The following is a 72,089-nucleotide window of genomic DNA, read 5'->3' on the forward strand; positions in this document are numbered from 1 at the left end:
ATACTGCTCCCACCGGCCTGCGTCCCTGGAACAGAGCGTGTTCTGAATAGCCGCTCACCTGGATGATGGCGTATTCGGAAACGACCATTGACCTGATGTAAGAAGAAACGTTATTCATCCAAATATGCGACACGTTTCCATTGATCCTCGGCCCAATCTCAATGATCTCGTGCCCACTGCAATCAGACCTCCACGTTCTGCGATGAGGCGTGGACATCCAGTAATAGCCTGACGCCTAGTCATCATTTTACCGTCCTTCAACCACTTTCCATAAGTGCTCGCGACAATAGTAGGCGACAGCCGACCAGTTTCGCCGTCTCCGAGATGGTCGTTACAAGGCGTCGGGCCATAACTATCTTGCGTTTGTCGAAGTCGCTTATGCCAGTGGAATTCCCCATTTGCTGCCCTTATCGCCGCTATAAATATTTTTCCATTCGTTTCCGCTCCATTTAGCTACTGTCCTTACTGCGTGACTTGCCCACAACGTCAGGAGGCGACATTCAGTTTTGCGGTGTGCAGTTTTCTTAATGTTTTAGCTCATCATTGCATGTTAGAAGCAGAAACAAATTTACATATCGGTTAAAATGACTTATTGATTTCAGCGAGTCAAATGGGATGGGTTAGAAAATCGTAGTTATTTTTGGAGCACCACGTGGTCCCCTTGTTGCCTATTTTGTACGAAGTAGTAGTAATAATACTAGTGGTAGTAGTTTTATTCGTCCGTGGTTCACTTTCACAAGGCTATTAGAACAAACAAAAAGCTACGTAATGAACATACATAGGAATTTACAAACTTAAAGGTCTAGTTTTAATAAGATTCGGATAGACAGTCAGCCTCGGCCACGTAGTAGCAACCATCCTACCATTTGTTTGAAATAACTTAGGGAAACCATGGAAAACCTTAATCAAGATGACTGTATGGATATTAAGCCTCCATTCTTTCAAATGGAAGGCCAGTCTGTTAACAGAGGGAAACCCCGTTCAGTTTATTCATAGTGAACAATGCTGTCTTGCTTATATGTTCTTGCAAAGAACTTATTTCATAATGTAAAAACCTAATGCTAGGCCCTACATGCATTTCTCAACACCAATCACTGTGCGCAGTATGCACGTACAATTTCATAAAATAAGAAGGTGGTGCTACATTGTTCCTTTCTTTCCCAGCACATATCATTGCACACACCACACAGACACAATATCGTTTGGCAACAGAACCATCACGATGGTTCCTGGTATCCATTGTCCGTAGTGGAACGTCTCGTTTGCTTGTCTGAAAAAATGAGTCAGCACACCTCCAAAATGAATGAGGTTTTTAGGTCATATAGAGGATAATATGCACACTTCAAAGAAGTTTTTCATCACCTTAGTTCCGAGAGTTCCGGAACCTCTACAGAAAATTGGAATAGAGATCAACATAAACATCATTTCCGCCCTTTTTATTGTTCATGAAACCCACACGTTGCATGTTGTACCACAAAACAGCGAGACATTCAGAGGTGGTGGTCCAGAATGCTATACACACCGGTACCTCTAATACGCAGTAGCACGTCCTCTTGCACTGATTCATGCCTGTATTCGTCGTGGCATACTATTCACAAGTTCATCAAGGCACTGTTGGTCCAGATTGTCCCACTCCTCAACGGCGATTCGGCGTAGATAGCTCAGAGTGGTTGGTGGATCACGTCGTCCATAAACAGCCCTTTTCAATCCATCCCAGGCATGTTCGATAGGGTTCAAGTCTGGAGAACATGCTGGCCACTTTAGTCGAGCGATGTCGTTATCCTGAAGGAAGTTATTCACAAGACTGCACGATGGGGGCGCGAATTGTCGTCCATGAAGATGAATGCCTCGCCAATATGCTGCCGATATGGTTGCACTATCGGTCGGAGTATGGCATTCACGTATCGTACAGCCGTTACGGCGGCTTCCATGACCACCAGTGGCGTACGTCGGCCCGATATAATGCCACCCCAGAACACCAGGGAACCTCCAGCTTGCTGTACTCGCTGGACAGTGTATCTAAGGTGTTCAACCTGACCAGGTTTCCTCCAAACACGTCTCCGACGATCGTCTGGTTGAAGGCACATGCGACACTCATCGGTGAAGAGAACGAGATGCCAATCCTGGGGGTCCCTTCGGCATCTTGTTGGGCCCATCTGTAACACGCTGCATGGTGTCGTGGTTGCAAAAATGGACCTCGCCACGGACGTCGGGAGTGAAGTTGAGCACAGCTTGAGTCGTAACACGACGTCCTGTGTCTGCACGAAAAGCATTATTCAACATGGTGACGTTGCTGTCAGTGTTCCTCTGAGCCATAATCCGTAGGTAGCGGTCGTCCACTGCAGTAGTAGCCCTTGGGCCGCCTGAGTGAGGCATGTCACCGACAGCTCCTGTCTCAATGTATCTCCTCCATGTCCAAGCAACATCGCTTTGGTTCACTCAGAGACACCTGAACACTTCCCTTGTTGAGAGCCCTTCCTGGCACAAGGTAACAACGTGAACGTGATACGCGATCGAACCGCGGTATTGACCGTCTAGGCGTGGTTGAACTACAGGCAACACGAGCCGTGTACCTCCTTCCCGGTGGAATGACTGGAACTGATCTGCTATTGGACCCCCTTCGTCTAATAGGCGCTACTCATACATGGTTGTTAACATCTTTGGGTGGGTTTAGTGACATATCTGAACAGTCAAATTCGACTGTGTCTGTGATACAATAGTCACAGTCAACGTCTATCTTCAGGAGTTGTGGGAACCGGGGTGATGCAAAACTTGTTTTGATGTGTGTATTAACACTATCCATTGAAGAGCTTTGGAGCGAGTGGTCCCAGGAAATAAGAAAAAAGGCAGTATAGTGCGAAAGTTTATCGCGAAATGACAAAAGTACAACTCTGGGAGTTATTTGTTTACGACTGCATCCAACCACCTGCTTTGTACAGATTGTAGTGCTTAACGGCATTTTTAATTGCTTCTTTGAATTGGTAACAAAAGTAGGATTATGTGGAGTACGAAATAAAATTTACAACTGGATTGAGGATTTAGTTGGACATTCATCATCAGAAGAAATTAATTAACTTCAGATGAGTCCTAGAGTGTTGAGTCGCATGTTGTTCATTTTATATGTTAATGAGCTGGCAAACAATATTAACAGTTACCTCAGATTTTTGCAGATGGTGCAGTTATCTATAACGAAGTACTCTCTGGAAATAGGTGCACAAATACACTCTAAGCCAAAATAAAGGATGCGCCACGAAGGAGTTATGCAAACTGATCACAAACTGATATCGATACAGGTATCGACGGAAAAAGTGAAATTGTAACTTTGGCGTCCAGTGGATGAGTGTGTGACGCTGCAGTGCAATTTCACCGCGCAGCTGGTAAGAGTGGTAAGCAGGGGATATTCGATTCCAGGCCATAAAGTCTTTGTGAATTTCGTTCCGTGTACTCAGTTGGACAGTAACTATGCCTCGCAGACAGCCGCGTGAACAGTATACGATGATGTCAGCATTTGAGAGAGGATGTGTAGTTGGTCACAAAGAAGCCGGTTGGAGCAATCGGTGAATCGCTCGACATTTGAGTAGGAGCGGTGCCATTATCCGACGAAGTTGGCTGGAATGGTTGAAACATCCCCAAACACTGTGTCAATGCGGAAGCGATCGACCTAGAGAGAGAGGACAGAACGTGAGTAATCGTCAGAGAGGCAATCAGACCCCCGGACTGATCATTATCATCGATGCGATGAGCAACTGGTGCTTGAGTGAGTACGATTAATAGGTAGCTCACAGAAAGGGTGCTTTGCTCACCGCGCCCCTTGCGTCGACTGCCATTGATCTCTGACCACCAACGAGACCGTCTACAGAGGCACCAGGCACATTCGGCCTGGGATCTCATTGATTGGAGTACAGTTGACTTCAGTGATGAGTACCGCTTGGAACTGAGCTACGATAACCAGCGAAGATGTGTCTAGAGACTTCCCGGACGGCGGTGGGATACCATACTGACTGTCGCCCACCATACGGTCCCAAAACCAGGGGTGATGGTCAAGGGTGCCATTTCATTTCAAAGCAGGATCCCTTTGGACGTCGTCCGTGGCGCCCTTACAGCACAGCAGTATGTCAACGACAGTCCAAGCCTCGTTTTGTTGCCCTTCATAGCAAGCCATCCTGGGCTTATATTTCAGTAAGATAATGCCTGCCCGCACATGGCGACTGTTTCGTCTTCTTGTCTTCGTGCTTGCCAAATCCTATCTTGGCCGCAATATCACCGGATCAATCCACAGTTGAGACCGTTTGGAGCACTTTGAGCAGAGCCCTCTAGCCATCTAGAGATAGTGACGACCTAATGCGCCAAATTGACAGAATTTGGTAGATACCCCCCCCCCCCCCCCAGAAGGACATCCAACAACTCTATCAATCAATGCCCAGCCGAATAACGGTTTGCATAAGAGTCAGACGTGGACCAACGCGTTATTAACTTTCTCAATTTGTGAAGCTCTTTATCTTAAATAAATCATACAGTTTTTCTCAGATTGTACTCATTGGTTTGTTTATACATGAATATCACATCTAGCGCTTTCCGTCCCATATGGATAATTCCTTGGTGGTGCGTCGATCTTTTACCTTAGAGTATATGTAGGCAGAGCCCAATCAGATACCAAATTGGTAAAATGATTAATAACATGTTTCAAATACTCAGAAATGTGAAATTTTGCACTTCACAAAATGCAGGAGAGTGATGTCTTGTGACTAGAGTATCAGTCACAACCAGAATCGATCGACTCGTACAAATACCTGGGTGCTACAGTCTTTGAAAATATGAAATGGAATTATCACATAGGCTGAATTGTAGATAGAGCAGGTGACAGAAATAGGTTCATTGACTGAAAAAATGCAGTCCAGAAAAGAGACTGCATTCAAATCGTTAGTGTGTCCCGTCGTATAACACTGCTAAAGTGTGTGGAAAATACACCAAATAAGGCTAACAGGGGATACTGGATGTAAACAAAGAAGAATGGCACGAGTTTAACTCGCGGGAGAATGTTACAGAAATTTTAAAATAACCGAATTGCGAGATAGACGCGAGATAGACGCTAATCATCCCCCGAAAGACTACTTACAGAACTTTAAGAACCAGTAGTACCTGAAGACAGTCAACGGCCGTGATGTGATGGATACACTAGTCCCTTCATATCACGCACCGTTGGACGCGGTTGACATTTGGATGGGCGGCCAGCCGGCCGCCATACGCTGTTGAATTACTGGGGTGCAGTCAGCCTCGTGCTACGAAATCTAGGAGCTACTTGACCGAGCAGTAGCGGCTAGTGCTCACGAAAAGTGACAACGGCCGGGAGAGCGGTGTGCAAACCCCACGCCCCTCCATTCCACATCCAATCATGCCAGTCCTGTTGGCTGAGGACAACATGGCGGTCGGACGGTACCGTTGAGCCTTCCGAGGCCTGATCGGACGTAGTATTTTTTTTAAATATTATGTGAACAACATAGAGAAAGTCTTCAGCCCCCCCCCCCCTCCACATACCCATATACGTATCTTGTAGGATTCACGTGAGAAGAAACCACAACGAGTGGTACCATGCTAAGTACCCCTGACATGCACTTAACAGTAGTTTACAGCGAAGGGGACAATGTTGTACCTGAAGAATAGTTTACCTACGAACACAAAACGTTTCGTGGTCGGTGTTTCAATCTAGTGACCTATTTTTGAATCACGCTAAACACCAACATGAGCTGTTTCGGGCATTATCTAACGTTTTTGTTGTTGAGAGACACGATGATGCGTTTTGTGCAGCACTGTAAATATCTTTAGCTCTACACATTTAAATACTGTATAACATAGCAAACATATTTGGAAGATTTTTTAATTTTGCAGTTAAACAACTGTTTAGTGAGTAAAATTCTACATCTTTCTAAAACGAGTTATACAACGTTTGAACGGTTAAGCCATATTTCGTCGGTTATGCACCATCTTGTACCTTGAAACGAAAGGTCTTTTACCACGGAACATACGATATTTGCAAATGAACTGAGCATCTTTAATGTTTTCAACAGTTTTCCCTGTCTTGAAATAGAAATTTACGTTCCTTTCCAATATCTTTTATTTTAAAATGTTTAGAACTTGTAACTGGTTTTTGATAACAAAACAAACAAAACACCGTCCGAACATGTCTTGAAGGCCCAACGGTACCGACCGACCGCCGTGTTATCCTCAGCCCTTACGCGTCACCGGATGCAGGTACGGAGGGGCATGTAGTCAGCACACCACTCTCCTGGCCGTTGTCAGTCTTCGTGATCGATGTCGCTATTTCTCAGCCATGTAGCCCCTTAATTGGCCTCGGAAGGGCTGAGTGCAGCCCGCTTGCCAAAAGCATTTGGCAGACCTGCACGGTAACCCATCCAAATGCTAGCCAAGCCCGACAACGCTTAACTTCGGTGATCCGCCGGATGCTGATGTTACCACTGAGGCACGACCGTTAGTTGGTTTTTTTATAATACTTCTACTTAATTTAGTTTCTCTTATTGTTTATTGGTATGAAGTAGAGCAACAAGGTAAAAGATCGACTCTTAAACACAGTACTGACAAGATTTTGTCGATTACAATATTTTTAAATGTTTATAGTATATTTGTTCCTAGGTATACGACTATGTTGTACATAACAGCATTTTTCACATTTGGTAAAACCTTACGTTTCCGAAATAGTTTTTGAATTTCAGAAAAAGACTTCAGCACACATAAAAGTGAATGCTAAAATTTGAAAATGGAATAAGACAGTATGTTGTGCTTCTGTCATAGAGCTGACTAGAGTCGAAAAAAGTCTGGGGAAGTGCTCCAAGGTACAAAATTGTCCCCCATATAAATGAAGATGTAAATATAGAAGTTTGATTTAGTGACTCCTTGAATAGTTCAGGCAGTCTGTTGCACAATCTTATTCCCTGGTAATAAATACTGTCTTGAGTTTTATGTACATGTCTTCTCACTAAATGTAATTTCAGTCAATATCTCTTTCCATAATCGTGATAAGAGCTCCTTGTGCAGTAATTATTAAGGTAATTTTTATGTGTATAATTGACTGGTAAGTGTACTCATTAAGCATTAGGGGAAGCTGAAATCCCCATTGTTTTCAATAGGTGCTTACAATGAGCTCCAGTATTTGTTATTATTCTTATGGCCCATTTCTACAGTTTGAAAGTTGAGTGGTAGCTTCCCTCACAGTAGCACATCCTAGCACACCGTTTGGTTTGTGAGTTGACACAGTTTCTCATAAGAAGGTGCTTCTTTTGACTATCCTCTGTACTCTTTAGTTAAATTTCATGCGTGTTTTAGTATTTATCAGACACAGTTCCACGTTTTAATAACTGTCTAGAGAATATTTCCGCCGAGTTTGGTATGGACACGAACTGTGATGGCAGTGTTCAGATGCAAGCTGAGTTGGTGACCCTTCACTCACAGCTCCAGGCTGTGCTGGCTTTTGTCATGCAGCTTGAGGCTGTTGTCGGAGGGCACGACCGTGGGGGCTGGATGGGGAGATACAAGGGACGTTTAACATGTCCCACGTGTTCTCCAGTGGTTTTACCACTGTGGCCGCCCCAGCTACTGTCTGCACTGGTGTGGACCCATCACCTGTGGTTGAGTGGTAGGCCATTCGAAGGTGTGGCAGGCATTAAAAGACTTTCTGGGGAGGTGATCGAAGGGCCTCCCCAGTTCATCTGGGGTCAGCTATCAGGTGCTGTCTGTGTCTGATAAACATCCTGAGGCAGATGCAGTCACTTGCCCTGATTCAGGGGGAGCCTCTCGGCCTGCAAGATTTGGACAGTCACAGACTGTGAGATTACTGGTAATTGGGAGTTCCAACGTTAGGCACGTAGTGGGGCCCCTTATGGGTGTGGCTGCTAACGGCAGGAAGGATCCAGTGTCCACTATGCGTGCACACCAGAAGGTGTCATTCTAGATGTGGAATGAGTGGCCCCAGATACCATGGAGATTACAGTGTACAGAAAACTGCAGGTGGCGGCTAATGCCGGAGCTAACGACGAGTGTTGCTTTGGATCAGAAGAGTTTCTCTCTGATTTCGGCCGGCTAGTTAAAGCGGTAAAGTCTACTGGATCAGCTCATGACGGTACCTACGATGTGTGTCGCTTTGGATCGGAAGAGATTCTCTCTGGTTTCGAGTGGCTAGCTGAAGTGATAAAGTTGGCCAGTAATGCTTGCGAGACGAAGGCAGAGCTCACTGTCTGTAGCATCGATGACATGACTGACTGCGGACCTTTGAAAAAAAAAAAAACGAGTGGAGGATCTGAATCAGGCCGGCCGGAGTGGCCGTGCAGTTCTAGGCGCTACAGTCTGGAGCCGAGTGACCGTTACGTTCGCAGGTTCGAATCCTGCCTCGGGCTTGGATGTGTGTGATGTCCTTAGGTTAGTTAGGTTTAATTAGTTCTAAGTTCTAGGCGACTGATGACCTCAGAAGTTAAGTCGCATAGTGCTCAGAGCCATTTGAACCTCTGAATCAGAAATCCTACGGTTCTGCAATGGTGTAGGCTGCAGATTCCTATATTTGCAGTATAGGATGGTGGGTTTTCGGATTCCACTACACACAGGAAGCGGCTACACAGGTAAGAGAGGTTGTGTGAAAGCGACTTGGCGGTTTGTTAGGTTAGAGGTTCAAAATGGTTCAAATGGCTCTGAGCACTATGGGACTTAACATCTGTGATCATCAGTCCCCTAGAACATAGAACTGCTTAAACCTAACTAACCTAAGGACATCACACACATCGATGCCCGAGGCAGGATTCGAACCTGCAACCGTAGCTGTCACGCGATTCCAGACTGAAGCGCCTAGAACCGCACGGCCACACCGGCTGGCTAGGTTAGAGGTCCTCGGGAAACTACAGAATATCTTAAAAGGACCAGGGCAAACAAAGAACGAGGGTAGACCTAGCAACAATCGGTATTGTAGTGTATTGTATTGTATCTTAACCGGGGGCCTAGAAACGATGGAGAGGCTCCGTCCTCGACGCAGCCGCAGTCGTCCGCAACCCCACGACGACTACCGCAGTCCACTTGAACCCTCCGCCGCCCCACACCGAACCACACTTTCAGGGTTATTGTGCGGTTCAGCTCCCGGTGGACCCCCCAGGGAACGTCTCACACCAGACGAGTGTAACCCCTATATTTGCATGGTAGAGTAATGGTGGTGTACGCGCAAATGGAGAACTTGTTTGCGCAGCAATCGCTGACATAGTGAAGCTGAGGCGGAATAAGGGGAACCAGCCCGCATTCACCGAGGCAGATGGAAAACCACCTAAAAACCATCAACAGACTGGCCGGCTCACGCGACCTCGACACAAGTCCGCCGGGTGAATTCGTGCTGGGGACCAGGCGCTCCTTCCCAATCTGGAAAGCTGTGCGTTAGACAGCCCGGCTAACCGGACAGGCAGCAACAATCGGTACTGTAGTTGTGGATTGTCGTAGTTGTGTTGGAAAAGGATCAGAGCTCCAAGGGCTAATAGAAAGCGCTGAAGATCAAATCGTTACAGGTACTGAAAGCTGTCTATAGCCGGAGATAAGTTCAGCTGAAATTTTTAGACAATACCTAAGCGTGTTCATAAAGGGTAGGTTAAATACAGTTGGTGGTGGAGTATATACTTCTGTTAGAAGTAGTTTTTCTCGTAATGAAACTGAAGTAGATAGTTCCTGTGAGTTAGTAGTGATAGAGGTTATACTTGACAACCGGAACAAATTAATAATTGGTGCCTTTTAAGGACGCCCTTTCTCTCACCCCCCCCCCCCCCCCCATCCCGCCACCCTCAACCCCACCGTCCGACTCAGATGATACAGTTGCTGAACAGTTCAAGGAAAACTTAGCCACATTTCAAATAGGTACCGCACTCATACAACTATAGTTGATGGTGACTTCAATCTTCCCCCCAATATGTTGGGGAAAATGTGTGTCTGAAGTCGGTGGTAGGCATAAAATGTCGTCCAAATACGTACTGAATGCTTTCCCCGAAAATGATTTCGAACAGTTAGCTCAGGAGGCCGCTCTAATTGTAAATGGTTGCAAAGACATGCTTGACCTCTTAGCATTAAGTAATCCTGACTAAATAGGGAGCACTGTGACGGATACGGGGATTAGTGACCACAAGGTCGGTGTAGCACATAGAATACCATAACATACAAATCCACCAAAAATAAATGTAAAATGTATCTGCTTAGAGAGCAATTAAAAATTCGCTTGATGTCTTCCTAAGAAAGAGTCTCTACTCTTTCCAGTCCGACTATGTCATTGTAGACTAGACGTCATAATTCAGAGAAGTAGTATCGACAGCAACTGAGTTACATATACCAAGTAAATTAATAAGAGATGGTACTGATCTCCCATGGTACAAAGATGAGGTCAGAACACTGTTGCAGAAGCAACGAAAAAAGCATGCCAAATTTAAAAGAACGCAAAACCCCCAATATTGCAAAGTTTTACAGAAACTCGAAATTTAGTGTGAACGTCAGTGCGAGATGTTTCCACAACGAAATTCTGTCTCGAAATCTGGCAGAAAATCCAAATCTAATCTGGTCGTAAGGAAAGTACAGTAGAAATGGTAACGTTACTGAAGACAGTGCCGCTAGAGCAGAATTACAAAACTCAGTTTTACGAAATTCCATCACCAAACGAGACGAAGTAAATATTCCTGGATTCCAATCAAGAACAACTGAAAATGTGAATAACGTAGACATAGATATCCTTGGAGAAGAGAAGCAGCTTAAATCACCAAACAAAGGGCAGTCCTCTGATCCAGATTGTATTGGTTAGGTTAATTTCTGAGTAAGCTGACACAATAGCTCCATACTTAGCAGTCAAACGCAACCGCTCGTTCGTCCAAAGAGACATACCAAAAGTCTGAAAAGTTGCCTTGCAGCAGGATTTTGGAACAATACTATGTTCGAGCATAATGTGTTAGCTGGAAGAAAACAATTTATTGATAAACAGCAAACAAAGATTCAGAAAATGTCGTTCTTGTAAAACACAACTAGCTCTTTATTGATGTGTAATTTTGTTGAAGCTGCAAAAGTCGATATTTAAGAGGGGAAAAACAGTAAAGTTGTGCATGCTGTGGGTAGTGAATCGGTGAAATGTGTGGAAGAACTAACGGAAAATTTAGAGATGGCTGAAGTAAATAGTGTGGATGGGGATAGTTTGTGTAATGAAGTTCGTACGAATTGGTATATGAAGGAGGAGTGTGGTTTTAGTGTGACTGATTGGCGTTGGTACGGTAGAACTTTACTTTTATGTGGAAATGAGAGAAGTTTAAAATTGCTAGAGGTTTAGTTGGCGTTGGTACGGTAGAACTTTACTTTTATGTGGAAATGAGAGAAGTTTAAAATTGCTAGAGGTTTAGAAAAGGGAAGGAATAAATTTGGGACAAAGGAAATATTTAATGAATTTTTTGGGATGAATATGAGATTGAGGAATGGATAGAACAGGATGTGTGTACGCTAGTATTGGAAGAGAAGGGACGAGACACAGAAAATTATTTATTACGGGAGAAATTGAAAGCTGTTCTAATTTGTAATTAGTGATAGTAACTTTGGAGGGATGATTTTATATGTTTTACTTGGGGATTCATTAGTAATTTGTTAGTTTATTGTGTCACTGTACGTGTGCAAGAGGGGGCACTGTGCAAGTTTAGGCACTGAGAGTGCGTGGAGGTCAGTGACGTCGTGAATTTAAGTAAAATATGCATTGATTTATGGTTCGTATAAGAGTGTGGCAAAGAATTTAGTAGTCAGTTAGAAGGGTATTAAAACTGTAACTGTATGTGCAAGCAGTTTTTGGTGCGTGGAGATAGAAGGATTTATTAAAGTCAATCAAATAGAACTTGTGGGAATTTGAGCTTACTGTGATTCAGTCGTTTGCCTTGTGGCTTTGTTCCTAAAGTATTGTTTACCGCTGGAGGATATCTTTAGCGAGGATCCTGGTTGGGTGTGAGAAATGGTCTGTTTACGGGTTTCTACTTTTGGTTTTCGTTGTAGACAGATTTGTCACGATAAACAGTGGAGCTCGGAATTCAAAGGCAGACAAAATTTCTGCGAGACACTTGATCAAAAGACGGATGTGAGTTAATCAATACTTCGTGCTAAAATCCGTGTGAGTGTATGTAGTGCGACAGAGAAGTTAGTGCAAGAAGGCGCCTTAGCGCTGAGTGAGTAGCACAAGAAGTGCTTACAAAATCGCACATAAGTGAAAGTGCATTTAAAATATTTTATTTCTTGTCCAAAAAATTGTTTATGCATAACTGAAATGCAGGTATTTATTTAATATGCCGTTTCGTTCATAATTTGTGTTAGTTTAAGTTGTTTCGAAATTCATACTGCTCCCACACCACTACAAAAATTTTGTAAACAATATTGGACTAGCGTTTTAATCATTTAATTCTGTTCTTTGTAATTTGTTTTATATGTACTTGTATGAACTGAAGGGTGCTACTTCTGAACATTCTGGTAAGCTAGAATGTTAGTAAGTGGAGGTGTGTGAGGTAACGGGCGAGTTTTGGCACGCTGCAAATATTCTGTACAGGATTGGCGTATGGGCAGGCGGTGGGGTTGTGGAATGATAGGGTAATTTTTAGAGAAAGGCCATTTATTGGCTAAAGCATGTTGAAAGGGGATACATAGGCCTAGGGAGGTGAGGGTGAGCCAGAGCTTACAATTTGGTGAACATTGTTTGCGAAGCTACCGAAAGTTGTTGTCTGCCAAAACTAAGTCCACAGTGCCGCAGCACCGGGAGAAGCGGGAGATGTTCAATGCTACAGGGCGCGCATCCGACTCGCGGGTGAGCAAGAATACAAGAGAGCGGGCCCGGCGACGGGCGGCCGGGTATATTCGACGCACCACGCGGCTTCCTCCACCCTGATTGGTCAGGACCGAGCAAATCGTGCGGGCGGGATGGAACTTTCCAGAGCGTTGCCTGCTAAGCGACGCCTGGTGCGGCGTTACCTCGTAAGCACATGAGAGAAGCGCGTGATCAAGGTGCCCTTCCTCGGTGCTGACTTCCTGTTACTAGACCGTGGGACGAAAGAATTTACAGGGAGCTAACACTGCCGGCCGTGGCTTGGCCGCAATGGAAAAATGAAGTTACCGTTTGGGTGCTCATATAATAAAGTAAAATCCCCTATTGTCTGGCTCATCCTTTACAATTCTAAGTTCGGAGTTGGCGTGGCCGCACGGGCCGCTCGGCAAGCCTGGGCTTGTCAACAACCACGTGGTGCTTAACGTTAGCCGGAGCAAGAGGGGTAGCCCCAGCGCGTGGTCCAGGCTGACCGTGTGGCTGGGAATTCTATGTTGACGCTGTGTTGAGGACTGTGCTTTGTGTCGATGAAGGAGATTTGTATGCCGGGAGTGCCAAAGATAGCTGATTTTTTGAAACCATAATGGCACACATTGCACAGTTCATGTAGAAATTAATAGAAGACAGAGGAATCATGATACCTCAAGAAGAAACATGTGCATGACCATTATTTGCACGACGATTCTGATGGTGTAATCAGATTTTCAATATCTTTATTAGTTTAGTTTAAAGTTTAGTATCTGACTGTAAGTTATACAAGTAACACCCAGCAACGAATTTCCAAAATCTAAACGGTTCATCCGATTTAGTCGAGCGACATGTCTTTAGAAAACTATTAGTGTAAACCTAAATTGATATGAATTTCAGGCATGTAACTTGAATAGTACATGAGTGGCCGATTAGTATTGATCGCGTCAGGCCATAAATACTCCACAGTTACACGAAAAAACGGTAGCAGCATGCTTATAAATATATTTATTCGTCTATGTCTTTGTTTATATCCGATATATACTATTCATGAAAAAATTGGTCGAATATTTACTGTGTTTTAGAAATCACAGAGGCATTAGGCAACTGTCCTACTTTTGCTCCTATTCCTTTGTTATATGTTTATTTAATCTGTTTATATATTTAATTATGTGTCTTAGAGCTTGTTTATGGTCCAGCCATAGGAATATTTATTTAATTTCAAGTTATCTAAATGTAAATCCAGTATTTCGTATGTGTTTCAATATGTTTGTGAGTGTGTGTTGGCTTGGAGACATGGCGGGAGCGCTCTAGCCAATCTCAGCACTCGTTACTACGGTAGGCGACGACCGAAGTCTATGGAGGGACTGTACGGAAGTGGGGGGAGGAGCATCGGGTCGCACAGGACATGAGGGGGTGCTGAACGGGAAGGTGCGAGGGAGGATCGCATGAAATACTTGGAGCCGGCCGAGGTGGCCGAGCGGCTCTAGGCGCTGCAGTCTGGAACCGCGCGGTCGCTACGGTCGCAGGTTCGAATCCTGCCTCGGGCATGGATGTGTATGATGTCCTTAGGTTAGTTAGGTTTAAGTAGTTCTAAGTTCTAGGGGACTGATGACCTTAGCAGTTAAGTCCCATAGTGCTCCGAGCCAAATACTTGGAGAGTGTTGAGAAGCTTGCGCATGGTCGCGGGAGATAAAATGGTTCAAATGGCTCTGAGCACTATGCGACTTAACTTCTGAGGTCATCAGTCGCCTAGAACTTAGAACTAATTAAACCTAGCTAACTTAAGCACATCACACACATCCATGCCCGAGGCAGGATTCGAGCCTGCGACCGTAGCGGTTGCTCGGCTCCAGACTGTAGCGCCCAGAACCGCACGGCCACTCCGGCCGGGCTCGCGGGAGATAGAAATATTTCGTAGTGCCGACTTGTGCACTTGTGATATTTTGTGGCTTCTGCGCTGAAGACGTAGTATGCATGTAGAAGTGAATATCTTACAAGCTATGTTTTTGGTCATAACTAATTACGTGAAGTAGGAATCTATTGTTTCCCTGCTACTCAACTTATATTTTATATAATTGCTGGACCATCGACACCAATAAGTGTTTCGCAGAAATAAACGGCATTCTTAAAAGTACTTCTGCTATAGTACTCACCATTTAAAGTCGGTAAAATAGGACCTGCAGATTTTATTTAATTGCAATCTTTCATTTATAAATTTCTATGTTACATTCAAAATTCGCAATTGCCGAGTGATAGGAACCTTCGACCATTCGATTCATGTGTGTATTCATATTGTATACTGTAGATCATATCGTATACTGTAGACTCAGCAGTATTTGGCATGTAATGCGGCAACTACGTATCCCACCCCCTAGACAACGAAACCAGCCAAAACTTTTAATATTTCAACTCTGAGTCTGAGGGTACGTAGTTGAGGGCCACATTATTTTTTGAAAGCCGGTACGTTATTTCGATGTGATGTTGAGGGTCAACACACCGCTATGTAAGCCATTATTAGTTTCCCGAAACTTGGTATCGTTACTTCTCATAAGGAATACGATGACCTGTGGCAAGGCAGCACGTTGTTCATAGCAGATTTACTCGGCTACTGTAAGCGCATGTGACATTACGCTCAAGACATTTGTCCTCCACTGTCCTGATGGTCTGATCATTGTATGATATGCCACAACTGCAATAGATAAGGTAGCCACCTGCTTTTAGCAAACCAAGATCATCCTTTTCAGACGCTAATGGTCGAAAAAAATGTTTCACACGTTTCGGAACATTGTTATGGCATTGGTCACCGTATGGAATATACCAACACAGAGATTATGGCGTGCACTTCGTGCTATTGGGATAGCGTTATTAAGGAAACAGCTGAAATTAAATTGACAAGTGACCTTATAAATAGGGACGGAAATGTTTGCTTAACTTCTGTGGGAATCCTGTTCTCCTGCTGGCCAAACAGGGGAGGGACGGAATTATTATTACCTGCTAACCCGTTAGTAATAAATATTCGCTACGATAACTTATGACATTGTTCATCTTTGGTTGTGTGATGGCCCCACTTGTTTACTGTGTGTGTGTGTGTGTGTGTGTGTGTGTGTGTGTGTGTATTCGATGTCTTTCTACATTCGCCCCATTATGGTCCGGGTCCAGTGAGGCCCCACCTGCTGAGTGTTTAAATTTCCATGCGCAACGGTCTCTCGTTGCATTTTTGCTTTGAAAATTACAGAGTGTTCACATGGTGAAACATCGGCGCCTGCTTCAGAGGTCACCCGACGGCATACCCGTAATTTTTGTGAATAAATGGTCTGCAGGTTAACATCGGGAGCTTCATGAGGCTCTTCGCAGTCGATGCAGTTGTACGTAGGAAGGTAGTAGTGCTAGAGGACTACAGCAAAACGCAAGACGACCTGAAGAAAATAGATGTGCAGTGCAGGGACTGCCAGTCAACTCCGACTTTGAATAAAAGTAATGTGTCGCGTAATTATAGGGGACGAAATCAAACAGTGTTCGATTGCGCTATTGGCAAAAAATCTCTGGAAACAGCAAGTAACGGAACATACCTAGGAGTAACAATCAAGAGCGACCTGAAGTTGAATGTCTACGTAAAACAAACTGTACGAAAAGTAGATGCGAGGCTCAGATATCAACTGGGAGAATTTTAAGGAAATGTAATTCACCCACGAAAGAAGTGGTTCACGAAACACTTGTTGGGCCGATTCTTGAGTACTGCTCATCACTCATCAGTACTGGAACATTACCTTGTTGGAATAATAGGACGGATAGAAAGATCCAACTAAGAGCGGCCCACTTCGTCGCGAAACTATTACGAATGGGCACAGCAAACTCCAGTGAGGGTGAAGCGGTTTCCATCATGGAGAGGCTTACTATTGAAATTCCGCGAGAGTGCGTTTCGAGAAGAGTTGGGCAACATATTACTTTCTACATCTACATACATACACAAGAAGGCACCACACAGGGCATGGAGAATTGTACCTTGTACTACTGCTACTCAATTCCTTTCCTGTTCCACATGCAAAATGAGCCAGGAGAAAACGACTGTCTGTATTCATCCGCACGAGCCCTCATTTTTCTAACTGTGTCTTCTTGGTCCTTAGACCAGACGTACGTTGGTGACAGTACAATCGTTCTGTAGCGTGTCTCATAGGCCTGTTCTCGGAACATACTCTGTAGCGTCTAGCGAAAAAAGTTCTTACCTTCGGGGATTTCTATTTGAGTTCCTGGACCATTTTCGCAATACTCTCATGCTGATCATACCTACCAGTAACAAACCTAACAGACGTCCCTGAATTGCTTCGATGTCTTCCTGTAATCCCACATAGTGGCAATCCCAAACACTCGAACAGTACTCGAGAATGCGTCATACTTGTGTTCTACACGCAGTTTCCTTTACAGATGAGCTGCACTTTCGTAGAATTCTCCCAAGAAACAGGAATTGAGCAATCGCCTTCCCCACTACCGACCTTGAATCCTAGTTCCATTACATATCGCTTTGCAGAGTTACACCAGGATCGACGTGACTCAAGCAGCACGCCACCAATACTGTTTTCGATAGTTACTCATCTGCATTAACTTACATTTTTCTACATTTAGAGCTCGCAGCCACAGAGGGAGGTAGCGCAGTTGGTAGCACACTGGACTTGCATTCGGCCGGACAACGCTTCAAACTCGCGTTCGGTCATCCTTATTTACGTTTTCCGTGATTTCCCTACATCGCTTAAGGCAAATGCCGTTGGGTTCCTTTGCAAAGGGCCTGGCCGCTTTCCATCCTTCCCTAATCTGCGCTTGTGCTCCGTCTCTAATTGACCTCGTTGTCGACGGGATATTAAACACTAATGTCCTCCTCCTCCAGCAAGAAGCCGTTCATCACACGAAATAGAGGTTTTGCGTAAATCATTCTGTATCCTCTTTCAGTCACTCGAGGACGACACTTTCCCGTACACTACAGCGTCATCGGCAAACAGTCCAGATTGCTGAACTCCATGTATGTCACATGGTTTATGTGTCTAGAGAACAAGAGCGGTCCCATCACACTTCCTGGCGATACCCGTGTCTCTGCTGAAACATCACTGTCGACGACAGCGTACTGGGATCTATTTCTCAAGTAATCTTCGAACTACTCACATATCTGGAAACCTATTCCGTATGCTCGAACCTTCTTCAACAAAGATCGGTGAGGCACTGTGTCAAACACTTTCCTGAAATCTAGGAATATGGAATCTGCCTGTCGCTCTTCATCCATGGTGCGCAGGATATAGTGAGAGGAAAGGGAAAACTGAGTTTCGCAATAGCGATGCTTTCGAAATCCATACTGATCTGCGAACAGAAGCTTTCCTATCCCAAGGAGATTCATTATATGCGAACACTGAAGGTGCTCAAAAATTCTGCTGCTAACCGTCTTTAAGAATATTCGTCTGTAATTTTGCGAGTTCTTTCTTTTGCCCTTCTTATATACAAGTCACCTACGCTTCTTTGCAGTCTTTAGGGGCCTTGCGCTGTACGAAAGAATTTCGGTGAATGCAATCAAAATAAAGAACCAATTGCAATCAGCATTCTCCTTAAAACCGAATTGGGGTTCCATCTGGACCTGGCGGCTTCTTTGTTTTCAACTGTCTTTTCAAGTCAAGGGTCGTCTCTTTTTATGTCCTCCATATGGGAGTTTTTGACGCGGTAAAAAGATCGTTTGCATCACAATTCTTGAACATATTCCAAGTTCGAATATTATGAATTTCCTCCATCTTCTGTCCACAAATCAGCAACAATTTCTAAAGCATAGCTCTTGCGTAACTCAGCTTTTCCTTTCCTCACAAAAGACCCTGCATACCATCCTCCTGCGGAATGACTTTTTTAAACGCGAAAGTAAAAACTTCATCTGTCCTTTCTCTGTCTTGTACTGTCACACCAGACTGGTCGACGAGTGACTCAAAAGAAGCCTTTGGACCTTTTTTACGTAGGAGTAGAATTTTCTAGGATTCTCGACAGTATCTTTCTCTAACGTATGACATACACTGAGGTGAGAAAAGTAGTGGGACACCACCTAATATTGTGTCACACCTCCTTTTGCCCGGCGTACTGTAGCAGTTCGACGTGTCACGCACTCAACAAGTCATTAGAAGTCCCCTGCAGCAATACTGAGCCATGCTGGCTCTATAGTCGTCCATAATTGCGAAAGTGCAGGATTTTGTACACGAACTGAACTCTCGATTCTGTCCAATACGTCTTCGATGGGATTCATGTCGGGCAATGTGGGTGGCCAAATCATTCTCCCAAAGCGTCCAGAATGTTCTTCAAACCAATCACGAACAACTGCGGCCCAGCTACATGGCACATTATCACCCATGAAAATTCCATCGTTGTTTGCTAATATGAAGTCTACGAAAGGCTGCAAACGGTCTCCAAGTAGCCGAACATACTCATTTCCAGTCAATGCCCGGTTCAGTTGGACCAGAGTATCCAGTCCACTCCACATAAACACATCTGACATTATTAGGGGGCCACGAGCTTGTAGAGTGCCTTGTTGACCGCATGGGTCCATGGCTTCGTGGGGTCTGCGCCACAGTCTAACCCTACCATCAGCTCTTACCAACTGAAATCGTGACTAATACGACCAGGCCATTGTTTTCCGGTCGTCTAGTGTCCAACAAAAAAAAATGGTTCAAATGGCTCTGAGCACTATGGGACTTAACATCTGAGGTCATCAGTCCGCTGGAACGTAGAACTACTTAAACCTAACTAACCTAAGGACATCACACACATCCATGCCCGAGGCAGGATTCGAACCTGCGACCGTAGTGGTCACGCGGTTCCAGACTGAAGCACCTAGAACCGCTCGGCCACAGCGGCCGGCAGTGTCCAACAGATACGCTCTAGAGTCCGAGAGAGGCGCTGCAGGCAATGACGTGCTACTGGCAGAGGCACTCGCGTAGGTGTCCTAACGGATACGTCAGTCATACGTTCCACGTTAATTTCTGTCGTTATTTCATGCAGTGTTACTTCTCAGTTAGCACTGACAGATCCAAGCAAACACCGCTGCTCTTCAGTCGTTACGTGAAAGCTGTCGACCACTGCATTGTCCGACGTGAGAAGTAATGCCTGAAGGGTGATATTCTCGGTACACTCTTGACATTGTGGATCTCGGAATAATGAATTATCTATCGATATGTCGTATACGTATAGCTCCAACTACCATTCCGCGTTCAAAGTCTGGTGATTCCGGTCGTCAGGTCATAATCACGCCGAAAACTTTTTCTCGTGAATCACCTCAGTAGAAATGCCAGCTCTGCCAACGCACTGCCCCTTTATACTTTGTGTACGCGATACTCACTCCTGGATGGTCGCTAGCAAAGGACGACGAGGGTAGCAAAGATTGAGAGCTTGTAGGCTGCTCAAGGAGTCAGTACAGAAAAGAAACCCCTTCCCAAGGCATGAACGGATGTGCTCAAAGAGCACGAGATATAGATACCAGCTCGGCAGTGAAAACACTGCAGCCATCGGGAAAGGAATGCTGTTCAATATGTCCTCCATGGACATACGTGAAGTTGATGTGAGCATCAGCCATCGAGCCGTCGGTATAAACCACTTCGTGGCCTCGATACTTGTCAAGAATCGATAGGAAGTGGCAGCGGAGAGCCACGGGGCTAACTGAGTCCTTAGGGCTATGTGAAAGGTCCAGACGAAGCTGCGGAATAGGTGTACACCATGGAGGTGTACGTGAATGGGCCTCAAATGTAGGTGGTAAAGGCAAGAACTCCAGTTCAGGAAGAAGGGATCGGACACGAACTGCAATTGGAAGCCCTGACCTGGGCCGCCGATGCGGAAGATGAACCCCCATTGGTGGGAAAAGGAGACGGTGATTCAGATGCGCAGGAGAACTACGAATGTGTGCTACATAACTGGCCAGCAGTTGTGCACGCCTAACGTGCAATGGAGGCACAACGGCTTCCACATGGACGCTGGTCACCGGACTCGTCCTAAAAGCTCCTGTCGCTAGGCGAACGCCACAGTGGTGCACTGGGTTGAGTAAACGCAACGCTGAGGGCGCCGCCGAACCATAAACCAGACTCCCATATTCAAGGCGGGATCGAACAAGGGCACTGTAGAGCTGCAGCACGTAGACGTAGATGTAGATGTAGATGTACTACTGCCATCTCTTTATGTGCATATCACTATCCTACGATTTTCGTTGCCTCAATGTACACTACTGGCCATTAAAATTGCTACACCAAGAGAAATGCAGATGATAAATGGGTATTCATTGGACAAATATATTATACTACAACTGACATGTGATTACATTTTCACGCAATTTGGGTGCATGGATCCTGAGAAATCAGTGCTCAGAACAACCACCTCTGGCCGTAATAACTGCCTTGATACGCCTGGGCATTGAGTCAAATAGAGCTTGGATGGCGTGTACAGGTACAGCTGCCCATGCAGCTTCAACACGATACCACAGTTCATCAAGAGTAGTGACTGGCGTATTGTGAGGAGCCAGTTGTTCGGTCACCATTGACCAGACGTTTTCAATTGGTGAGAGATCTGGAGAATGTGCTGGCCAGGGCAGCAGTCGAACATTTTCTCTATCCAGAAAGGCTCGTACAGGACCTGCAACATGCGGTCGTGCATTATCCTGCTGAAATGTAGGGTTTCGCAGGGATCGAATGAAGGGCAGAGCCACGGGACGTAACACATCTGAAATGTAACGTCCACTGTTCAAAGTGCCGTCAATGCGAACAAGAGGTGACCGAGACGTGTAACCAATGGCACCCCATACCATCACTCCGGGTGATACGCCAGTATGGCGCTGACGAATAGACGCTTCGAATGTGCGTTCACCGCGATGTCGCCAAACACGGATGCGACCATCATGATGCTGTAAACAGAACCTGGATTCATCCGAAAAAATGACGCTTTGCCTTTCGTGCACCCAGGTTCGTCGTTGAGTACACCATCGCAGGCGCACCTGTCTGTGATGCAGTGTCAAGGGTAACCGCAGCCATGGTCTCCGAGCTGATAGTCCATGCTGCTGCAAACGTCGTCGAACTGTTCTTGCAGATTGTTGTTGTCTTGCAAACGTCCCCATCTGTTGACTCAGGGATCGAGACGTGGCTGCACGATCCGTTACAGCCATGCGGATAAGATGCCTTTCATCTTGACTGCTATAATACGAGGCCGTTGGGATCCAGCACGTCGTTCCGTATTACCCTCCTGAACCCACCGATTCCATATTCTACTAACAGTCAATGGATCTCGACCAACGCGAGCAGCAATGTCGCGATACGATAAACCGCAATCGCGATAGGCTACAATCCGACCTTTATCAAAGTCGGCAATGTGATGGTACGCATTTCTCCTCCTTACACGGGGCATCACAACAACGTTTCACCAGGCAACGCCGGTCAACTGCTGTTTGAGTATGATAAATCGGTTGGAAACTTTCCTCATGTCAGCACGTTGTAGGTGACGCCGCCGGCTGCAACCTTGTGTGAATGCTCTGAAAAGCTAATCATTTGCATATCACAGCATATTCTTCCTGCCGGTTGAATTTCGCGTCTGTAGCACGTCATCTTCGTGGTGTAGCAATTTTAATGGCCAATAGTGTATGTGTCGTGAAATGACCGTAATGAGAAAAAAATGGGGAAATTTGAGCTTTATCAGCAATTATTATTCCCAAGCGCCATTAGCGAGTGTGACAGCAACGATAGAAAAGATAATAGAAGCGCATGTACCCTCTGTCACACACCGTCGTGTGGCTCGCAGAGTGTAGATGTTGATGCAGGGCAAATGACGATACTGCAGCTGTCGCAAGCTAGCTGAGAGCGCGGCCGACACGTGCTGGCAGAAGTGACGGGTCTGCCCAATCAGGCAGATCGGGCGGCGCGGCGGCGGGCGGCAGTATTGAGCGGTGCGTGGGTGTCTGCCCGGCGCGGCGCGGCGCCGCGGGAGCCGTCCCGGGCTCGCCGCCCCCTCCCCAGGCTGGCCTCGCGCCTTTACGGCGACCCGAGGAAAGAGACTTCTCACCCATTACCCGGCTGTCAAACCTGAGTGCTTTTGTCCCAGAGCTGCCGGCTGAGTGAGCAGTCTCCCATACCGGATCTGATGCAACGCTATTTCCTTAGCTGCTCCTGAAAACTTATCTGCAGCAGTATGACCGTATCAATTGTTACATTAATTTTCATTGACTTACCGTCATGTATTGGATGTAACTGTTTATGAGGCAATTACTGTTAAAATAACTTGTCGACAATGATAGTGATTGAAGAAACTGGACATTTTTTTTTTATTTCGTCCGTCTCAGCTGAATTGATACAAAATTCTTGATGCAGTGGATAGCGGTTTCGGGCTGAGACGCCATTGTCAGACCGCACACTTTGTTCTTAAGCCGTAAGTAATCATGCAATATGGTGCCAAAAGGCACTGATAGCTTCTGTGCAGAAATGGTATATTGTTAGCAACAAGTACTGTCATTGACATCACTCTACGTGTCTGTAGAACCTGACCAACATAACAAACCGGTAACCACTGCAGCAAAAATTTTATATCAATGCAATGAGACGGACGAAATAAACATAAAAATCCTTTATTTTCAGTACTGAACAATTGCGGACTTCCTATCCCAGGAAGGTTGCCTCTAATAAACAAACAATAGTGATTACCTGTCATGTTAAACTGTAATGTTGCAGGTGTTCACTGGTATAACTAATAATATACTAAATTTTCACACATTACGAACTTTGAAGGAGCGACCTATGTTTTAATTTTAAGAGGAGCAGCAGCCTTTCAGTAGTTGCAGGGGTATCAGTCTGGATGATTGACTGATCTGGCTTCATAACATCAACCAAAACGGCCTTGCTGTGATGGTACTGCTAACGGCTGAAAGCAAGGGAAAGATGCAGCTTTAATTTTTCAATTTTTCTCGAGGACATGAAACTCTACTGTACATGGGGAACTGAATTAAACCAGTCTTCCTACTGAAGACCACAGCAACAACAGCAAAAATAGCATAAATTACTATTTACTGTTGACAACGGGTTTCGACAATTATAACTGTCAACTTCTCTCTGGCATGCTTATATGTATGATCGGCTATCCTAAGGTTCGGATGTTGCTCCATCACTATCAGTTGTTTCGTCCTCTTGGATCACTGTCACCAGCCAAAGTCAATGCGCACTTAGTAGTAGCAGCGTCACATGCAAGCAGAGATGTTAAGAAAGAGACAATTTGTACAAGTAAAATATTAACATTTTACAGTATAATAGTTACATTTTTATATTGTTTGACTCCAAGCATTCTTCCATGTAACCTTCACTGCTAAAGTAAAACTTTATATTTATGATAATGACAATCTGTCTGGTGAAACCATCTACTTGTCTTACAATACTTGTATTCTGTGTGTATAAGGTGATTCAGCTACCCAGCTACCTTACTGCTGGGTTTTATGCAATTTCCCCCCCCCCCCCCCCCCTGTGCCAACAAATATAATGGGCAACATTCTGATAATCTGTCAATGGCTACATGGAAATTAAATGAATAGAACCTTTCTGTAGGAAATGTAATTCAGGTAAATATTGTACTCGGATACGTTTTTGCTGGAGATCATGATTTTCGAGTTATTCAAGAAGAACATGATAGAAGAAAATTTTGTACGTTTTCCTTGAATAGTTCGGAAACTATGGTCCTTAGCAAAACGCATCCCAGTATAAAATTTAACTATATTAAATTTCCTACAAAAGGTCGTTTTCATTTTTTTTCTGTTGGACTAATAGCTCGCGCATAGGAAGCTAGTGAGTATGAAAATCTTGTGTGTGGTATTTGAAGGCGTTGCGGGTTGCATAAAACCCAGGGGTAGAAGCAGCTGACTCATCCTGTATACAGGGTGTTTCAACGTCTTTGCATCAAACCTCTAGGGGTGACAGATTACGTCATGTGGAACAAAATGTTCGCTGTCACTTCCTAGTGAAACTGGGCGCCCTTTTGTACTTTTTATGCTCCTGAGAGGCGACAGGGTGTAGACAATCTGCAGCGTGTTTATGCCTTGTGTGTTCCCTATTATCCTGGCATCTAATCTGTGTGAAAGCGTGTCGGGCCAGCAAAATTAAAGTTCCTGATTCGCCTCTAAAATATCTTTCTCCGCTTAGAGACATTCGTTCTTAAGTTTTTATTGTTGAAAATCGCTCCATAAATTTACTGTGAATGTAGTATGTAGCACATCTGCTTAACAGACAAAGCTAGTTGGATGAAATATCACCGTCCGTTGTTCGGCGATGATTAAAGGTCGCCTAGCGCCGCCAGTAAGTGACAGCGTAAATTTATCCTCCAACAAAATATGTTCCTTAGGACACGATCTATCTTTCCTAGGCGTTTGCTGCAAGGACTTTTAAGCACCTTATACTGCATTATATTTTCGTATAGGTCGGCTGAAGATGATCATGTGATTGAAACCGGTTTTCGCAAATAAAGCAGGTAGTACAGTGGTTTTTGGTGGAATACAATACGTGGGATTCGTAGAATGCTGCTCACTCAAAATATAATGATAGTGTGGTTCTGAATATTCACATTTTGTGTAAATCAGACTTTACACATAAAGCGTTCAAAACCCACAAACGTGTGTGGACTTAGATTCAAGTCGTACAGGGAACAAAATAATGATATGTAGTGGTATTCAGACTGCTTAGATGGGGCTTTACACGCTTGTCTATCCTATGCAAGTCTCTTCATCGCTACATAACTGTAGTACCCCACATCTATTTGGACGCGCTTACTACATTCAAGGACTGATGTCCCTGTACAGCTTTTTACCTCCACATTTCCTTCCATTACGTTGATGCCAGACTCCTTTTAGTAGATGTCGACATCTTCCTTTGGGGACAGACTGAAAGTTGTGTGTCAAATAGAACTTTCAAATTTTCAGTAGCTTTCACCTCAATAATTATCGAACTAGTCTTCGCTAACATTTTGCAAAGACGTTCTGTAACTAGTAGCAATATAAAATGTAAGTTGTTTGATTCGTCTCTGTCTGAGACACTGTGGCAAAAGCGTGTTGCCTATTATGGTTTCCGCACGCTACCGGCCAATCAGATAGCTCGCTGTTATTTGGGACACGCTTGCGCGTTAAGTATCAAACAGACTTCCGGGAGGCGTGTGATGGGTAGACGGAGGTCTGAGGCGGCGGCAACAGTCGGCATATTTGATGAGAACGTTTGTTCGAAGTGGCTGCTAATAGGCAATATGCTGCAGTCAATACATTCGCGTCGTACTCGTATCGCACGGTTTAATTTTTCGCCCGCATCTCGTGGTCGTGCGGTAGCGTTCTCGCTTCCCACGCCCGGGTTCCCGGGTTCGATTCCCGGCGGGATCAGGGATTTTCTCTGCCTCGTGATGGCTGGGTGTTGTGTGCTGTCCTTAGGTTAGTTAGGTTTAAGTAGTTCTAAGTTCTAGGGGACTTATGACCACAGCAGTTGAGTCCCATAGTGCTCAGAACCATTTGGTTTAATTTTCACTAATTTCGGGTGGTACGCTTATGATTAATTTCGAAGGTGACCTGATATTCAGGGGCGACGTGTTACAAAAGCTCAGAGTCTTCATGAATCTTTTGAGTTTCAAGTCGGTTACATGATCGTCTTCTGGTCATTCATTCCGAAGTCTTACACATTCAATTCCGTTGCTCTCTCTTAAAATTTAGGTCATTATATATTTTACTGGAAATGGTGCACATAACGTTGAATGTGTGTAACTACTGAAATTCTCGACTTACGTCCCACATTTATCTTGAAAGCCAAGTGTCTCGTGTCCTTTGCTTGCTTAATTTGAAGCCAGCATAGATCATTTAATTACATTTGCTGTTACTCATACACTAATCAACCAGAAAATTATGACCACCTACCTAACAGCCGCTACATCCACCTTTGGCACGGCTAACAGTGGTGACGCGTCGTGGCATTGAAGTATTGAGGCCTTGGTAGATCGCCGGAGGGAGTTGGCACCACATCTGCACACACAAGTCACATGATTCTCTTAAATTCTGAGGAGGGGGTCCATGAGTTCTGATTCCACGTTCAATTACATCCCACGTGTGTTCGATCGGGTTCAGATTTAGTGAGTTGGAGTGCCAGCACATCAACTGGGACTCACAACTGTGTTCCTCATGCCACTCCATCACACTTCTGGCCTAGTAACATGGCATATTATCTTGTTGAAAATGCCGCTGCCGACGGGAAAAACAGTCGTCATGAAGGAGTGAACGTGGTCGGTAACCAGTATACGCTACTCCTTGGCCGTCAGGTTGCCTTGTACGAGCTCCATTGGACCCATCTTTGCTCACGTGAATGTTCCTCAGAACATAATGGAGTCACCGTCAGCTTGTCTCCTCCCGCAGTACAGGTGACAAGGAGCTGCACCACTGGAAGACAACGGATTCGCACACTCCCATCGGCATAATAAAGAAGGTATCGGGATTCATCAGACCATGCAACGCTCTGCCACTGCGCCAACGTCCAGTGCCAATGGTCACATGTCCATTACAGTCGTAGTTGCCTGTGTCGTGGTGTTACCATCGTCACGTGCATGTGTCATCGGCTGTGGAGGCCCATCGTTAGGAGTGTTCGGTTCATTTTGTGTTCAGAAATATTGCTTAAGTGGAGATAGTAACTGTAGTAGACTGCAGCGGAGATTGAAGATTTTGGGGCCAGCCCAGTGCCAGAGGAACGACCACTGCGCTTAGCTCGGTGGGCACGGCAAGCATGGTATGTTTATAGATCTCTGGCACACATGTAACGCTGCAGGTAGTGTAGTAACAGAAGAATTAAGTAGGTTCAGTAATGTGTAACTGTAAAAGATAGAACTAGCTTGCCCATTGTAGAATTAACTGTAACAACACTACTTGTTAATAGCTGCATTTAAAATTCGAATTCTACAACGTAGGATCCACTAATCACTTACGTGGTGGGTTATTATTGTATGGTCATTGATGTTAAGAATAACGAATTAAGAAAAAAAACAAAAACCTTATGACTTATGACGCTTCTTGAAACGTCCCGCAGGCTGTGGCTAAGCCATGTCTCCGCAATATCCTTTCTTCCAGGAGTGCTAGTTCTGCAAGGTTCGCAGAAGAGCTTCTGTGAACTTTGGAATGTAGGAGACGACCTACTGACGGAACTGAAGCTGTGAGTCGTGCTTGGGTAGCTCAGTTGGTAGGGCACTTGCCCGTGAAAGGCACAGGTCCCGAGTTCGAGTCTCGGTCGGCACACAGTTTTAATCTACCAGGAAGTTTCATATCAGCGCACACTCCGCTGCAGAGTGAAAATCTCGTTCTGGTATAGGGATGCTTATTCAAATACAGAGACATGTAAAGAGGCAGAATACGGCGCTGCGGTCGGCAAAGCCCATATAACATAACAAGCGTTTGGCGCAGTTGTTAGATCAGTTACAGCTGCTACAGTGGCAGGTTATCAAGATTTAAGCGAGCTTGTACGAGGTGTTATAGTTGGGGCACGAGCGATGTGACACAGCATCTCCGACGTAGCGATGAAGTGGGGATTTTCCCGTACGACCATTTCACGAGTGTACTGTGAATATCAGGAATCCGATAAAACATCAGATATCCGACATCGCTGCGGCCGGATAAAGATCCTGCAAGAACGGGATCAACGATAACTGAAGAGAATCGTTCAACGTGACAGAAGTGCAACCCTTCCGCAAATTGCTGCAGATTTCAATGCCGGGCCATCAACAAGTGTCAGCCTGCGAACCATTCAACGAAACTTCATCGATATGGGCTTTCGGAACCGAAGGCCCACTCGTGTATCTTTGATGACTGAACGACACAAAGCTTTACGCCTCGCTTGGGCCGGTCAACACCGACATTGGACTGTTGATGACTGGAAACATTTTCTCTGGTCGGATGAGTCTCGTTCCAAGTTGTATTGAGCGGATGGACTTCTACCGGGTATGGAGACAACCTCGTGAATCCATGGAACCTGCGTGTCAGCAGCGGACTGCTGAAGCTGGTGGAGGCTCTGTAATCGTGTGGAACGTGTGCAGTTGGAGTGATATGGGACCCCTGATACGTCTAGATACGACTCTGACAGGTGACACGTACGTAAGCATCCTGTCTGATCACCTGCATCCATTTATGTCCATTGTGCATTCCGACGGAGTTGGGCAATTTCATCAGGACAATGCTACTCCCCACACGTCCAGAATTGCCACAGAGCGGTTCCAGAAACACACTTCTAATTTTAAACACTTTCGCTGGCCACCAAACTTCTCAGACATGAACATCACTGAGCATGTATGGGAAGCCCTGCAACGTGCTGTTCAGAAGAGATCTCCATCTCCTCGTACTCTTACGGATTTCTAGATAGCCCTGCAGGATTCGTGGTGTCAGTTCCCTCCAGCACCACTTCAGACATTAGTCGAGTCCATGCTACGTCGTGTTGCGGAACTTCTGCGTGCTCGCGGGGCCCCTACACGATATTAGGCAGGTGTGCCAGTTTCTTTGACTCTGCAGTGTATTAAGAAGAGCGTTTCTTCCTATGTAGGTCGGCGTCAATAAAATAGTTTCACATTCGGAGGAGAAATTTAATGATTAAAATTTCGTGAGAAGATCCCGCCGCAACGAGAAAAATGATGACCACCCCGTAAATTATAAATTCTGTGTCCAGCAGGTGCCCAATAGCGTCCCAAATGTGTTCGATCGGGTCCAATCAAACGAATTTGGTACCACTACATCGACGTGAGTCCACTATCATGCTCTTCAATCCACTGTTACAATATTCTGGTGACACTCTTCCACTGATCCATGGTCCTGTTACGCTGTTATAGTGCTCGCCGAAATCGCAGTTTGACGAATTCATTAGGTCGGTCGTTTGCTGCGGAGCTCATGTTCAACAAAGTGCGTTGAACGGTGTGCTCCGAAACACTTGTGCCTGCACCAGCAGTGTAGTCGCTCAGTAGTTCGCAGCCTATCCTGCTTTGGAGAGCGGCTGAGTCTCTGAATTTATCGCATTCTCTGATTACACCGTTCTTCAATCACACTTCATTGATGCTCTCGAAAGCAGGACGTGAACAGCGACCCACCTTCAGCGTCCTCAGGCGTCGGACCACAACAATTTACCCTTTGTCTAAGTCGCTTACGTCAGTGGACTTCCATGTTTGCCACCAGTATCTTCGCTAGAATGATTCCTCATTTTTCCAGCTCAGCTCATGTGCTTTTCTTAGAGCATCGTTTGCCTGCAGCGCCACGAGACGGCATTCAGTGTCCCAGTGGGCGGTGGCTATAATGTTTTGACTCACCAGTGTAGCTTGTTTATGAAAGAAATTCAAGAGAAGACCTAGTGAAGGTATAGTGTCCGCTGCTTGGCAAATTTTAACCGTCTTTCAGCGGACCATAGGGAAACACGTCCAGGCTTGTGCGTTATGCTTCATGCTTCTCCCGTTCCAGTGGATAAAGCTGTGCTCCCGCTACAATCTGAGCTTTCGATGGTTTGGCTGGACACTTAGGACAGCGTGCTGAAAAGTAATGCATACGAATTTTTATATCAAAACTCTTAAAGTTTTTAAATAAAACAAACTTTATTAATATTCTACACCTTTATTCTTCATGTCTACATATTTGTGTCTCAACGTAATCATCCTTGTGACGAATACATTTCTCCCAGCGAGAGAACAGTTTCTTGATACCGTCACTGTAGAATGTTTGACTTTGTTGACGGAGCCACAACCTCATCTTTGCTTGCACCGCATCATCTTTATAAAAGTGAAGTTGCAAATGTCACAGCACTCGTGTGTAATATGGCATAGTCATGCTGAATGAGAGGACGTTCCATGTGTGGAAGAATTCTTAGAATTCCAAACTCTATTACAGCACGCTCTTTCCAGGTATCAACATAGTTCCGTTACACAGTGCCATGTTACACGCTACATTTCGGAGCCCTCTCTCGGCAGAGGGGTGCAAATATGTAGACATGATGATTAAAGATGCAGAATCTTAATGACTTTGTTTCATTTACAAACTTTTAATCGTTTTCACATAAAAAATTCAGAGGCATTGCTTTTCAGCGCATCCTCGTATTTTTAGAAATTGTCTGTTGATTGCCCATGACCAATGAGTTACACTAAGAGACATTTTAAGCTCAGGCGGTAGTAAAAAATAAAGCAAAATTCTAAATACTTTTTGGCTATTTTTACTGTAGAGATTTCTCGTAATTTTGAGTTTCATGTGCTTATATCTTAATTGTGATGTTACATAAATGTTTTCATTTGATTTACATGTCTCCATGAGGTTATTTTCACCTGACTGAATTCCTGAAACGTTCTGTACAGAATTTTAGATGGGATTAACTTCACATTTGACCAAAATTGTTATGTCAGCGGACTATGGATACAAAAATTTCCCAGTTACTTGTCAGGCTTTTATTAACTCTAAACTGCCAATACAGTGTCTCTCCTGGCATGCAAACTAATCGATCTACTGGACGATTCAGAGGCCCACAATAAGGAATGAAAAAAAACAGTGTTCCCGTTGTACAACAAAACACTATCTCTAGGCAAAAGTGGATGTTCAGCGTTACCGGAAAAGTTAAACAACAAAATAGTTAGCCGGCCGGGGCGGCCGAGCAGTTCTAGGCGCTACAGTCTGGAACCGCGCGACCGCTACGGTCGCAGGTTCGAATCCTGCCTCGGGCATGGATGAGTGTGATGTCCTTAGGTTAATTAGGTTTAAGTAGTTCTAAGTTCTAGGGGACTGCCGGCCGGGGTGGCCGAGCGGTTCTAGGCGCTACAGTCTGGAACCGCGTGACCGCTACGGTCGCAGGTTCGAATCCTGCCTCGGCCATGGATATGTGTGAAGTCCTTAAGTTAGTTAGGTTTAAGTAGTTCTAAGTTCTACGGGACTGATGACCATAGATGTTAAGTCCCATAGTGCTCAAAAATGGTTCAAATGGCTATGAGCACTATGCGACTTAACTTCTGAGGTCATCAGTCGCCTCGAACTTAGAACTAATTAAACCTAACTAACCTAAGGACATCACACACATCTATGCCCGAGGCAGGATTCGAACCTGCGACCGTAGCGGTCGCTCGGCTCCAGACTGTTGCGCCTAGAACCGCACGGCCACTTCCATAATGCTCAGAGCCATTTGAATCATTTGATGGCCAAGGACGTGAAGAGTTCCTGTGTCGACGTCTCGGCGGTATGCTTACGGAGAACGCGATCCGCGGTTGCTATGATGACTGAGCACCTGGCTGATTAAGAGCGTAAGCTCTCGGCTCTTGGCTGTGGCGGCTCAGCCGGTTGAACGCCTTCCGAGGCTCCACGCGGGTCTATATATGACACCCGCTCCAGAATATATCGCAGACTATTTCCAGTCACGTGTTGTGCGGAAGAAATTAAGTCCGTGTGCACCGCGACTTCTTGTGTCGCACGTGAGGATGCCTTGTGGCCGCCGATGAGTGTCTGCGTGTACAGTAATACCGACCAAGCTGATCCCTACGTGGTCCGGGAGCCGCTTTACAAGTCTTTCAGCAGGTGGCCGGAGATTCAGGCGCTCGTCCTAGATACGAGGGCTATTCGGAAAGTAAGCAACGATAGGTCGCGAAACGCAAACCACAGTGAAAATCGAAACTGTTTTATTTGCAACATTTAGCTACAACTTCCAGCTACTTATCTCCATAGTCACCGATTCGACGTAGACATTTGTCGTAGCGTTGTACCAACTTTCCAGTACCCTCGTTATAGGAGGCAGCAGCCAGTGCTCTCCGCCAATTCTCTGCGCTGGCCTACAGCTCGTTGTCTGTGCCAAAATGTTGTCTTCATAGCCAGCGGCTCATATGAGCAGAGATAAAAATCAGAGGGAGACAATTATGGGCTGTAGTGTGTGTAATCAAACATTTCAATTGAAAACTTTGTAGGAGCATCTTCATTGCCCCTGCAGAATGCGGCTGAAAATTGTCTCGATGAAGAAAGCGCACGACAGTTATGTAATGTTGGCTGTATAGCTTCAGGCGAAATTTCTCGCCAGGCCCTCGTACTTGCCGGGTGAGCCTATTGTTCTAGGTATTTGTATGTGCTCCCTGTGTCTTCAGAACTAAAAAGAACGACGTAACGCTATCGACGGGTATTCTAGAGACACTGCCCAATACACCTGTGTAAAATTTCATTGGATTTTCACTGTGGTGTTCATTTCGCGACCGAGCATTCCTTACTTTCCGAATAACCCTCGTATGTTGCTCCTTGCCCCGATACGGGCTTCGCCTGGTTTGTGTCGGTGGTTGGGGCGGCCGGGATGCTGGAATCCACGTCCATGGAGGTTGGTGGCGCCGATGGACAAAGAGGTTGGAAGGCTGGGGCCCTGTCTGCGGGAGCCAGGCAGTGGTGGAAGGAGCATCCAGTCCTTCAAGTGATTTGGCGAGCTGCTATCTGCAACAGAATAGGAAGGTAAGTCACGGGAAACAGGAGTCTCACTGCTGTGGGGCCGCAACTGGTTAACATGTTTACGACACACAGGGCCCATAAGTATAGTAACCTCTGCCATGGCTCCCACTTGCTGGCGGGGGCCCAGCATGGACGACCTTTTGTGTAGATCAGTGTCCAAACCGCGTGCTGGAGGAAAAATCGGTGATGTCGGGCCCGCCGACCGGAGGATGGACGCGGGGAATCATGCATTAAAGAAAAAACGACCGATGGGCACTACCATGTAAGCGTTCTGCAGGTTTAAACGCGTCTTGTGGAGCAGAACAGTAAGATGCCAAAAAGAGCAACAACGCTGTCTCTGAAGGGTGGTAGCTGTTCATCTTCGACATCTGTGTTTTGAATGTGTGAACGATCCTTGCACTTGGCCAATGACAGCGGGAGATAATTGAGCCGTGTGAATAAGTTCAATGCCGTTACTGGAGCAAAAAGTGGCAAATTCTGCTGATGTGAATTGGAGTCCGTTATCAGTAACAATGGTCTCAGGCAAACCTTCAATGGCAAAAATGTGTCTAAGCAACTGTATGCTCGCACATCTGGAAGTATTGGATATTTGCGAGACATACGGAAATTACTACTAGCGTGGACCAGGATGAGCCAGGTGTGCTCAAGAAATTGCCTAACGAAATAGATGTGGAGATGGGACGAAGTGGTCGAAGCAGTGGGCCGAAGAAGGAACTGACAAACTGACGAGGGTGTGCTGTTTGCCTACTCTGATATGTGTAACAATAAGTAACCATTGTGTTGATATCCATGTCCATGCCCCATCAGGAGACATGTTGGTGGCCCAGTCTCTCAGTGAGTATCACCGCCAGTGTCCTTGACGTAAGAGAGCGAGGACCCACTGCCAGATGGCTGTAGGGATGATGATCCTGGTCCACCCAGTGCCGCCCTGGAAGAGACAACTCGTTCTGGCGGTACCAGTAAGCTTGTAGCTCTGGGTGACGAAGCTGTCGGTGGTCGCCCAGCCACCCAACGTGCGTCCAGCGGTGAACCTCCCATAGGAACAGGTCAGTGACTGTGACCCAGGCGAAGACTTTCGCGTCCAGAGGCAGGTTGGTGGCCGCTTCTTCCGTGGCAGTGTCCAAGTGGAAACGCATGTTGGGATCTTTGTTGAACGCCAGGTCCTGTCCAAGAGGTAAGCGAGAAAGTAAATCAGCATTACAGTGGTGGGATGTGGAGCAGTACTGAATGTCGTAGTGATAACTAGTTAAGAACAACACCCACTGCTGATGGAAGCGAGCTGTTTTTGTGGGGACAGAAGATGACATTTTAAAGAGGGAAAATTAGGGTTTATGGTCAGTTAGTAACATGAATTTTCTGCCATAGACATAATAATGAAATATCTTGATCCCAAATGTAACTGCTAGTGCTTCTTTTTCAATTTGGCTGTAGTTCCTTTGAGCATTTAACAAAGACTTAGACACGAAGGCGACTGACCACTCCAACACTATCCGTAGTCTGGGATAAGTCTATGCCCAGCCTGTAATTGGAATTGTCAGCAGTTAACTGAAGTCTGACGGATCATAGGCTGCCAGACACGTGGGGCGAAGGAGAGCCTTCTTTAGTACCTGGAATGCCTTGTCACAGTCAGACGACCACTACAATTTCACCTGTTTACAAAGTAATCTGGGTTCACCCATGGCTGCCGCATGTGAAAAAAACCTGCAATAGTAGTTTAATTTTCCCAGTATTGGCTTCAATTGGCTGGTATTACAGGGAGGAGGGAGATGCCGAATGGCGTCCACATATTAGGGCATCGGCGTGATACCTGTGGCACTGAACACACAGCCTAAGTATTCAACTTGATTCACGAAAAACATTATTTGTCCTTGTTGCCCCTAAGCTTGGCCTGCTGGAACACTGTGAACGTGGAGCAAAGATTGTTAGTCAGGTTCTGGGCGTCTTTGCCTGCCACTAGTATATCGTCTAAACAAATGGCTGACCATGGCATCTCACGTTTTAGGAGTTCCAGAAACCGCTAAAAGATGATGGGAGCTTTGGCAACACCTAAAGGTAACCGATTATACTGCAACAGGCCAAACGGTATATTAATGACGAGAAACTGCCGGGAGTCTGTGTCCAATGGTATCTGGAGATAGGCGTGCTTGAGGTCGCTTTTGGCGCAGACACGTTCACAAGCCAGACAAGAGAGAATGTCACCGTCTTTGGGAATGGCGTAAGCATTTATTACTGACTCGGCATTGACTGCATTCTTAAAATCTCCACAAATGTGTAATACTCCATTAGGTTTTGTATGATAACAGTCGGCAATGCCCATTAACTGTGAGGCACTGATGAGAGAACATTCGCGTCCTGAAGTCCCTGTAGCTCTTGACGAAGTGTGTCTTTAAGAGCGAAGTCCGCGTTCCGCGCCTTGAAGAATTCAGGCGTCGCCATGGGAAGGACAGCCACATGAGCTTGAAAGTCAACGACGCCCGTTGTGGATTGTTCGAAAATGGAGCCAAACTATGTCATCAATTCCTGTAAGTAGGAGTTGTCCGCGATTGACCGAACGGAAAGAGCAGAATCAAGGACCTCCAGGACTAGAATATCAAAAGAGTCCATGACAAAGGGGCTATTGGCACCGGGAGAATTGATAACGAGAATCCAAGGTGTCAGAGAGGTAGAGTGATACTGGACTGAAGCGGAAAACTGACCGCATATCGGAATATTATCGTTGCTACAGCTGCAAAGAGGGATGTCTAATGGATGTAAGGAAGGGGACCTCACCTGCACGTACGATCCTCAATTAATGATAGTTGAGGACGAGCTGGTATCGAACTGAAAGTCGATGGGAAAATCGTTAATTGACAGGCGGCTGGAAATGCATTGCACGGAATGTGGGAAGACAGACTGGGCCACAGAAACGCGGGAAACATGTCGGCCGCGTCGTCCACCCTAGAATCAGACAGATCAAAATGGGTAGAGCCAACTAACATCTTTGTGGAAGACTGACAGACCTCAGCTTTATGTCCCCGTTCGCCACAGGCGGCGCATTAAGCGGTATAACGTTACGTGTATTCGGGCGAGCTAATCGGCCGCCTATTATTGGTAAGAGATGAAACTGTTGTACGGACGAACGCTAGTGGGCCCAGATCTCTATATCTATATCTACATCTACATCCATACTCCGCAAGCCACCTGACGGTGTGTGGCGAAGGGTACCTTGAGTACCTCTATCGGTTCTCCCTTCTATTCCAGTCTCGTATCGTTCGTGGAAAGAAAGATTGTCGGTATGCATCTGTGTGGGCTCTAATCTCTCTGATTTTATTCTCATGGTCTCTTCACGAGATATACGTAGGAGGGAGCAATATACTGCTTGACTCCTCGGTGAAGGTATGTTCTCGAAACTTCAACAAAAGACCGTACCGAGCTACTGAGCGTCTCTCCTGCAGAGTCTTCCACTGGAGTTTATCTATCATCTCCGTAACGCTTTCGCGATTACTAGATGATCATGTAACGAAGTGCGCTGCTCTCCGTTGGATCTTCTCTATCTCTTCTATCAACCCTATCTGGTACGGATCCCACACTGCTGAGCAGTATTCAAGCAGTGGGCGAACAAACGTACTATAACCTACTTCCTTTGTTTTCGGATTGCATTTCCTTAGGATTCTTCCAATGAATCTCAGTCCGGAATCTGCTTTACCGACGATCAACTTTATATGATCATTCCATTTTAAATCACTCCTAATGCGTACTCCCAGATAATTGATGGAATTAACTGCTTCCAGTTGCTGACCTGCTACATTGTAGCTAAATGATAAAGGATCTTTCTTTCTATGTATTCGCAGCACATTACACTTGTCTACATTGAGATTCAATTGCCATTCCCTGCACCATGCGTCAATTCGTTGCAGATCCTCCTGCATTTCAGTACAATTTTCCATTGTTACAACCTCTCGATATACTACAGCACCATCCGCGAAAAGCCCCAGTGAACTTCCGATGTTATCCGCAAGGTCATTTATACACATCGTGAATAGCAACGGTCCTACCACACTCCCCTGCGGCTCGGCTGACTTCTCTCCATTGAGAATGACATTCTGCGTTCTGTTATCTAGGAACTCTTCAATACAATCACACAATTGGTCTGATAGTCCATATGCTCTTACTTTGTTCATTAAACGACTGTGGGGAACTGTATCAAACGCCTTGCAGAAACCAAGAAACACGGCATCTACCTGGGTACCCGTGTCTATGGCCCTCTGAGTCTCGTGGACGAATAGCGCGAGCTGGGTTTCACACGATCGTCTTTTTCGAAACCCATGCTGATTCCTACAGAGTAGATTTCTAGTCTCCAGAAAAGCCATAATACTTGAACATAATACGTATTCCAAAATTCTACAACTGATCGACGTTAGAGATATAGGTCTATAGTTATGCACAATTGTTTGACGTCCCTTCTTGAAAACGGGGATGACCTGTGCCCTTTTCCAATCTTTCGGAACGCTACGCTCTTCAAGAGACCTACGGTGCACCGCTGCAAGAAGGAGGGCGAGTTCCTTCGCGTACTCTGTGTAAAATGGAACTGGTATCCCATCAGGTCCAGAGGCCTTTCCTCTCTTGAGCGATTTTAATTGTTTTTCTATCCCTCTGTCATCTATTTCGATATCTACCATTTTGTCATCTGTGTGATGATCTAGAGAAGGAACTACAGTGCAGTCTTCTTCTGTGAAAGAGCTTTGGAAAAAGACACTTAGTATTTCGGCCTTTAGTCTGTCTCAGGGTGCGCTGCGGCTGTTCTGGCTTCCGATCAGATGACCGGTATGAGCGAGTCCATAAATAGGGAAAAATCCCACTACAGGGAATTTTCACGGCAGTCCCTTGCATGTCCTCCGTGCAGGACACGATGTTCCTAGACATGGCGGGCTTTGAGAGAAGCTGAAAGGTCGCCAAGTTAAAGCTCGTTGAGATTCGACAATAACTCACATCAAATATTACTGCAAACCTGAATACATTTGCGATCTCAGAAAAATGAGACGCATCCAGTGATGCAACAGTATTTCAATATCTTTAAAACTACAGGAGTTAATACTTGACAGTGAATGAACAATTACACAATGAACCTCTGAATTAACAGCTTTTAATCGCTTCATGCGACCTCAACAAACGATATCTCATATGATAGCATTGCACTATCATCCTGAAAAGTTACGTATCTGTATCTATTTTATTTATTCATTTATTATGTTTGTTACATTTTTTTTAACTGCGCAAATTTTTGTCAGAACATCCCATTCTCCACAATTACACAAAAAATGAATACTGCACAAATACCTCATATTTTTTTAATACTTGTGTTTTTATTTAATCAACAGTTTACTATTTTGTCAGTACCTTTATTTAAATGTTGATTGCAAGTGCTACTAGAAAACTGTACTAATTTAGAAGTGGTCAATCGCATGTACACTCCTGGAAATGGAAAAAAACACATTGCCACCGGTGTGTCAGACCCACCATACTTGCTCCGGACACTGCGAGAGGGCTGTACAAGCAATGATCACACGCACGGCACAGCGGACACACCAGGAACCGCGGTGTTGGCCGTCGAATGGCGCTAGCTGCGCAGCATTTGTGCACCGCCGCCGTCAGTGTCAGCCAGTTTGCCGTGGCATACGGAGCTCCATCGCAGTCTTTAACACTGGTAGCATGCCGCGACAGCGTGGACGTGAACCGTATGTGCAGTTGACGGACTTTGAGCGAGGGCGTATAGTGGGCATGCGGGAGGCCGGGTGGACGTACCGCCGAATTGCTCAACACGTGGGGCGTGAGGTCTCCACAGTACATCGATGTTGTCGCCAGTGGTCGGCGGAAGGTGCACGTGCCCGTCGACCTGGGACCGGACCGCAGCGACGCACGGATGCACGCCAAGACCGTAGGATCCTACGCAGTGCCGTAGGGGACCGCATCGCCACTTCCCAGCAAATTAGGGACACTGTTGCTCCTGGGGTATCGGCGAGGACCATTCGCAACCGTCTCCATGAAGCTGGGCTACGGTCCCGCACACCGTTAGGCCGTCTTCCGCTCACGCCCCAACATCGTGCAACCCGCCTTAAGTGGTGTCGCGACAGGCGTGAATGGAGGGACGAATGGAGACGTGTCGTCTTCAGCGATGAGAGTCGCTTCTGCCTTGGTGCCAATGATGGTCGTATGCGTGTTTGGCGCCGTGCAGGTGAGCGCCACAATCAGGACTGCATACGACCGAGGCACACAGGGCCAACAGCCGGCATCATGGTGTGGGGAGCGATCTCCTACACTGGCCGTACACCACTGGTGATCGTCGAGGGGACACTGAATAGTGCACGGTACATCCAAACCGTCATCGAACCCATCGTTCTACCATTCCTAGACCGGCAAGGGAACTTGCTGTTCCAACAGGACAATGCACGTCCGCATGTATCCCGTGCCACCCAACGTGCTCTAGAAGGTGTAAGTCAACTACCCTGGCCAGCAAGATCTCCGGATCTGTCCCCCATTGAACATGTTTGGGACTGGATGAAGCGTCGTCTCACGCGGTCTGCACGTCCAGCACGAACGCTGGTCCAACTGAGGCGCCAGGTGGAAATGGCATGGCAAGCCGTTCCACAGGACTACATGCAGCATCTCTACGATCGTCTCCATGGGAGAATAGCAGCCTGCATTGCTGCGAAAGGTGGATATACACTGTACTAGTGCCGACATTGTGCATGCTCTGTTGCCTGTGTCTATGTGCCTGTGGTTCTGTCAGTGTGATCATGTGATGTATCTGACCCCAGGAATGTGTCAATAAAGTTTCCCCTTCCTGGGACAATGAATTCACGGTGTTCTTATTTCAATTTCCAGGAGTGTATTAGCTGACATCACAACTGGAAACAGCACCAAAACAGGCTTGCAACAAGAAGACAGAATAATTATTAAAACGATATTTAACGACAAATTGATGTCATTTATCGTGTGCAAACTTGTGCAAGAATGCTGGCTTATTTATTTGTGAACCAGCTATTGCTTATATTAAATGTAAATGAGCTGAGTGTAACCGAATGTTTTCAATGTTCCTTTTATTTAAATATTGTGTTAATATACTAGTTTAGTGCTGGAAAATGGTCAAGGTGAGTCAAATCATGTATGTAGCACGTAATAACGATGTATTTTTGGCGGAACAGCAGACAGCAGACGGTAGCGGAATACTACGGGAGTCAAGTGGGGACTGTGACTTTACGGGTGAAGAGCTCAAGGGAGCGGTTCTGGACACCCTTACGTTTGTGCTTGGAGCAGGCAGATATATCTGTGGTAGCGACTGGTATTCGGTCGTGTATATGACCATACTCTAATTTATCAAGGGAATTTATAAGAGTATTTCGAGAAGTCTGAATGTGTTCGAGAGTAGGGCTCTAACTTTTGCCTCTTGATTTACGGAACTGAGAATAGACAGAGTATGAGTTACTATTCCTTGCATCGTGGGTGTTAATTTTTGACTCATCATGTAGAGCTCTGAACTGTTTTGAGCTGGTGAATAGTTCATGTATTGTGATTATGGAATGGACATAGTTTTGTGTATCTTTGGCGACTATTTAGTTTGGATGTATTGCTACCAATTTCGTAATGCTCTCAACGTAACTTTACTGCATTTGATAAGGGTATTTCCGTCTGTACTTTAATTGAATTATGCACGAGCACTTCCCGTTTAAGATGCCCTTTATTGAATAAATATTATTCAGCGTAATTCTCTGTCGCCTAGATCAATTACAGAAGTTAGAACAAACCCGTGTTATTAAATTAATCATTTATCTTTTATTTTAAATTTGTGATTTATTAATTCGCAGTTCTAGCAAATTCATAGACTACATGACTGCAGGATTACGGCTACAGGTTATTATTTGCAGCGAATTAGCTGCGGGGCATAAAAGCAGACACGCCCGTCTCAGCCGTATGACTATATTGAGCTATTCATTTTAAACGGAGCCGTGCACAGCCCAAGTTCCTAAAGTTCGAGTAACCGCATATATAGAGGCAACTGGTTTGCTCGTATGGTATGCTGTTTAGAACAGCAACTCAGCCGCGATAACCATTAGGTATCTCGCAGGGCGTCGGTGGGGACATCGATGTCACGGATTCTGGGAAAAACAATGTCGACAAGAGGGTTATCGTTGTGGGTGGTTACTAACTGCAAAGTCGGTACTCGCAACCGGTGCCGTCGACAGGCCTCATGAGCGCGGAGCAGAGTGTGATCGGCGAGTTGGTTGGGCAGCATACACAGAAGGTGTCATCTGGTACTTGGACGGAAATCATTTCGCGCACCGCGGAAGCTGCATACGACTGTTTACAGATAGGAATCAGACAGACAAAATAGCAGTCCCGGGATAACCCTTGGAGATGCGCAATTCTTTCCCAGTAAGACTGCCAAGTGCCCTTGTGGCACCTAAATAATTTATGCGTTGTAGCGGCCACATGGATCCTCGCATCGAAGTATACGGAAAGACTGACCTTCAGAGTATCACAAGAGAGAGAGTGGGGTCCCACCTCCGTGTGTGAATGTTGCAGGAGATGGTACATTTCAGACCCTGAATAAGCCAGGAGAACAATTTTGGCAAGTAAAGTTCATCGGCGCATTGCTATGCCCGCGGAAAACGTTCCAAGTCACTTGTAAAGATTTCATTAACTCTAAACTACCAACACAGTGTCTCTTCTTACATAGAAAGTAACCGATCTACTGGCCGATTCTGCAGCCCACAATAAGGAATGAAAAAAAATAGTGTTCCCGAAATACATCAAAATAATATCGCTAGACAAAACATGGAAGTTCTGCGATGCCAGATAAGTTAAACAACGGAATACACTCATGCTCATAAATTAAGGATAACTGCAGAAAGTGATGCCACACAACGTGGCACTACACAAAATTGGCGCTAATGCCGTAGGCACATAGGGAACACACACGACATAGATCGGTAAGTCCACAGTATTGGTGATAGGTTCAGAAAACCGTCCCGAAACACATGTGCTACAAAACGCCACTGTTTCCTGCGCATGTACCCCGACATCTATATGGGGTATGATCACCATCCACACGTACACAGGCCGCACAACGGGCTGGCATACTCTGGATCAGGTGGTCGAGTAGCTGTTGGGGTATAGCCTCCCATTCTCGCACCAGTGTCTGTCGGAGCTCCTGAAGTGTCCTATGGGTTAGAAGACGTGCAGCGATACGTCGGCCGAGAGCATCGCAGACGTGCTCGATGGGGTTTAGGTTTAGGTCTGGAGAACAGGCAGGCCACTCCATTCGCCTGATATCTTCTGTTTTAAGGTACTCCTCCACGATGGCAGCTCGGTGGGGCCGTGCGTTATCATCCATCAGGAGGAAGGTGGGACCCACTGCACCCCTGGAAAGGAGGACATACTGGTGCAAAATGACATCCCGATACACCTGACCTGTTACAGTTCCTCTGTCAAAGACATGCAGGGGTGTACGTGCACCAATCATAATCTCACCCTACACCATCAAACCACTGCCTCCATACAGGTCCCTTTCAAGGACATTAAGGGGTTGGTATCTGGTTCCTGGTTCACGAAAGATGAAAACCCGGCGAGAATCACTGTTCAGGCTATACCTGGACTCGTCCTTGAACATAACCTGGGACCACTGTTCCAATGACCATGTACTGTGTTCTCGACACCAGGCTTTACGGGCTCTCCTGTGACCATGGGTCAGTGGAATGCACCTTGCAGGTCCCCGGGCGAATAAAACATGTCCGTTCGTTCGTCTGTAGACTGTGTGTCTGGAGACAACTGTTCCAGTGGCTACGGTAAGGTCCTGAGCAAGGCTACCTGCAGTACTCCGTTGCCGTCTGCGGGCACGGATGGTGAAATACTGGTCTTCTTGTGGTGTTGTACACTGTGGACGTCCCGTACTGTAGCGCCTGGACACGTTTCCTGTGTGCTCGAATCGTTGCCATAATCCTGAGATTACACTTTGTGTCACACGGAGGGCCGGTGCTATGAGCTGTTGTGTTTGACTAGCCCCCAGTCACCCTAGTATTCTACCCCTCATAACGTCATCAATAAGTGTTCTTTGAGCCATTTTCACCACACAGTTGCCATTACCACGTCTGAAAACGTCTGCACACTTGTTCGCTGCACCGCACTCTGACATGCACCAACACACCTCTGCGTATGTGGACTGGTGCCAGCGCCACCGTGCGACGACCGCAGGTCAAATGCTTCGCATGGTCATACTCCGAGGTGATTTAAACCCGCAAACCGCCAACCAGAGCGTTGTTTCACCATGTATCAGCATTATCCTTAACGTATGAGCATGAGTCTAGTTACTCTGCTGCTTTTTGATGAGAGGCCTCGGAGACCACGTGACCTTAAAGGAGGACCGAGGACATAAAGAGTTCGTGGGTCGACGTCTCTGCGGTATGTTTACGGTGGACGGCGCCGCGGCTGCTGCGGTGGCATCGGACTGAGCATCTGACTCATGAGCGTAGGCTCTCGGCTCCTGGGCCAGCCGACTCGCCCGGTATGAATGCCTTCCGAGTCTCAGCGTGGTGCTGCATATGACCCCCGCTCCAGGATATATCGCAGACTGTTTCAATTCACGTGTGATGTGGAAGAAATTAGGGCCGTGTAGACAGCGACGTCTTGTGGCACACGTGAGGCAGCGTAGTGACCGCCGATGAGTGTCTGCGTGCAGAGAAATACCGGCGAAGCTGACCCCTACTCATTCGGGGGCCCGCTTTACAAGTGTTTTCAGCGGGAGGCCGTCGTTGTAGGCGCTCGACCTAGATATACGACGGTTATTCGGAAAGTAAGAAACGATCTGTCGCGAAATGGAAACCACAGTGAAAATCTGATGAAGTTTAGCACAGGTGTGTTGGGCAGTGTCTCTAGTATGCCCGTCGATCGCGTTACGACGTCCTTTTTAGTTCTCAGCACACAGGGAGCACATAAAGATACCTAGAACAATAGTGTCTCCCGCCAAGTTCGAGAGCCTGGTGAGAAATTTCGCCTGAAGTTATGCAGCCAACATTACATAACTGTCGTGCGCTTTATCCTTCAAGACAATTCTCAGACGCATTCTGCAGGGCAATGAAGATGCTCCTACACCGTTTTCAATTGGAAATGTTTGATTACCCACAATACAGTCCGCAGTTGTCTCCCTCTGAGTTTCATCTCTGCTCATATGAACCGCTGGCTATGAAGACAACATTTTGGCTCAGACAACGAGCTGTAGGCCAGCGTAGAGAATTGGCGGAAAGCACTGGTGGCTGCCTTTTATAACGTGGGTATTGGAAAGTTGGTACAACGCTACGACAAACGTCTAACTCGCATCGGCGACTATGGAGATAAGTTGCTGGAGGTTGTAGTTAAATGTTGCAAATAAAACATTTTTGATTTTCACTGTGGTTTCCAGTTCGCCAACTATCGTTCCTTACTTTCCGAGTAGCCCTCTTATTAACAATTTTCCGTAGATCCATTGAGCAGAGAAATATTCCTCGTGTTTGTTACGGTGTACACTTAACGTGTCAAAGAAATATTTTAGTCTTCTTGGCTATAAAAAGTCCCGGTCTTTTCAAGAGTGTCGGCACTGAAAATCGCAACTCTAAAAAATAATTAATGTAGAGTAATTAAATTTGGGGATACTTTTTCTAGGTAACATACTTCAGTTATTAACATTACAAGAACACAGGTTAATGCAAGCGCGAGAATAGTCATTGATAATGTGAAATACTGGTACTTTAACAATCGGTATAACCGTCAGAATGGTGAATGCAAGTTTGTAAAAGTGCATGCATTGTGTTGTACAGGTGGCAGATGTCAGTTTACGGGATAGAGTTCCATGTCTATTGCACTTGTCCGTCGATGCTCTTTGTGGTGACACTGGAGTTGTCGTCAATGATGTCTCATATGTGCTCAATAGGAGACTGATCTATCAATCAAGTTGGTCTAAACAACATATCGACATAGTGTAGAGCATGTTCGATTACAACAGCTGCGAATTGGCGAACTTTATTCTACGGGAAAACACCTCCTGGAATGCTGTTCATGAATGGCAGCACAACAGATCCAATCACCAGATTGACGTACATTTTTGCACTCACGGTGTGTGGTATAACCACGAGAGTGTTCCTGCTGACACACGAAATCGCACCTCAGACCATAACTCCAGGTGTAGGTCCAGTGTATGTAACATGCAGACAGGTTGGTTGCAGAACATCAGCTGGCATCTTCTAACCAACAGACGGCCATCACTGGAATCGAGGCAGATCCAGCTTTCATCAGAAAACACAATAGACACCCACCATGTTCTCCAACTGAAATATCAAATGACAATGTTTCGGGGTCAGTAAAGAGCACGCTACAGGACGTCTGGCACGGAGCTGTCTTTGAAGTATCCGATTTGTAACAGTTCGTTTTATCACTGTGGTACCAACTTCTTCTCAGATGGCTGCTGCAGTCGTAGTGCGATGCGCCAGAGCCGTACTCCGGACACGATGGTCTTCGCTCTCGGTAGTGCCATGTGTCCTTTCAGAGCCCGGTCTTCTTGTGACCGTACATTCCCATGACCACCGCTGCCAGCAGTCATGTACATTAGCTACATCCCTGCCATGTCTTTCTGCAGTATCACAGAAGGAACATTCACCTTCTCATAGCCCCCTTACACGACCTCGATCAAACTCAGTCAGGTGTCGAAAATGGCGTCTTTGTCGCCTTAAAGGCATTCTCGATTAACATCAACTCTCCACGTCCAATCTCAAAGATAATTAAGGCTTACGACTGTTACAGCATGTATTTAAAGCAAATCTCTTTCGCATCCTAATAGTGGCGGTACTTCTTAGTGTTGCAATTTTTTTACGTTAGTATCTTACAAGAATGATGGTCACCAAAGAGAAAAAACCCACCCAGACAGCCAGGCGTATTAACACACCGCTTCCGAAATTGGAGGAGGCTATGCCTGGGCCGGATCGAATCCGCCTCGCGGATAACGTCGAAGGTGATGAGGCGGCCATTCCGGATGTGGCTTTCAGGTGGTTTCCCCTCATCCAACTATGTGAATACAGTGCTATTACCTGTGTCGCGCCTCAGATACACGAAACACAAATATTTATAAATCATTCTCACGCTTGCATATGAGATTTACTTTGGCTACTTTTTATTAAGTATCTCTTACACAGAGAGCAGTCCAGCGTGACTCGCAAAGAGCATAAGTCACTCCCGTTTACAAATGATAGGAGATTAGATGCACGAAAATCCACACCAATAATGCTGACGTCCGTATACTGCAATATACGAAACGTCATGAAAGGAGATGATCACATGAAGTCCGTAGAACGGAAGGCGAAAGGAAGAAGACAGATTTGTTGCAAGGTGAAAGTGCAGTGCATCCATGAAGAAACAGGGACAAGACGCTACTGTGGCCAGTTCTACATTTTTCAGCATCGTCATGGCTCTCTCCCATGGGACTTCTAACCATACGTGCTGCCCATCTTTGTATCCTTTCAGTACCCTCAGTTCAGCTCCGTTTCATATACCTACTAATTGGTATTTGTAGAGGTTGACCGATTCCAGTTGTGACTAACTGATATTATGGTCATAAGATACTACGTTTCCCGTTTTGTGAAGTGCACAGATTTACATTTGTGAACATTTAAAGGAAGTTGCCAACCTTTGCACGGCGTTGAAGCCTTATTAAGATTTATTAATTCTAGATTATTTTTCAAACATTTGAAGTCATTACCACCCGCCTGGATAACCGTGCGCTTTGAAGCGCCACTTTTGGGAAGGGGAGGTGCGCAGGTGTACAAATTCTCCTTCCAACCTGCCTGCTCTGTATCTGCAGCAACCATTAAAGCAGCTCAACCAGCCGCAAAGGAGACAAAGAGCTCAAGTGTACTGAAGCACAGAGGTTAAAGCACTCCAGACTTGGTTTCCGTAAGGCTGGCAAGCTTCACGGGACCCATTCTGCCTGCTGTACCTCACAACAGGTAGCTGTCAATTCATCGTGGCTAGCCAGGTATATGTGGCTACGAAGTTTTTTGCGACGAAGCACTTGCATAAAAATTTCTCTGTTTACTTTTCGCATCAAGTTCGGATAAAATTCCAAGCTTTCAAGCTGTCCACGGTTTGCATTTCAATCAAGTCGCGGCAGACATCCAGGCGCCGTTGTTTTCGATCTGGAGTGAAGGTGTGTGGGTCAAAATTTGCACGCTTTTCTTTTGTTCAAAACATTTTGAACAATGTCTTGTACAGTTGGTTCAGCGATGCTGCTCTATCACAATTTGCGACTCAACAACGTTGAAACACCAAGGCCGGGCGTCCACTACTTAACACTGTCTTGTGACAACTGCCTGGTCGAATGCACATCTGTTGTTTACAATTCTTACTTAAAGTTGCGACGATATCGCTTATACGCAAGGAATATAATCAGACTCGCAACTTTTTGGACGGACAGTGTATTGACATTAATTTTTCCCTCGCTTACAATGCGAATAGAATAGCACAGACAATCGCTGATATTAGTCCGAGATATCCTTCTTCATACATCTACATCTACATGACTACTCTGCAATTCACATTTAAGTGCTTGGCAGAGGTTCATCGAACCACAATCATACTATCTCTCTACCATTCCACTCCCGAACAGCGCGCGGGAAAAACGAACACCTAAACCTTTCTGTTCGAGCTCTGATCTCTTATTTTATTTTGATGATCATTCCTACCTGTGTAGATTGGGCTCAACAAAATATTTTCGCATTCGGAAGAGAAAGTTGGTGACTGAAATTTCGTAAATAGACCTCGCCGCGACGAAAAACGTCTTTCCTTTAATGACTTCCATCCCAACTCGCGTATCATATCTGCCACACTCTCTCCCCTATTACGTGATAATACAAAACGAGCTGCCCTTTTTTGCACCCTTTCGATGTCCTCCGTCAATCCCACCTGGTTAAGGATCCCACACCGCGCAGCAATATTCTAACAGAGGACGAACGAGTGTAGTGTAAGCTGTCTCTTTAGTGGACTTGTTGCATCTTCTAAGTGTCCTGCCAATGAAACGCAACCTTAGGCTCGCCTTCCCCACAGTATTATCAATGTGGTCTTTCCAACTGAAGTTGTTCATAATTTTAACACCCAGGTACTTAGTTGAATTCACAGCCTTGAGAATTGTACTATTTATCGAGTAATCGAATTCCAACGGATTTCTTTTGGAACTCATGTGGATCACCTCACACTTTTCGTTATTTAGCGTCAACTGTCACCTGCCACACCATACAGCAATCTTTTCTAAATCGCTTTGCAACTGATACTGGTCTTCGGATGATCTTACTAGACGGTAAATTACAGCATCATCTGCGAACAACCTAAGAGAACTGCTCAGATTGTCACCCATGTCATTTATATAGATCAGGAACAGCAGAGGTCCCAGGACGCTTCCCTGGGGAACACCTGATATCACTTCAGTTTTACTCGATGATTTGCCGTCTATTACTACGAACTGCGACCTTCCTGACAGGAAATCCCGAATCCAGTCGCACAAGTGAGACGATACCCCATAGGCCCGCAGCTTGATTAGACACCGCACATTGTCCTGCGCAGTATTCATGTAGATGCTATAAAAAGACATTCTACACGGAAATCAGCGTGGGTTCCAAAAGCATCGCTCATGCAAATTACAATTCGCCCTCTTCACGCATGACATCCTCATTGGTACTGAGGGGGGAAACTGGGTTGATTAGTTTAGTATCACAGTATATCGACCTAGTCAACAGAGCAGAGTCCAGCCTGACAACGTGATGAATTATTTGATTAAATACAACCTTCCAGGTGAATCATAGTAATTGAAATATAAAGTCATCCATAGTAGAACTCACAGAAGTAGTACTTGATGCTTTTGATAGGGTACAAAGAATAGATATAACAGTTACCTCAAATAAGAATAAAAATTTTGTGAAACAATTAACAGAACCAAAACAATTTACTGTAGAAGTTCCTCAGTGTAGAATATTAAGACCATTTCTGTTCCTGATATGTATATAAATGACTTTTCGATTAGTATAAGTCACGGGGAAAAATCTTTTTGCTGATGACAGCAGTAGTATATTCACTGAGAAAGCAAGAGAACTCCAGGCAAAAAAAGCAAATGGCACACTCAAGAAAGTTTACAGTTGCCCAGTATGCACTAAAGTCACACGAAAAATTGGGAAAATAAACGCACGATTTTCAGTTTAAAAAGGGAAAAAGGAGAGTTGGTTGGTTGGTTTGGGGAAGGAGACCAGACAGCGAGGTCATCGGTCTCATCGGATTAGGGAAGGAAGTCGGCCGTGCCCTTTGAAAGGAACCATCCCGGCATTTGCCTGGAGCGATTTAGGGAAATCACGGAAAACCTAAATCAGGATGGCCGGACGCGGGATTGAACCGTCGTCCTCCCGAATGCGAGTCCAGTGTCTAAGCACTGCGCCACCTCGCTCGGTAAAAAGGAGAGTGTTAAATGCACATGTATTTCGACGTACTGCATAATATACACAAAATTTCTAGAAATGAATACTGAGTGTCAATTGCAATACTGTGAACACAGACGGATACTTGAAAGCAGAATGTCATCAGCCTGGTATTCCCTCAGAGTCCTGTCATTAATGTGTAACAGCTAGTGTCTTCTAGTTGCATACTATTCATATTTATATTCATTTCTTAACTATGGAGTCTTTTTATGGGGAACAAACGCACAGCCTCCCGCAGTGGCCGAGCGGTTCTAGGCGCTACAGTGTGGAACCGCTTGACCGCTGCGGTCGCAGGTTCGAATCCTACCTTTGGCATGCGTGTGTGTGATGACCTTAGGTTAGTTAGGTTTAAGTGGTTCTTAGTTCTAGGGGACTGATGACCTCAGAAGTTAAGTCCCATAGTGCTCAGAGCCATTTGAACCATTGAACAAACGTACAAAATTGGCCCACACCATTCGCACTACACTAAATGACCATAAGAATAATGATCGAAAATTGTCATCTTGCTGATTATAAACTGCCATGCTAAAAATTAGGAATTTCAACCACACAATGTGAATACAAATACCAGTCAGTTTTGCACATCAAAAATAACCTTGATAATTACAGCAAAACCAGCTGTATCCGTGATTATGAAACAAGTTATAGACTGAACTTACGTATGGCGTGAAAGAATGAACATAAATTCAAAATAGCATATTTCTGCCAAGGTATGAAGTTCAACAATAAATTTCCCAAGGAGACCAAAGAGATTACTAAAAGGAATTTATTTAAAAAGGCTGTTAAGAACTGCCTTTAAAGCATTCTATTCTATAGAACCAGGGATTACATAGCTAACACAGAGCAACGGCTTGGTAACAACAAATTTAACACAATATCCATGTCATTTCACAGAATAATTTCTCAATATAATGTTTTCCTGTATTTTCGAAATTCCCCAATTTAACAGATTGTCCTCTTTCTGAGCTCAACTTCTCACTCATTATAGAGGAATGTTGACACAGCTTTCCAGACAAGCAACTGGGAAGTTAAAGAGGACAATACAGAAATCAAACATTGTCACTGCGGGCCTGAAGTCAATTGAGAGTGTGTGTATCTCTACATCACGAAATGTGTATGTATAGCGTGTACAGTGATTGGTCCTGAGAAATGAATGAACATTGCAGCACTAGCTTTTTACATTACTAAATATCTTCTTTGTAACGCAGCATTGTACACTAGGGATAAACCGAAATGTGTAGCACTGTTTTAAACAGACTGGCCTTGTATTCTTAAGATTCCAGTCTCTGACTTGTTGTCTTGGTTCAGGTTGTCCGTAGTTACTTCAGGCAAATTCCGGGATGGTTCCTACTATGAGGCCAGGGCCGATTACGTGACCCATCCTTGTCAAACTACAAATGTAAATATGAAAATACCTGTATGTATGAATTACGTGTATTATCTTGTTTTTAAGTTGTAATCCATTATGTGTCCAGTATTCTTGTAAATGGGTTAATAAATCTACTACTATCACTAACGCCTTCTGTCGAATAAACACTATACTCTGCTGACGCGACAACAGCGCCGTAAACATGTGACACGGCCGCGACGCATACTAACCATCGCTTTATGCACTGAGATGACAAAAGTCATGGGATAGCGATGTGCACATAAGAAGATGGCGGTAGTATCAACTACACAAGGTATAAAAGGGCAGTGCATTGGCAGAGCTGTCGTTTGTACTCAGCTGATACATATGAAAAGGTTTCCAACGTGATTCTGGCCGCACGACGGGAATTAACAGACTTTGAATGAGGAATGACAGCTGGAGCTAGAGACGTGGGACAGTCCATTAAAGGAATTGATAGAGATTCAGTATTCCGAGATCCACAGTGTTCAGGGTGTGGTAAGAATACCAAATTTCAGACATTGTCTCTCCCCACGGACAATACAGTGACCGACGGCCTTAAAGTAACGGCTGAGAGCAGCGGCGTTTCCTTAGAGCTGTCAGTGCTAACAGACAAGCAACACTGCGTGAAATAACCGCAGAAATCAATATGGGACGTACGAAAAACTTATCCGTTAGGACAGTATGGCGAAATTTGGCGTTAATGGACCATGACAGCAGACAACCAACTTGAATGCCTTTGCTAACAGCTCGACATCGCCTGCAGCGCCTCTCCTGGGCTCGTGACCATGTCGATTGGACGCTAGACGACTGGAAAACAGTGGCCTGAGTCAGATGAGTCCAGATTTCAGTTGGTAAAAGCTGATGGTAATGTTTGAGTGTGGCGCAGACTCTACGAAGCCATGGACCCAAGTTGTACACAAGACGTTGTGCAATCTGGTTGTGGCTCCATAGTGCTGTGGGTTATGTTAACATGGAATGGACTGAGTTCTCTGGTCCAATTGACACAATTATTGACTGTAAATAGTTATGTTCGGCTACTTGGAAGCAATTTGCAGCCATTCATAGTCTTCATGTTTCCATACAGCGATGGAATTTTTATTGACATCAGTGCGCCATGTCAGAACATTCTGGACAATTCAAGCGAATTATTTGGCCACTTAGATCGCATGACATAAATCACATCAAACATTTATGGAACATAATCAAGAAGTCAGTTTGTTCACAAAATCCTTGCACAGGCAATACTTTCGCAATTATGGATGGGTACAGAGGCAGTATGGCTCAACATTTCTGCAGGGCACTTCCAAAGACTTGTTTAGTCCATGCCACACCGAGCTACTGCACAGCACCAGGCAAAAGGAAGTCCGACACAATATCAGGAGGTACTGCATGACATTTCTCACCTCAGTGTAGACCCAGCGGCCCCTAAACACCTAGTCATTTGATGCTCTCATGTTAAGGATTCAGCAGACCGCTGTGGTCGAGCGGTTCTAGGCGCTTCAGTCCGGAACCGCGCTGCTGCTACGGTCGCAGGTTCGAATTCTACCTCGGGCATGGCTGTGTGTGATGTCTTTAGGTTAGTTAGGTTTAAGTAGTTCTAAGTCTAGGGGACTGATGACCTCAGATGTTAAGTCCCATAGCGCTTGGAGCCATTTTTTTGCTAAGGATTCGCCTCGTACAGTATTACTATCACTGTAACGACCTTGCTTGCCCATGGATTTCTCTGGTACTCTGCTTTCATCTTTTGCCACAGCTTTCGCTTTTCAAACAGTTTCGGATTCCCAACCCAGTTCACTTAGCGAATCCCAGCTCTTGCGAATCAAGTGTCACGTGTCTTACTTCGGTATCAGAGCTCAATTCCAAGATTAGGCGCTTGTAGAATACCACATCGTCGACCTTTAAGGAAAATACAAGTTTTTTTGTCAATATATTCGTTAAGGATGACGAATTGCAACTGCGATTTAAATTGGCGATTTATTTTGATATAAATGTGTAGTTGCCAGATGGATGTGTTACAGGAACATTATATCGAGGACCAAGTATAGCTACGCGCTGTGATGGTGCTGCTGGAGGTAACGACGGAAACTTAGTTGTAGTTAACGAAAGATTCATAAAACGGAACGATTGTTACATATGGGTACTTACAGCGCACTGCCTTGTACATCCATTACAAATACGTTCCCATAATACAATGCCACGTTACACAAATATAGACAGTATTTAGCTGCACTTGGTTTTGCACTTATTCAGAGACCACTGATGTTGCCATTAAAAATACCTTATGCCACAAGAACCAACATAAAACCCCATTCTTCAGGTCATCTGTAAACCGTATGCCCTGCATCCCAATCAGCGAAGCAGATGCTTGTAAAGAAATGAAAAACTAAAATATTTAGGCCAAAATAATGGATATGAGACCTCCCTCATAAACACTTTAGTGAAAAAGATCCAAAGTAAACACAAGCAACTACCCTCACCATTACAAGCAAACAAAGAAATGTCAAAATCTAGGTGTCTTCCATTCCTAAGTAAAGTCTCATTTAAACTTGCAAATCTTTTCAGACTACATAACGTAAAAATATCCTTCCACACAGACAATAGGACACAAAATAAAATCGTTCGCGGTAATAAACCCACTGTAGAGTGGTGTAAAAGTCTGCCCGCAGAGATATTAATGACAGTCTTTCCGTGATACACATTGCTAACAAATGATTACAGATGGATTTCTTTGAACAATTAGAGATTTACATTCACAAGTTGAATCACTTCAAATGATCCTTAAGGAACGAACAGAATCGATGGAGAGCTTTAGCTTTCAGATCTTCCGAGACATCCTGGAGCGAAAAACACCAAAAAATCAAATAAAATATATATTCACTCTTCTGCATAAATTATATACTGTCAGTCATAAAACAACTGTGGCATTCTGTAACTCATTGGTCTATAATTACGTAATAATTCACTTTATTTGCTTATCTTCCGCATAACTTTTTAATTCATATTAGAGTCACGAGGGTGAGCTTCAAAGTAAGGCCTCCGAAATTTTTATACGAATACTCGTAAAGATTTTTAATAAAAAATTTTCACATAAAAAAATTCGGAGTCATTACTCCCGTATATTGATAATATTAGAACACAGCTGCAGCTGGCAGTATATCATTTGTACTTGAAAACATTTATTTTGTAATACAGTGCATCTCAGGTCAAAGATCGCCATGCAGTAAAGTGCGCTATCATATTCACATTCTTTGTAATTACATCCACTGTTTACTTTCTGTGAATAGGTGCTAACTTAAGTGTAGTAAATACTATGTATACATCGTTCCAAAGTCATGGGATAGCGACATGCACATATACAGTTCGGGGTGGCATCTCGTACACAAGATATAAAAGGGCAGTGCACTGGAGAAGCTGTTATTTGTACTCTGGTGATTGATGTGAAAAGGTTTCCGACATGATTATTGCCGCTCGACGGGAGTTAACATACTTCGAACGCGAAATGGTAGTTGGAGCTAAACGCATGAAACATTCCATTTCGGAAATCGTTAGAAAATTCAGTATTCCGAGACTCACAGTGTCAAGAATGTGCCGAGAATACCAAATTTCAGGCATTACCTCTCACCATGGACAACGCAGAGCCCGATATCCTTCACTTAATGACCGCGAGTAGCAGCTTTTGCGTAGAATTGTCAGTGGTAACAGACAAGCAACATTTTGGGACGTACGACGAACTTATCCGTTAGGACATATATATGTATGGTGCAAAAATTGGCAATTGACCCTAAATAACGAAAAGTGTGAGTTTTTCCACATGAGTGTTGGAAGGAATCCGTTAATCTTCGCTTACACGATAAATCAGTCAAATCTAAAGACCGTAATTTCAACTAAGTTCCTCGTAATTACGATTACGAATAACTTAAAATTGGAAACAACACATCGAAAATGTTGTGGGGAAAGAAAAAAAAGACTGCGTTTTATTAGCAGGACACTTAGAAAATGTAACGGATCTACTAAAGAGATTTCCTACACTACGCTTGTCCGTCCTCTGAGCAATGTGGGATCCTTACCAGATAGGAAGGGCGGCGCGTTTTGCATTATCGCGAAATAGGGGAGAGAGTGTCACTGATATGATACAGGATTTAGAGTGCACATCGTTAAAACAAAGGCGTTTTTCTTTGCGGCAGAATCTTCTCACGAAACTTCAATCACCAACTTGCTCCTCCCAATGCGAAAATATTTTGTTGACGCCTACCTAAATAGGGAGAAACGATCGTCACAAAAAAAGGGAAATCAGGGCCCGCTCTGAAAGATATAGGTGTTTGTGTTTTTCTCGCGCTATTCGAGATTGGAGTAATAGAGAATTATGATGGAGGTGGTTAGATGAACCCTCTGCCAAGCACTTAAGTGTGATTTGCAGAGTATCCATGTAGATGTGGGTATAGATGTTGGGCTACTTGGGGACCATCTGCAGCCATTCACGGACTTCATGTTCCCAAACAACGATGTAATTATTGTGGATGACAAAGCGCTACGTCACCAGGCCACAATTGCTCGAGATTGGTTTGAAGCACCAGATCGCCCGACATGAATCTTGACCTTGCAACACTTTCGCAGTTACGGACGGCTACAGAGGCAACATCGCTCGTTATTTCTGCAGGGGACTTCCAACGAATTGTTGAGTCCAAGCCACGTCGAGTTGCTCCACTACGCCGAGCGGAGGAGGCCAGACACGATATTAGGAGGTATCCCATAACTTTTGTCACCTTATTTGTGTATTACTTGTCAATGTACATTATGGGAACGGATTTGACCTGGGTATCACGATGCAGTGCACTGTAATTACTGAAATACAACAACCTTTCCGTTTCAAAACGTTTCGTTAACTGTAACTAACTTTCCGTCGTATTCGCCAGCACCATCACCACAGAGTGTAGCTACAACTGGTCCATGAATTAATGTTCCTGCAACACCTCCGTCTGATGATGAGCCCCCAATGGATCGAAAACTAGTTATCGAACAACAAATCGTATCAAAAATCCAAAACAGTAACTAGTTGCATATCTATACCAAAATAAATCGCCAAATTAGAGGGTAAACCATAGGTTTAGACTCACACTTCTAAAACAAAAACAAAAGGATAAACAAAAGTTTAAAGTTTAGTAGCTTGAGATGGGAGAGGAGGTGGGGGGGGGGGGGGGGGGGAATTTTGGAAGCTGCCATCTTCGATGAAATCCCTAGTTTTCAGATCTAAAGGAGTTCATGTGATATATAAAACAGATAGAGAATCACACAAGTACAATAATAGTGTCTTTCATTTTACTACAGTTTTATTAATTCTCGAGTTATGTTACACTTCGTACAAAAGAAACCAAATGCTTGACGTACATAGCACATTGTAAGGTTGTTGTTATCTGATTCACCCTTTTCTCATGGACTTTAATCAACACATCTACCGGAATGCGAGCACAAGCATCAACAGTCCGCCCCCTGAGTTGTGCAACGTTTCTGATTTTCATTACAAACACAAGTTCATTCACATGTCCCCTCCAGATAGTAGCACCCGCCATATCTCCCAGGAAACTAGGATCAAAACTACATCAATAATGAGAATTTTGCACGCCTCAGAGAACGGATTTGTAATAGCACTATTAATACCCTTAAGATACATTAATTAGTTTGTGAGCCCCAGTAGCAGCAATCACTTTCTTTTGATCAGTGATTCAGTTATCTATGACGACGTTTCACCCGAGAAATTGTAGTAATATCCAGTCATATCTCGACTGGCAAAACTGAAGTTGTATATCTCACATAATGTGAAAATGTACTGGCACTGCACATTACGATTAATAATGCAACTCGGTCAAATACCTGCGATAAACAACAGTTCTGATATACGAAAACGCAAAGCACATATAGTTTCGATTTAAAAATAAGATATTGGCAACTTGCAGTTTGTTCACGAAAGAGATAGCTTGTAAAATATTTGTTCTCGTCATTTTAGAACATTGCTCAGGTGGGTGGTTTTGCTACCAGGTAAGATTACCAGGGGATAATACTGACCTTCCACGACTTATCATAAAAGATAAGTTAAAGAAAGGCAAATTTACGTTTATAGTATTTACAGATTTAGAGAAAAACTGTGAAAATGTTAACAGAACTACATTCCCTGAAATTCTGAAGGTAGTAAAAAAATACAGGGAATGAAAGATTGTATACAACTTGAAGAGAAATTAGGCATCAATTGCAAGAGATGAAGAATATGAAAGGGAGGTAGTAGTCGAGAGGGGGGTAGACATGATTTTAGCCTCTCTCCCATGTTATTCAATCTCTAAACTGAGCAAGCACGCACGGGAAACAAAAGAGATATTTGGTAAGAGAGTTAAAGTTCAGAGTGAATAAACAATAATTTTAAATTTTGCCGATGATTCTGGACTTCTGTCAGAGACAGCAAAGGACTTGGAAGATTATTTCAACGGAATATATTGTTTCTCTTGGTAAAGGTTATAAGATGAAAATCAAGAAAAGTAAATCAGAAGTAATGGAATTTAATAAAGTTAAACCAGGCAGTGCTGAGAAAATTAGATCAGGAATTGAGACAATAAAAGTTGTAGTCGAATTCTTCAATTTGAGCAGTAAAATAACATTATTACAAAAGTAGAGAGTATATGAAATGCAGACGGGCAATATGAAGAAAAGAGTTACTGAAAAACGGAAATATTTTAACATGTAATATACATCCTAAGTGCTCGGAAGTGTTTTTTGAATATATTTCTCTTGAGTGTAGCTATGTACATGAGTGATACGCGGAAGACACACAGCACAGACAATAAGAGAACAGAAGCTTCTGGAATGTGATGCTACAGAAGAATACTATAAATTAGATGGGTAAATCATATAACTTATGAACAGCTATTGAATCGAATCTCGTATAAAATAAATTCATGACACAATTTGACTAAAACAATGGAGAGGTAGATAAGACACTTCGTGAAACATCAAGCAATAGCTAATTTACCGATGGAGGATTTTTGGGGGTAAAAACTGTAGAGGAGACCCATACCTGACTTCAGCAAACAAACAGGTGCAAATGGATGTAGACTGCTGTAGCCATGCGGAGATAAAAAGGCCCGCACAGTATATACTACCATGAAAGATGCATCAAACCACTCCTCGGACCGAAGGCCACAGCAACAACGACGGTATCAAATAAGAACAACCATCAGCCCCTTCATTCTCATAGCGTAGAGATCCTGCCTATAAGGTTACACGAATAACGCAGTGAGGTCTACAAGTGTTCACTCTACCCGCATTATACCCTTGTGTGGTATTGGAAAGAAACTATAACATCCGGAACAATTGAACTTACTCTGCCACAAAAGTCATAGTGATTCGTATAGCTGTAGAGCCAAGTTCTAGTTGACAGAAATGCTCAGCTTCACTGCCTCGCTGCACCGACAACATAACGACGTTAGTCATGGTCGTTACATTATTTTTAGTGTTAGATCTCGTGAGAAATTAATCTGTCCAGGCTATCTGGCCTGCTCTCTAGGGATCCGCACCTAAATTACTCAATAACAAAGATGCTTTAGTACTGTGCTGAGGGCCCTCTTGTAAAGAACATAGGCGTAATTAATTTTTATGGGCCCTTCGGCTGAATTTTTCAGTGGGCAGCTTATGTGAATGAACTTAATATTCACCTCCCAAATGCCAAGCCCCTCCGCGTCGAATTCCCTGTGGCATCTGTCGTTCTCCCACTTGGCGAATGCAGTTCAAAGAGAACCAGGTGGACACAACAGTCTATGGTGTTATCTGGTCGTAGCCGTTACACATAGACAGCTAATAACAATATTGGAACATTCTATAAGTTGTATTTCGCGTTGTAACTGAACAGTCGTAGTTGAACTAATTTTTGTAAGTACTATCTTGTAGTAATGTGTGATGCTTCACATGTAATGTCTGTACATATGATGGATAGAGGTTTATGTATTAAAACTGTACACACTTGTTAGCTGGTTTTCTTTTCTTTGCGCAGGGAAGTTGGAGATGATCTGATACTACACCACAATCGACTGTCTTCGATAAAAATAAGATTGTACAGCATTGTACAGTGCAATGTAATTCTAAACCTTAAATGCTATGTTATAGGATTTTAATTTAAAAATAGCTATAAAACTTATATTTTCTGATTATTTACCACAAAATTTCCCATGGAACGGCTCGCACCACTGGATCAAATCAGGGGTTTATAAATCCTAAATACAGCCCTGTGTCCAGAAAATGCATTGCATGGAATTCCACTCTGTCTCGAATCTGCTGATGACGTCTTGTTGTTCCATTACTTCCTACGGCTTCCAATTCTGGAAATCATACACTTTTCGGGTCAGAAACGTATGGCAAAGGCCTTATTCTTATGACGCCAGTCATAACATAGCTTCGTTGCGCCGCCATTCCCCTCTCACGCCCTGCGATATTTTCTCAGTAAACATGCAAACTCCAGCCACCAGCAACTTCACTCCCTGATTAGCGTTTCCTGCTCACTCTGCGAGTAGTGGACACTGTCTTCCTGTCTGTATGAAGGAGTTGTTTAATGTGTTGATTTCATTTCCTTCAGTGTCATAACATTCGGCTTGTTGATAGCGCCAGTTGAGGTGGATGGCAGCTCAAGTTAACTCCGTCAGTAACCCAAACTGGTCCCCAGTTAAGCTAACCGTACAGATAATTACATCTACATCCACAAGCATGCACCACGAGCCACCAAACAGTACATGGCGAAGGGTACCTTGTACCGGTTCATCGCTTTCGAGTTATAAAGTTTGAAACCAGGTCTCCGTACAATTCTCTCTTTTTTTTCATTTCGATCTGCACAATAACGCTGAAGTTTACTGTTCCTTAAACAATACATATTGCTCAACTGTAGCTATTTCCATTGAACGTAACAATTATTTGTGAGAGATGTCAGAAATATTCACAATCAGTTAAAAATAAAGTACCTATCATAGGACAGACATAACTATAAATGTATGAAAGTGGAGATGTTAAATATACATACTATATACAGAAAGAGTCGCGAATTCGTATTCCTAAGTTTGCGGGACGGAGCATAACTGAAGAAAAGTGAAGCAATGCTGACAATGGATTGGAAAGCATAGAGGGGTGCAGTGCATGGACGAAAACAGAGTAAACGCTTAAAAGCAAAATACGTCTTTAAAAGTGGAATAATAAAAGTTATTGCAGCTCCATTCCTGTGTTACTTTTAAATAACTGCAGCTGTTTTCCGTAAGACTTGCTGTAGTTGCTTTGTAGAACGATTGCGATGCCACGTAACAAATGACGCAGTCTAAAATTAGAAAATAACAAAAATTACACCTAAATCTCTAATCGAGCTCTCTAACGCGAGTATGAAAACTCAAAACTATACCACTGCACCAATTAGCCGCAATGTTTTAAGATACTTGTATATATTATGCTTATTCATTGCGGATATTTTAGAACCGTGACTGTTAACTGAATGTAAATTAGTTATACAAAACTGCAACCAGTCACTTTTTTGAATAATTATGTTTTATTCCGTGAACCGGTTTTCTAACCTTTCCAGGTTCATCTTCAGATGTTTCTGGAAGTTACATCATTATTTCTAGCATAATGTGTAGTGCTGGCTCCATGACAAAAAGATGGAACACGCTTTAATGTATAGCCATGACTATTGCTTATCTATCGATATGGATGTAAATTTAGTTTCTTACTTACTGCGACAGTATGGGCAGCTTTTTTCGTTAGTGTCCATCTGCCTGCCTTCATTTTGATGTCCATTTGTTATATCACTACACACACTTTCACACAAACTATATTAATTTACACTCTGGCAGCGAGACTTTGCCAGCACCCAGCATGCGCTTTACAACTGCTGCTTGTAACAAAGACATGTAGTATTACTAGTAGTATTAGCTTTATTCATCCGTAGATCTCTTTTTACAAGGATATGGGACATGTCAAATTGACAAAAGGATATGGCATAGACCTACTTTGCACAGAGATGTAATTTGTTCTTTTTTACCTATATTAAAGTCGATATAAGGGCACATATTTTAATCAGACTGGCGATAACATGAGAGCACAAAATTAAATAAATAAATAAATTACTACAAGAACAAACTTCAGGTGATCTGATGTCTTATTTCTATTTGTATTTTAATGTATAATACAGGCAGTTCATAGCAAATATTTTAATCATGATTGGCATTAACATGAATGTCCAGGAATCAATAACACAGAGTTATTGAATTTGCAGTGAAATACAGTTGTTTGTATGACTAGGACCTTTATATTTAAATGTAAATTATTAAATTAATAACCAACCTTCAAATGAACTGTTGACTTATTTCTATTTTTACGTTAACATGATCTCGGATATTAGTAAGACCTAGATGCTATTTATTTTAGCTAAAGGTATATGTATAAAAGTTATAGTGTTTGTAATGGACTAAAGTTGTTTGTATGACCGTACACTTCATATTTAAAACCAAGAACAAAAATTCAAGTGAACTGTTGACTTATTTTTGTTCTTATGCTAAAGTGATCTGGATACCCTAAAAGGCAGCTTCTGTTTGTTCTAGCTAGAAGTAATATGTATAAAAGTACTGATTTATGTGAACAATAGAGGGCTTTACCATTAAGAAATATAGTACAGGTTTTATTCTGTGGTAGGATATTACATTGACACCAGTGTAGTTAGGATGTAAGGGGTGGGATTGGGGAGGGGGGAGTGGGCGTTAGGAAGGTGGCTATGGGAAGGAGGTGTAGGGTTGGTTAAATGGTTACTTGTTTTGAACTAGTAGATCTTCAAAGTTCTGAAGGAGAAATTTGTTTCTCAGTTTAATGTGGTCATTGAGTAGGTAGTCAGGTGCTGTATTTGTGTAGATAAATGTTTCAATTTCTACAAGAAGGTCAAGTATCGTGCCTTTGCTGGTAGAATACAGTATTTGGAGATTTTTTTCTATGTAGTTAGAAAAATGATTGTGTTGGACAAGATGTAGGCAAAGCTGGATTTATTCAGGTTGTTAAGATCTATGTGTTCTTTAAATGTTGTTGTGAAGCTTCTAGCAGTTTGTCCAATGTAGAAGCTTGGACATGAGTTGCAAATGAGCTTGTGTACACCTGACTTTTGACACTGTTGTATAGTGGTTTTGGTGCTGTGTATGATTTTATTCTGTTGTTGGTGAAGAATCTTATTTTTATGTTGTATGTCTTGAAGAGATTGGCAATTTGGTGAGAAATTTTCCCTACGAAAGACAGGCTTATAAATGTGGTCTTCTTGCTTCTGGGTGGTTGTTCAGTAGTTGGTTGATTTAATTTGCTGTATGGATTAGTTTATCTATTACTGCAGGGTTGTACCCATTGCTGGAGACAATTGATTTAATAATTTCTGTTTCTTTTTGCCTTTCACTTGTGTCCATTGGGATTTTAAGCATGCGATTAACCATTGTTCTGAAGAATGCTTTTTTATGATTGTCTCGATGGCAAGAGAATTTGTGTATTGTAACATTGGTGGTTGTTGGCTTTCGTAAAATTTGAAATTTATCCTTTTGATTTTTATTTGAGATTGTTAAATGAAGATAGTTAACGTCTTCTGGTGTTTCATGTTCTACTGCTAACTGAATTTTGTTGTGTATTTTATTAAGTGCTTTGGCTAGATCATCTATCTCTTCTGTTGATCCATCGAACAGAATGAGTGTGTCATCAACATAGCGTTTGTAGTAAAGCAGCTTACCTTTTAGTTGGGTTTGCCTTGATGCAAAACACTTTTGTTATTTATTTATTCCCTAAACTAGTTTCAGCGACAAATATCGCCATCATCAGTGGATTCTTTAAACCTAAAACTTACAGAAAATAGCATAGTTGTAAAACACTGTAAAACATTGTAACAGTTTATACCGGCAACTAACAACAGAAGAAAATTATTACATACAAGAGGCCAAAGTGGAAGGAAAAACATAATAAACGAAAACACAACACTCTGCAACACCACACTCTTTACCGCTCTGAGAGAACTGACCCAGGACACAAAACAGAAAGCACACACACGCAAAAGAATCACTCTCCAATCACATACGGAGGCATTAATAAGGAACACAAGTCGTCAGAACTCCCGCTACAATTCTCATAACCTTCTCGCAACATTCAATACATTTCTCGCGAGCCGCGCGAACAGCAATATGGCGTAACGTTTTGGATTATGAACTAAGTGCAAAAGTTAAGTTTTCTGTGAATAAAAGTAGCTGCAAGCAGCCCAGCGAACGTGAGTACACGACAAACTAAATAACAGCCTACTACACACCAAAACTGTATCCATAAAACTACCGCAATCCGAATTGTATAACGCTGACGTACGTAAGTTCACCTTTTTGTATTCGTTTGCTAACACCCGCTCACATAGCTGCAGATGACGTGTTTCAGCCGAGAGAAGGGGCAACAGAAAAGCATAGCGAAGATGCCTCAAACAGCGACAAAAATCTTGAAACCATGCTGTAACATACAATAAATAAGGCAGTATGAAATTTTTACAACTACGCTAATTTATGCATATTTTAAAGAACCCACTGATGATTGCGATATTTGTCGCCTAAACTTGTTTGTGGAATAGATAAATAAATAAATAACAAAAGTGTTTTGCACCAAGGTGGACTCACAATTCCCGTATTGTAGTTTTTGTAGGCAAACAGGGACTAAATGGAAGAGTTCCAAGATAAAATTATTGTAATATGTGTGGTTCTTACTATATATATAGCTGTCCTAATAAAGTTTCTTATAGTTTACTGTGACGTACCAGGTCAACCCTCAACGATATTATTATATATTTCGTTATGATAATTAAGAGCAGTAGTTTTGCGAGCCTCACTATCAAGGATCTGATTACATGATAGCCCTTTACTAAAGCCTTTTTAGACTGGCAATGTTTTAAATACATTTTATATAGAAACAACGTAATCAGAATTTCCTAGGTTGTATAAAACAAAATTACCTTTTTTCTTGAAGAGGTCATTGATTTTAGAAGTTGTTGCAGCAGCAGCGGTAGAAGGTAGCTTATGTTTGTTTGAATTATCATGCCGAATAATATCTGAGTGCAATCAAAAATGTGCCGTTGCGAATTTTGCAGTAAACAACTTGATAACTAAGCTTTGTCTCTCCGAGGAAAGCATGTTTTTCCCTTGAGGGGGGGGGGGGGGGGGAGAAACAGGTGCTCTTGAAATTTAGACTTTTTAAAACATTATTTTAATGCTTTTATAAGCATTTGAAATTTGGAAATACAACACAACAAGTAGGCATAGCCTCACATCACTTCAACAATAGCAAAATTTCTGTCGTACGACATCCCAATATACGAGTGCGTGCCGAAAACCAATGACTCAAAATTTTTTATGTGGAAAGTCTGAAAGCTTTTTAAATAAACAAACTTTATTAACATTCTACTTCTTCATTCTTCATGTCTACACATTTATTTCTCAACTTAGTCGCCCTGGCGATAATCATATCTCCCAAAGAGAGATCGGTTTGTTAATATCGTCACTGAACGATATTTGACTTTGTTGACGGACCTACAATCTCGCCTCTCCTTCCGTCGTTTCATCACTATCGAAGTGAAGTCCTCGAAGGCGTTCTTTAAGGTCTGAAAACAGGGATTGTACGGAGCATGATCGATGACAGTGAACCCAAGGCGTCGGGTTGTTGCCTATGTCGTAACGCTTGGGTATGGTATAGCATTGTCATGCTGAAAGAGGAGGTGCTCCATGTGTGTGCAAACTCTTCGAATTCGAAACCCGATAACAGCACACTGTTTCTTATGCGCCGAAACACTTATGTTACACAGCGCCATGTTACACGCTACGGTTCGGAGTTCTCTAGCGGCAGAGGGTGCAACTTCCCGCAGCTAAGTGGGAATGTTGACCGAGTAATATGCATGACAAGTAATACCTCAACCGATACTAACAACCGAATGTTAAATTTGGAGGCATTACTTTACGGTACGCCACCTTATACAGGGTGTTACAAAAAGGTACGGCCAAACTTTCAGGAAACATTCCTCACACACAAATAAAGAAAAGATGTTATGTGGACATGTGTCCGGAAACGCTTAATTTCCATGTTAGAGCTCATTTGAGTTTCGTCAGTATGTACTGTACTTCCTCGATTCACCGCCAGTTGGCCCAACTGAAGGATGGTAATGTTGACTTCGGTGCTTGTGTTGACATGCGACTCATTGCTCTACAGTACTAGCATCAAGCACATCAGTACGTAGCATCAACAGGTTAGTTTCATCACGAACGTGGTTTTGTAGTCAGTGCAATGTTTACAAATGCGGAGTTGGCAGATGCCCATTTGATGTATGGATTAGCACGGGGCAATAGCCGTGGCGCGGTACGTTTGTATCGAGACAGATTTCCAGAACGAAGGTGTCCCGATAGGAAGACGTTCGAAGCAATTGATCGGCGTCTTAGGGAGCACGGAACATTCCTGCCTATGACTCGCGACTGGGGAAGACCTAGAACGACGAGGACACCTGCGATGGACGAAGCAATTCTTCGTGCAGTTGACGATAACCCTAATGTCAGCGTCAGAGAAGTTGCTGCTGTACAAGGTAACGTTGACCACGTCACTGTATGGAGAGTGCTACGGGAGAACCAGTTGTTTCCGTACCATGTACAGCGTGGGCAGGCACTATCAGCAGCTGATTGACCTCCACGGGTACACTTCTGTGAATGGTTCATCCAACAATATGTCAATCCTCATTTCAGTACAAATGCTCTCTTTACGGATGAGGCTTCATTCCAACGTGATCAAATTGTAAATTTTCACAATCAACATGTGTGGGCTGACGAGAACCCGCACGCAATTGTGCAATCACGTCATCAACACAGATTTTCTGTGAACGTTTGGGCAGGCATTGTTGGTGATGTCTTGATTGGGCCCCATGTTCTTCCACCTACGATCAATGGAGCACTTTATCATGATTTCATACGGGATACTCTACCTGTGCTGCTAGAACATGTGCCTTTACAAGTACGTGTTTGTTCACTAGAGATTGAAGACAACTGATTTGCAAGTAAATTATTCCAGTGTGGTAAATTAACATTTGTAACACGTATGGAACTATTGTTAAGCATAAGCTTAAAAGTTAATTGTAATCACTGTAAGATGCAATGAAAATTACTGCAGGAAATGATAAAGCAAAAGCCGAGCGGAGTGACCTCGCGGTTTAGGGCACAATGTCACGGATATCGCGACCACTCCCGCCGGAGGTTCGAGTTCTTCCTCGGGCATGCGTGTCTGTGTTGTTTTCAGCATAAGTTAGTTTAAGTAGTGTGTAAGACTAGGGACCTATGCTCCCAGCAGCTTGGTCCCTTAAGAATTCACACACATTTAAATATTTTTGATAAAGCGAAGGCCACTTATTCACAATGTGTACATACTATACCACGCACCTGCTCCTGTAAAATTAAAGAGCGCACCTGCTCTAGGTTAATCGAGAAACCTGTGTAAATAAATTGTGTTGAATTTCCCAAATCTTCTGAAGTGCGTTTTATACCCATCTGAAACATAAAAACGGATACCAGTGGATCAATAATGATCAGTAGTCACTGATGGTCAGTGATCAGTGATGGTCAGTGATCAGCGATGTTTACAGGGTGACTGATATTACCACATATGTTTAAAATCTCCATTAAAGAACTGTGTGGCATAGTGTAGAGCCTCAGTTGATACTGAGAAATGAATAGAATGAGGTAATTAATTGCGATCTGTGCTAACACTGTTGCTCTCTCTATGTCCAATCAACAACTGATAGAGATAGGTCACACTAGACCTCCCTTATACAGAGTGTCTCATAAATGTTGCAAAAAATTCGTGGGGTTGTAGATGGTATTTTGGGGAACAAATCGAAGGCAGGAACCTGTGTCAGGAAACGTCATCCAACAACGCTACAGAGTGTGGAAGTTATAGGCGCCGGCGCCTGCCATTACGCCACCCCTTCAGCTGCATACGTGAATGTGTACGCGCTCACAGGTATGGGCAACATTGTTCTCAAATACACTCCTGGAAATGGAAAAAAGAACACATTGACACCGGTGTGTCAGACCCACCATACTTGCTCCGGACACTGCGAGAGGGCTGTACAAGCAATGATCACACGCACGGCACAGCGGACACACCAGGAACCGCGGTGTTGGCCGTCGAATGGCGCTAGCTGCGCAGCATTTGTGCACCGCCGCCGTCAGTGTCAGCCAGTTTGCCGTGGCATACGGAGCTCCATCGCAGTCTTTAACACTGGTAGCATGCCGCGACAGCGTGGACGTGAACCGTATGTGCAGTTGACGGACTTTGAGCGAGGGCGTATAGTGGGCATGCGGGAGGCCGGGTGGACGTACCGCCGAATTGCTCAACACGTGGGGCATGAGGTCTCCACAGTACATCGATGTTGTCGCCAGTGGTCGGCGGAAGGTGCACGTGCCCGTCGACCTGGGACCGGACCGCAGCGACACACGGATGCACGCCAAGACCGTAGGATCCTACGCAGTGCCGTAGGGAACCGCACCGCCACTTCCCAGCAAATTAGGGACACTGTTGCTCCTGGAGTATCGGCGAGGACCATTCGCAACCGTCTCCATGAAGCTGGGCTGCGGTCCCGCACACCGTTAGGCCGTCTTCCGCTCACGCCCCAACATCGTGCAGCCCGCCTCCAGTTGTGTCGCGACAGGCGTGAATGGAGGGACGAATGGAGACGTGTCGTCTTCAGCGATGAGAGTCGCTTCTGCCTTGGTGCCAATGATGGTCGTATGCGTGTTTGGCGCCGTGCAGGTGAGCGCCACAATCAGGACTGCATACGACCGAGGCACACAGGGCCAACAGCCGGCATCATGGTGTGGGGAGCGATCTCCTACACTGGCCGTACACCACTGGTGATCGTCGAGGGGACACTGAATAGTGCACGGTACATCCAAACCGTCATCGAACCCATCGTTCTACCATTCCTAGACCGGCAAGGGAACTTGCTGTTCCAACAGGACAATGCACGTCCGCATGTATCCCATGCCACCCAACGTGCTCTAGAAGGTGTACGTCAACTACCCTGGCCAGCAAGATCTCCGGATCTGTCCCCCATTGGGCATGTTTGGGACTGGATGAAGCGTCGTCTCACGCGGTCTGCACGTCCAGCACGAACGCTGGTCCAACTGAGGCGCCAGGTGGAAATGGCATGGCAAGCCGTTCCACAGGACTACATCCAGCATCTCTACGATCGTCTCCATGGGAGAATAGCAGCCTGCATTGCTGCGAAAGGTGGATATACACTGTACTAGTGCCGACATTGTGCATGCTCTGTTGCCTGTGTCTATGTGCCTGTGGTTCTGTCAGTGTGATCATGTGATGTATCTGACCCCAGGAATGTGTCAATAAAGTTTCCCCTTCCTGGGACAATGAATTCACAGTGTTCTTATTTCAATTTCCAGGAGTGTACATTCATTTTCACGATTGAGTGATTGTTTATCTCGGATTTCATGTGGTTTGTAAATAAATACCGGTAATCTTTCTTTCTTTCTAAAAAAAATCAGGTTGTTGTAGCTCCCGATTAAAAATAAATTTCAGGGAATTAACTCCCGACTTTTTTTCTTAGAATGGTGGCGGTGATTCACAAGAAGTTTCTGGGTGGGAATCCCGTCCAGATCTTTTTGGGATTCTGGGTATCCCTCGCCCCTCTGGGAGTTCTCTCACGATAATACAAATAATCTCAAATACTTGTTTGAACCAAATTTTCTTTCCTTGTTTAATTGAACGCAGAACACCTCCTCTGCTTCCAGAGAGAGAGCCTGGAGATATTTGCAGTCGGGAGACAAGCCCTAGTGAAAACGTATGGGAACAAGCCTCAGCACGCCTGTTGCTCAGTTGTCAACATGTCTCTCAATTCGATTGTACGAAAGATTAGTCTTAAAAGTCAGGTATTGAAATCTCGACGAAGTACGCGCAGGAACCTGGCCTTGCTGCAAAAAAGGCAAACTGAAGCTCCTAGCTCTACACTGGGACGTACGTTTAGCCGTGTTTCTCAGCCGCTAAAGAGAATGGGAGAGTTATTGCGACAGGAGAATAAGGCATACCTAGACAAAGAAGATAAGTCTAAAAAAAAAAAACAAAGTATTCATTAAAGTAGATGAAGAAGAAGAAGATGGTGATGAAGATGAGTAGTCAGGAGAGAAAGTTATTCCGGAGGCATGGGACAGACTCGCAATCTCATTTTCTAGTGAACCAATAGACCAATTGTCCCCAACCCAGGTTTAATTACCCCCTGAGGAACAACATGAAATTTTCTCGGGCGTAAAATGTGTTCAATTGTTTTTCGCTCATGAAACTGATTATTTTTAAAAGATCGTTCATAGTTCATAAGACTACTTAAAATTATCAGTAATGAAACTTTTGTCAAATATGCATAACACAGTGTTACAGTTTGTGAAACAATGCTTGAACAACATCTTCCCCACATAGTCTACCTACTACATACATATTTTGTACTTTGTACCATGCATGTATGACAGTAAAATTATGACATATGCCTCATATATGCTTAAATATCTCATGAAAATACCTTCTCCGAGTTGTAGATAATTCCCACAATCGACCTAAGTTATTCTACTATTCATTTTGCAAATCATAAACGAACTGATTGATAGCAGAGCACAACAGTAAATACACTCCTGGAAATTGAAATAAGAACACCGTGAATTCATTGTCCCAGGAAGGGGAAACTTTATTGACACATTCCTGGGGTCAGATACATCACATGATCACACTGACAGAACCACAGGCACACAGACACAGGCAACAGAGCATGCATAATGTCGGCACTAGTACAGTGTATATCCACCTTTCGCAGCAATGCAGGCTGCTATTATCCCATGGAGACGATCGTAGAGATGCTGGATGTAGTCCTGTGGAACGGCTTGCCATGCCATTTCCACCTGGCGCCTCAGTTGGACCAGCGTTCGTGCTGGACGTGCAGACCGCGTGAGACGACGCTTCATCCAGTCCCAAACATGCTCAATGGGGGACAGATCCGGAGATCTTGCTGGCCAGGGTAGTTGACTTACACCTTCTAGAGCACGTTGGGTGGCACGGGATACATGCGGACGTGCATTGTCCTGTTGGAACAGCAAGTTCCCTTGCCGGTCTAGGAATGGTAGAACGATGGGTTCGATGACGGTTTGGATGTACCGTGCACTATTCAGTGTCCCCTCGACGATCACCAGTGGTGTACGGCCAGTGTAGGAGATCGCTCCCCACACCATGATGCCGGCTGTTGGCCCTGTGTGCCTCGGTCGTATGCAGTCCTGATTGTGGCGCTCACCTGCACGGCGCCAAACACGCATACGACCATCATTAGCACCAAGGCAGAAGCGACTCTCATCGCTGAAGACTACACGTCTCCATTCGTCCCTCCATTCACGCCTGTCGCGACCCAACTGGAGGCGGGCTGCACGATGTTGGGGCGTGAGCGGAAGACGGCCTAACGGTGTGCGGGACCGTAGCCCAGCTTCATGGAGACGGTTGCGAATGGTCCTCGCCGATACTCCAGGAGCAACAGTGTCCCTAATTTGCTGGGAAGTGGCGGTGCGGTCCCCTACGGCACTGCGTAGGATCCTACGGTCTTGGCGTGCATCCGTGCGTCGCTGCGGTCCGGTCCCAGGTCGACGGGCACGTGCACCTTCCGCCGACCACTGGCGACAACATCGATGTACTGTGGAGACCTCACGCCCCACGTGTTGAGCAATTCGGCGGTACGTCCACCCGGCCTCCCGCATGCCCACTATACGCCCTCGCTCAAAGTCCGTCAACTGCACATACGGTTCACGTCCACGCTGTCGCGGCATGCTACCAGTGTTAAAGACTGCGATGGAGCTCCGTATGCCACGGCAAACTGGCTGACACTGACGGCGGCGGTGCACAAATGCTGCGCAGCTAGCGCCATTCGACGGCCAACACCGCGGTTCCTGGTGTGTCCGCTGTGCCGTGCGTGTGATCATTGCTTGTACAGCCCTCTCGCAGTGTCCGGAGCTAGTATGGTGGGTCTGACACACCGGTGTCAATGTGTTCTTTTTTCCATTTCCAGGAGTGTATGTAATGGCTGCCACATCGCTGTAGGGCCCATGTGTTATTATTACTATTACTAGTATTGTTATTGTTGTTGTTGTTGTTGTTAGCGACAGTGGTAAGACACAAAGCATTTGCAACCCGAAGCCTTCCAGTTTTTGTCAGTTTAGAAGTAAGTGGTCTATCAGTGAAGTGATTTACAAACAATAAGTGTAGTACACAATTTTTAACTTGCTTGATTCTAAACGGGGGTGCAGAGTATGGGTGAAGCAAGTATCGCTAGTGAGAGGACTGGTTTGTGACAAGCCCCTACCATCAGTTGGACAGTTAGTTCTCTTTTCTGAGGACGAATTGTAGGTAGCACTAGTAATGCACTGAGAAGTGCTTCACCATTCTACCAAAGCAAAGGTTGTTAGAAATAAATAGTACCAATGGTTTCATTGACTTTCATTATGCTAAGTTTGTTTCGAGTATGCAGCAGAAGTTTCGCTTGAAGCCCTTACACATCCTCCATTAAAACCTCATCTCTCGCCATACGATTTCCATATTTTTGGAGTCCTGAAGAAAGACATTCGTGGCCGTCGATTTGCTTCGGAGGGAGAGATGCACGCCTTCGTACAATCATTGTTCTGTAGGCAACTGCAAACATTTTTCCGTGAGGACATTGACCGTTTTGTTTCACAGTGGGATACACGAATTAACAGCTGTGGCGATCACTTATGGAATAATCAACAGTTTATTTAATTTTTTCCATGTGACTAATTTTCACTTGACTAA

The sequence above is a fragment of the Schistocerca nitens genome, chromosome 3 (assembly GCF_023898315.1).
Source record: "Schistocerca nitens isolate TAMUIC-IGC-003100 chromosome 3, iqSchNite1.1, whole genome shotgun sequence".
In the NCBI taxonomy this organism is placed as follows: domain Eukaryota; kingdom Metazoa; phylum Arthropoda; class Insecta; order Orthoptera; family Acrididae; genus Schistocerca; species Schistocerca nitens.